Source organism: Mobula birostris, chromosome 13, assembly GCF_030028105.1.
Source record: "Mobula birostris isolate sMobBir1 chromosome 13, sMobBir1.hap1, whole genome shotgun sequence".
NCBI classification, from domain to species: Eukaryota; Metazoa; Chordata; class Chondrichthyes; order Myliobatiformes; family Myliobatidae; genus Mobula; species Mobula birostris.
In genome coordinates, this window is record NC_092382.1 from 28,132,119 (window position 1) to 28,204,207 (window position 72,089).

General features: G+C 47.7%; 1 long non-coding RNA gene, 1 other non-coding gene and 2 pseudogenes across 3 annotated transcripts; 1 reads left to right on the plus strand and 3 right to left on the minus strand.

Annotated features, from left to right (window-relative positions):
* Window positions 1-10,516: 10,516 nt before the first annotated feature.
* LOC140208861 (U2 spliceosomal RNA) lies at window positions 10,517-10,694 on the minus strand (annotated as a pseudogene).
* Window positions 10,695-15,774: 5,080 nt separating this feature from the next.
* LOC140208794 (U2 spliceosomal RNA) lies at window positions 15,775-15,906 on the minus strand (annotated as a pseudogene).
* A 6,611-nt stretch (window positions 15,907-22,517) lies between these two features.
* On the minus strand, window positions 22,518-33,638 carry LOC140208619 (uncharacterized). 2 transcript variants are annotated; one of them, XR_011888845.1, is made up of 4 exons: window positions 33,603-33,638; window positions 31,004-31,249; window positions 29,078-29,164; window positions 22,518-28,925 (listed from the first exon to the last, which is right to left on the minus strand). It is a non-coding gene; the product is annotated as an uncharacterized lncRNA (long non-coding RNA). The 2 variants fall into 2 exon arrangements; XR_011888844.1 differs by lacking the exon at window positions 33,603-33,638 and having other exon boundaries at window positions 31,004-31,573.
* Window positions 22,567-22,749, plus strand: LOC140208779 (U2 spliceosomal RNA). The gene has a single exon (XR_011888934.1). It is a non-coding gene; the product is annotated as a U2 spliceosomal RNA (small nuclear RNA).
* Window positions 33,639-72,089: the final 38,451 nt, after the last annotated feature.

Consider the following 72,089-nt stretch of genomic DNA (forward strand, 5'->3'; position numbering starts at 1 on the left):
GTAAACGAGATGCGAGTCAGACTGATTCGCCTTAATCTCTCTCCCTCTTAAAATGACAGCCCACAGCAAATGAAACCTAGGGATTCATAACAACGGTCACTGCCCATTGTGAACTGACTGATGTGCCAGTAGTTGGGATGACTGAGTGAATCCCTTCCCACATTCTTTGCAGGTGAATGGCTTCTCCCCAGTGTGAACTCGCTGATGTCTCTGTAGGCTGGATGATCGAGTGAATCTCTTCCCACATTCCGAGCAGGTGAACGGCTTCTCCCCAGTGTGAACTCGCTGATGTATCATTAGGGCAGAAGAGTGAGTGAATCCCTTCTCACAGACTGAGCAGGTGAACGGCTTCTCTCCAGTGTGAACTCGCTGATGACTCTGTAGGTTGGATGACTGAGTGAATCCCTTCCCACAGACTGAGCAGCCGAACGGCTTCTCCCCAGTGTGAACTCGCTGATGAATCTGTAGGTCGGATGACCGAGTGAATCTATTCCCACATACAGAGCAGGGAAATGGCTTCTCCCCAGTGTGAACTCGTTGATGACTCTGTAGGTCGCATGACCGAGTGAATCCCTTCCTACAGACTGAGCAGGTGAACGGCTTCTCCCCAGTGTGAACTCGCTGATGACTCTGCAGGTTGGATAACTGAGTGAATCTATTCCCACATTCTGTGCAGGTGAACGGCTTCTCCCCAGTGTGAACTCGCTGATGACTCCATAGGTGGGATGACTCAGAGAATCTCTTCCCACATTCTGAGCAGGTGAACGGCTTCTCCCCAGTGTGAACTCGCTGATGACACTGTAGGTGGGACGACCGACTGAATCTCTTCTGACAGACTAAGCAGGTGAACGGCTTCTCCCCAGTGTGAACTCGCTGATGTAACAGTAGGGTGGATGACTGAGTGAATCTCTTCCCACAGACTGAGCAGGTGAACGGCTTCTCCCCAGTGTGAACTCGCTGATGACTCTGTAGGTGGGATGACTGAGTGAATCTCTTCCCACATACTGAGCAGGTGAACGGCTTCTCCCCAGTGTGAACTCGCTGATGTACCAGTAGGGTGGAAGACTGAGTGAATCTCTTCCCACATACTGAGCAGGTGAACGGCTTCTCCCCAGTGTGAACTCGCTGATGACTCTGTTGGTGGGATGACCGAGTGAATCTCTTCCCACAGTCTGAGCAGGTGAACGTCCACTCCCCGGTGTAAACACGCTGGTCAGCCATTAGGTCAAATGACTGAGTGAATCCTTTCCCAGAAATTCAGCAGATGACCAGCATCTACCCGGTGTGAACTGACTGGTGTGTCCACAGGTGAGACGACTGACTGAATCCTTTCTCACACACAGAACAGGTGAAAGGCCTTGCCCAGTGTGAACTTGCTGATGTACTTTCAATTGAGATGACCGAGTGAATCGATTCCCACTGTTTGAGCAGGTGAACGGCCTTTCTCCTGTGTAGAATGACGACTGTGCCAGTCTGTCAGATGATCAAGTGAATCCCTCCCCACTGTCTGAGCAGGAAAGATGGTTGATTGAATCCCTTGCTCCACTTCTTAAATGTCTAGACAGAGACAGCAAAACTGGTGTTTGAGATTCCTGGAGACAAATTACTTCTCGTTTTAACCTGTAAAAAGATTTACAAAATCCATCAATGGGTGAAGGACAACATTTCAGATGAGATTACTTGAGTTGCCAAGGTTTGTTCTGGTATCACACTGTTACAGTGAGGTTCAACCCAAGTTGGACAGAGAAATCATCTTCTGGCTGGTCGCAGTGCTGGTATCTGGAATGACCATCAATTCCCTGATGCTCTTCCTGTCTCTATCAGAATGGGGCATTTCTGCCATCTCCAGTCTGTTCCTTGGCTCAGTTTGACTCTCTCCATTGGTATTATTCCCTGTTCCTGCTGAGCCACATGGGTGCCTGGCCCCACAGTAACTGAAACACTCTCGCGCAAATAGTCTTTCTTGACGTGCAACTGGGGTTTTCTTGTATCATTAACTTAAGGTGCCACAGTTTTAACGCCATATAAAAAAATCCTGCTGAGATGAATGGTTGGTCTGCACAGCTGTTAAAAGGACTTAGAGTGAATTTTTGTATTATTTCAGGTTCTTTTCACAGTCATAGAAAATTACAACACAGAAACAAGCCCTTTGGGCCAACTAGTTTGTGCTGAACTATTTAAACTGCCCACTCCCATACCCCTACCATCCAGGTACCTTTACAAACCTCTTAAATGTTGAAATTGAGCTCGCATTCACCACTTGTGCTGGCTGCTCATTCCACACCTGGGGTCTGTGTGAAGAAGTTTCCCCTCATGTTCCCCTTAACGTTTCACCTTTCACCCTTAACCCATGGCCTCTAGTTGTAGACCCACCATCTCAGTGGTAAAAGCCAGCTTGCACTTACCATATCTATAACCCTCATAATCGTCGTATACCTCCATCAAATCTCCACTCATCTTCTACATTCCAAGGAATAAAGTCCTGACCTGTTCAATCTTTCTTTATAACCCAAGTCCTCCAGACCTAGCAACATCCTTATGAATTTTCTCTGAACTCTTTCAACCCCTTTTACATCTTTCCTGTAGGTTGGTGACCAAAACTGCACACAATACTCCAGATTAGGCCTCACCAATGTCTCGTGCAGCGTGAACATAACATCCATCTCCTGTACTCAGTACTTTGGTTCATGAAGGCCAATATGCCAAAATCTTTCTTTCCGTCCCTATTTAACTGTGACACCACTTTCAGTGAATTATGGACATGTATTCCCAGATCCCTTTCTTCTGCAGCGTTACTCAGTAACTGACCATTCACTGTGCAATTCTAGGTCCTACCAAAATGCAACACCTCGCACTTGTCTCCATTAAATTCCATTTTGCATTTCTTCACCCATTTTTCCATCTGGTCCAGGTCGCACTGCAAGCCATGATAGTCTTCCTCACTGTCCACTACACCCCCAGTCTTGGTGTCATCCACAAATTTGCTGATCCAGTTAACCACACTATCATCCAGATTACTGATATAGGTGACAAACAGTAACAGATCCAGCACCGATCCCTGTGGCACACCGCTAGTCACAGGATGTGGTCAGAGAGGCAACCATCTGCTACCACACTCTGGCTTCTCCCAAAGACAGTGTCTCATCCAATTTACTATCTCATCTTGAATGTTGAGTGACTGAACCTTCTTGACCAAACTCCCATATGAGAATTTGTCAAGTGCTTTTGCTAAAGTCCATGTAGACAACATCCACTGCCTTGCCTTCATCCACTTTCCTGATAACTTCCTCGAGAGACTCTATAAGATTGGATAGACATGATCTGCTGCCTATCCTTAATCAGTCCACATCAATCCAAATACTTGTATATCCGTCTCCTGCACACACATTCCAATAACTTTCCCACTACTAATGTCAGGCTCACCAATGTATAAATTCCTAGTTTATTTTTAGAGCCTTTTTTGAACAGCAGAACAACATCGGCTGTCCTCCAATCCTCCAGTACCTCACCTGTCACTAAGGATGACTTAAATATCTGTGCTTGGGCCCCAACAATTTCTGCACTTGTCTTCCGCAGGGTCCCAGGGAACAACTTGTCAGGCCCTGGGGATTTATCCACGCTAATTTGCCTTCAGACAGCAAACAGCTCCATCTCTGTAATCTTTACAGGGTCCATGAAGTTGATGCTGCTTTCCCTCACTTCTATAGACTCTGTGACCATCTCCTGAGTAAATACGGATGCAGAAAATATCTCCCCCATCTATTTGTCTCCTCATATCGATTACCATTCTGACCTTCCAGAGAATTAATTTTTCCCCTTGCCATCTTTTCGCACTTAACATATCTGCAGAATCCATGAGGATTCTCCTTCACCTTGTCTGTTGGGGCAACCTCATGCCTTCTTTTATTTCTTTCATAAGTGTTCACCTGAATTTCCCGTACTTCATAAGTATCCCATTTGTTCCTATCTGCCCGTACCTGGTATGCACCTCTTTTTTATTGATCTGGGAGATGAAAGCCAAAGGGGTGATGGAGCTGCATGGTGGGAGGTGGGAGTAGGGGAGGGTTAAACTAAAGTTGCAGGGAGAATGGGAGCCTGAATAACAGAACAGATAGTGGAGGTGTTGTGGAGACAGATGTTGTTCAGTCCTTAGGCAAAGTCAGGAATTAAAAACATTGAGCATGGTGCAGTGAATATGCTGAGCCCTGTATATTTCAATACAGGGAGCAGCGTAGGAAAGGCGGATGTGTTCAGGACATGGATCAACATCTGGAATTATGACACTAGGATCTGGCAACTGTGGACTGGGACAGGCTGCTTTATGGCAAAGGTGCGCTTGGTAAATGGGAGGCCTTCAAACCGAAATTTTGAAAGTACAAGGCGGGTATGTGCCTGTCAGAATAAAAGGTAAAGATAGAAACTGTAGGGAACCTTGGTTTTTAAGAGATATTGAGACCCTGGTGAAGCACAAAATGGAGTTGCAGAACAGGGACAGGCAGGTAGGTTCTTATGGAGTTTAAGAAATGCAAGAGAACACATAAGAAATAAATCAGGATGGCTAAAAGGCATGAGATTCCCCTTGCAGAAAAGATGAAGGATAATCCTCAGGGATTCTGGAGATAGATTAAGAGCAAAAGGACTGCAATGCACAAAATTGGTCCTCTGGAAGACCGGAATGGCAAACCATGTGTGGAACCAAAGCAGATGGGGGAGATCTGAGTATGGAATGAGCTGCCAGACGAGGTGGTAAATGCGGGTTCTTTTTTAACATTTAAGAATAAATTGGATAGATACATGGATGGGAGGTGTATGGAGGGATATGGTCCGTGTGCAGGTCAGTGGGACTAGGCAGAAAATGGTTCGGCGCAGCCAAGAAGGGCCAAAGGGCCTGTTTCTGTGCTGTAGTTTCTATGGTTCTATCTCAAATATATTTTTCATCTCATTTACTCAGGAGATGGACACAGGGTCTATGGGATTGTGGAAAAGCGGCATTAAAATCGTGGAACCTGTACGGATTAACGAAGAGGAGATGATTGCCATCCTGAGGCAGATTAGGGTGGATAAATCTCCAGGGCATGACAAGGTGCTCCTTTGGACCCCACGGGAGGCAGTGCAGAAGTCGTTGGGGCCCTAGCAGATATAACTAAATCATCCTTAGTGACAGGGGAGTTATCTGAGGATTGTAGGATAGCCAAAGTCATTTCGCTCTTCAACATAGAGCATAGAAATCTACAGCATATTCCAGGCCATTCAGCCCACAATGTGGTGCCAACCATGTAACTTACTCTAGAAACTGCCTGGAATTTCCCTAGCACATAGACCCCTATTTTACTGAGCTCCGTGTACCTATCTAAGAGGCTGTTAAAAGACCCTATTGTATCTGCCTCGACCACCACTGCTGGCAGTGCATTCCACACACCCACCACTCTCTGTGTAAAAAAACTTAACCCTGACATCTCCTCAGTATCTATTTCCAATCACTTTAAAATTATGCCCCTCGTGTTAGCCATTTCAACCCTGGGGGAAAACCTCTGGCGATCCACACGATCAATGCCCCTCATCATCTTATACACCTCAAAAAGGCTCCAAACATAAACAAAGAAATTATATATTGCTTTGAAGATTTGTTAGAAGTATACAAAATTATAAGGGTATAGATCAGGTAAATGCAAGCAGCTTTTTCCACTGAGGTTGGGAGGGATGACAACCAGAGGTCATGGGTAAGTGGGGAAGGAGAAAATGTAATGGGAACACGTGGAAAAGCTCTTCACTGAAATGGTCGTGAGAGTGTGGAATGAGATGTCAGCACAAGTGGTGAATATGAGCTGGGTTTCACAATTAAGAGAAGTTTGATAGGTACCTGGATGGTGGGGTATGGAGGCGATGGTCCCAGTGCAGGTAGTTGCATTAGACAGATTAAATTTTTTTTACCATTGACTAGATGGGTCAAATACCCTGTTTCCGTACCGAACTACTCCATATTTTTATGACAGACAAGCTGGACAAACCTGTTTGGAAGGGAAAAGGTAGGATTGACGATGGAGCAGCAATGGCTGGAGCTTTTGTGAGCAATTCGGGAGCTGAGTGACAGATACATCCCAAAGAAGTGGAAGCATTGGAAAGGCAGGAGGACAAAACCGTGGCTGAAATGAGAAGCCAAAGCCAACATAAAAGCAAAAGAAAGGGCAAACAAAAGAGCAAAAACTATTGGGAAGCTTTTAGAAACCAACAGAAGATGATTAAAAAAAAAGTCAGATGAGCTCAGGGGGTGGAATTATGATATTGTAGTCACTAATGAGTCTTGGTAGCACCCAACAGTCTGAGGCATTTAGAGTAACAAACTAACCGGGGCCTAAATATCTCTTGAAAACCAAGGTACAATATGATAATTCCCTGTCCTGAGCTCATCTGGCTTTCCTACGATGCTTCTTGCATTGTGATATACACAGCTCAGCACATTCATTGCACCATGCTCAACCATTTGATTGCTGACTCTGTCAGAGGTCTGAACAACATCTGACTGGTGTCAAGAAAACAACCTCTCGCTCATTGTCACAAAAACAAAGGAGCTGATTGTGGACGACAGGAGGAATGGAGACAGGCTAACCCCTATTGACATCAATGGATCTGGGGTTGAGAGGGTGAACAGCTTTAAGTTCCTTGGCATAAATATCACCGAGGATCTCACATTGCCTGTACATACCGGCTGTGTTGTGAAAAAAGCACACCAGCACCTCTTTCACCTCAGACGGTTGAAGAAGTTCGGGATGGGGCCCCAGATCCTAATAACATTCTACAGGGACACAATTGAGAGCATCCTGACAGGCTGCATCACTGCCTGGTATGGGACCTGTACTTCCCTTAATCGCAGAAACCTGCAGAGAGTGGTGCGGACAGCCCAGCACATCTGTAGATGGAAACTTCCCACTGTTCAGGACCTTTACAGAGACAGGTGTGTAAAAAGGGCCCGAAGGATATTGGGGACCCGAGTCACCACAACCACAAACTGTTTCTGCTGCTACCATCCAGGAAACGGTACCACAGCAAAAGGACCAACAGGCTCCGGGACATCATCTCCCACCAGCCCATCAGACTGATTAATTCATGCTGATACAATTGCATTTCTATGTTATATTGACTGTCCTATGTACAAACTATTTATTATAAATTACACATTGCACATTAGACGGAGACGTAATGTAAAGATTTCCACTCCTCATGTATATGAAGGATGTATGTAATAAAGTCAATTCAATTCATTTCACCCTCTCCACTATCTGTTCTGTCATTCTGGCTCCCATTCCCCCTACAACTTATTTTAACCACATCACCCTCTCCCCACACTAGCACTAGCGAGCCTTACCACTGGGATATTAGTCCCCTCTTATTCTGTTCCCCTCACTAACAAATCCCCTATCACCCCTTTGACCAAAGAACAAACTGCCGGAGGAACTCAGTGGGTCGGGCAGCATCTGTGGAGGGAAATGGACCGTCAACATTTCGGGCCGAGACCCTCCCTCTGGACTGAGAGTGGACGGGAAATAGTCAGAGAAAAGAGGTGAGGGGTGGGGATGGGGCAAGAGCTGGGGAGTGAGAGGTGGATCCAGGTGAGGGGGAGGTGGGAAGGTGGAAATAGTGACGGGGTGGGAAGTGAGTGGTTGGGGCAACACGGGGCTGCAGAAGATGGAAATTAGTTCCATAGAGGATTAACAAAGAGGTTAGAGAGTATTTGTTATAGGGAGTGCAATGAAGATTCACCAGACTGATCCCTGGAGTGGTGGGGTCATCATATGAAGAAAGATCAAATGTGTTAACCCTTTCATTTAGTGAATCGAGGACTGAGAGGTGAACACATTGAAATGCACAACATCATTACCGGCTGAACCAGGGATCCCAATCTCTGAAAAAGGGGGTGGACTGTCCGGGACTGAGATGAGGGGAAATGTCTCCACTCCGAGGGTGGTGAATGTCTGTAAATCCCCACCACAGAGGCCGGTGAAGACTCGGTGATCGTCCTCACATAAAACAGAGGCCGGCAGATGTGTGGAGACCGAAGGGATCGAGGAAATGAGGATCGGGCAGAAACATGTGGCTGAGATGGGAGAGCAGCCGTCAGCTTGTTGGTGGTTAGAGGGGCTGAATGGCCACCTCCTGCTGTGTCTCACTTGATGTTTCCTGTCCAGTGAGGCTGGAGGAATGTGAATAGTAATTAGTGTTTATACACATGGAGGGGTTTAAATGAAACCTGCACATTTCCTGTTTGGGTCTGAATTGAGTGATTAGATCAGACCGGACGCAGCTTTGTCATTGTGCCGACTCCAGATACAAAGCCAATGAAACGCAGTTGGCATCTGGACTGGGGGGGGGGGGGGGGTCGGGACCGTCACGTGACGGCTCTGCCCATTTACCTGGCCGGAAACACGTCACCTGCCAATCAAGGTTTGACCCCGCCTGGGCCATCAATGCACACCTCACCATTGGCCTCGTTAATTAGCCTTGTACTTGGCCTCGGGTAATTGGCCTTTGTAATCAGTTTAACCCTGCTGGCACCGAGCCATTGGCTTCCCTGTGAATCACCTGGGCTGGACCTTCCAGACCTATAAAGCAGCCCACGTGTGCGTGACCCTCTCTCTTTTGTGCTACCTCCGAGGGACCACCCTGCTGTCCGTGAGTTGTGCTTTGAATAGGGTTGGGAGTGTGGATATTGTCCCTAAGCAGAAGAGCCGCGCCTGCACAAAGTCAAGGGTGGTTGTATACTTTGTCCCCACGCGATTTAATGTGATTTATTGCTGATCCGACTACTGTAAGTTGTGCGCGTGTTGCTTCCGTTGCCATTTTCCCCCGTTTGCCTTCTGTAAATAAAATCCTTCACTACCCAGACTGTGAGCCCAGAGCCCTTGACTTTGAGACCTGCAGAATCTGTTTCCTCACTGGCGCTGCGTGGGGAAAGTGTTCTTGAACAGGGGCAAAATGGCCAGTACAGGCACCGAGCGTAGGATTCCCGGCTGGACCGACGAGAGAGGGATTTGAGGCCTGGCGGACCACGGTAAACCGGTGGACTGGCCCGAGCAGTTGGACCCACGTTGCGAGCACCTGGCCGCGGGGCTGCTCCGGCTGTGGGATGAGGGGGGCCCCAACATGAGCCTCTCTGATCAAGAGGCGAGCGCCCCGGGGAGCCTGTCTGATCAACAACGCCCCACGGGCGCCGCAGCCGAAGATCCGGGTAGGCTCTACCCTGTGGGATCGGGTGGTGACCGCTGTGAGGGTCCGATACCCCACCCTCCTGGAGTGGGATCTACACCGGCGCCCGCAATGGGGTACGGTCAGTCAGGGCACCCGGGTTGTTAGAGAGTGGGCGCTGGTCAACGGCATCTACCAGGGAGCCTGCGACCGTAATTTTTTATAAAACACCTGGGTGACCGGTACCCTCACAGGATACCTGGTCACCACCGCGCACCCCGATATAGTCAGTGATCCTGCCCCTCATGACACCAGCTAACGGGAGGACCGTGCGGGATGGTATCACCCTCCTTGAATAGATGCAGTGGGGGCAGAGGCAAGGGCTGGAGACAAGCCCTCCCCGTTTTACGCGCAGGCAGCTGTACATGGACATGGATCCCCAACCCTGACCTCTGCACCCTGTGGAAGGAGCTTTGTGGCGGTGGGGTGGTGGGCAACTGGGCGATTGCACTCATTCTCGTTATTTATCATCGCTGTGTGTATATTATGTTGTCTGCCAAATTTTTATGAGCACGTCTGTCTTTCTTTAGTTCTGTATAGTCAGATATAGCGTTCACCTTATAAATAGAGTAAGATGTATTCCTTTCCTTTTCACTGCGGTAACGCCTGGCGAGTGGCGAGGCTGCCGAGGGGTGGACTGTGCTGACTGTCACGTGACAGCACTGCCCACGCCTGGTCAGAAGACACGCCCCCTGCCAATCAAGGATTGACCCCTCCTCGCCCATCACTGCACACCTAACCACCGGCCTTGTAATCAGCTTAACCCTGCCGGCACCGAGCCGTTAGCGTTCCTGTGAATTACCTGGGCCGGGCACTTCAGCCTTCCTGCATGAAAAGGGCTGGACGCTCTCTTTGCCATTTCCGAGGGACCACTCTGCTTCATTCCAGGCTGAGAACCGTGGAACAGCGCTGGAGGAAATTGTTGGTAAGCTGTGCATTGAATAGGGTTGGTGATTGCCCCTGATAGCATTGAGCCGTGCCTGTACAGTGAAGGGGCTCGGGCATCGTATTGACTTTTCCCTTGAATGTGTGTGTGTGTACTTTATTCCCACGTTCGTTATTAATCGTCTGCGTGTGTTTTACTGCCGACCTGACTTTATCCACGACTGCTGTAAATTGTGTGCGTGCTGTTTCTGTTGCCATTTTCCCATGGTTGCCTTTGAGCTGCTGTGTCCCCTCATTAAAAACAAATGTAGCCTGCGAAAAGTACGAGGCAGAAACAGGAAGCATAGAGACAAGCGGATTCTATTTTTCATTTGTTGTTAGTTTCCCCGAGGGGAGGTGCACCGTTCCCGGAGGCACTGCAATACCGGGTCGATGCGCGGAGTGGACGGAGCAAGCCCCTATTCCATCTCCCTGTTCCAAAAATCAATTTAATATATGGTCCCCAGATAAGGGACGTATCAGATATTAAACTGATAAGAACAGATTTTTTTTTTTTTATTTCAAAATATACTTTATTCAAAAATAAATATATACAGTAAGCCATTCAATAGCTTTTCATCCTTTACATACGTTTCCATTATACTCAGTAAAATACCCGTGTTTATAGCCACCCACGTGGCACTCCAGTAGTTCAGCTTTGCATCGCATTGTTGAGGGGTATACTCCCCGCCCACCGACCCCTCCCACTCCCACGGGTGGAGAAACCTATACTGTGGTCCTCCCCCACCGGGCCCTTGCGGTGGCTGCACCGAGTTTCAGTGCGTCCCTCAGCACGTACTCCTGCAGCCGAGAGTGTGCCAGTCGGCAGCATTCTCCCACAGACATCTCCATGTGCTGGTAGATCATCAGGTTTCGGGCTGACCAAATAGCGTCTTTCACCGAGTTGATGATCTGCCAGCAGCACCGGATGTTGGTCTCCGTGTGCGTCCCCGGGAACAGCCCGTAGATCAGAGAGTCCTCTGTCACGCAGCTGCTGGGGATGAAACGTGACACTAGCCCGTCCATCCTCCTCCACACCCTCTTTGCGAACTGGCAGTGTGCAAAGAGGTGGGTCACAGACTCCTCCTCACTGCAGTCCTCCCGTGGGCAGTGGGGTGCGGAGACGACGTTCCGGGCGTACAGGAGGGCTCTGACTGGGAGGGCCCCTCTCACCGCCAGCCAGGCGAGGTCTTGGTGCCTGTTGGTGAGATCTGGCGATGAGGCATTTTGCCAGATGAACTGGACAGTCTGCTCAGGGAACCACCCCACTGTGTCCATCACGTCCTTCTCCTGCAGTGCCTGCAGGACACTTCGTGCCGACCACTGCCTGATGGCCTTGTGGTCAAAGGCGTTCTCCTGGAAGAACTTTGCTACGTGGGATAGGTATGCCGGCAACGACCAGCTGACTGGGGCGTTGCGCGGGAGTGGGGCCAGACCCATCCTTCGCAGCCAGGGCGACAAGTAGAACCTGGGCACATAGTGGTACTTGGTGCCCACATACCTGGGCTCTACACACAACCTGATGCAGCCACATACGAAGCTGGCCATCAGGGTGAGGGCGACATTGGGGACGTTCTTGCCCCCGTTGTCCAGGGACTTGTGCATGGCGGTCCGTCTCACCCGCTCCATCTTGGATCCCCAGACGAATCTGAAGACAGCCCGGGTGATTTCCGAGCTGTAGGAGCGGGGGACGGGCCAGACCTGCGCCAAGTACAGCAGCCCTGAGAGCACCTCACACCTGATGACCAGGTTCTTGCCCGTTATCGACAGGGAGCGCCCTCCCCACAGTCCCAGTTTCTGTTTCACCTTGGCAGTCCGCTCCTGCCAGTTCTTGTTGCACGCCTCAGCCCCTCCGAACCAGATCCCCAACACCTTCACGTGGTCAGACCTGATGGTGAAGGGGACGCTGGATCGGTCGGGCCAGTTGCCAAAGAGCATGGCTTCGCTCTTCGTGCGGTTGACCCTGGCCCCCGACGCTAGCTCGAACTGTTCGCAGGTGCCAATCAACCTGCGAACTGACCTCGGATCAGAGCAGAAGACGGTGACGTCGTCCATGTACAGGGAGGTTTTCACTTGGGTCCCTCCACTGCCTGGCAGCGTCACCCCTCTTATGCCCTCATCCCTCCTGATGGCTTCCACAAAGGGTTCTATGCAGCAGACAAACAAGACAGGGGAGAGGGGGCAGCCCTGCCTGACTCCAGACCTGATGGGGAAGCTGTCTGTTTCCCACCCGTTGACCTGGACTGCACTACGGATGTCTGTGTAGAGCAGTCTGATCCAATTCCGGATTCCCTCCCCAAATCCCATTTTGGAGAGCACGTCCGCCATGTACGTGTGCGATATCCTGTCGAAGGCTTTCTCCTGGTCCAAGCTGACCAGGCAGGCGTCCACCCCCCTGTCCTGCACGTAGGCGATGGTGTCCCTCAGCAGCGCGAGGCTGTCTGAGATCTTCCTGCCCGGTACAGCACAGGTTTGGTCCGGGTGGATCACCTGTCCCAGAGCAGACTTGACCCTGTTGGCGATAGCCTTGGACAGGATCTTGTAGTCCACATTCAGGAGAGAGATGGGTCTCCAATTCCTAATGTCCTCCCTTTCCCCCTTCTGCTTGTAGATGAGGGTGATGATGCCCTTCCTCATGGACTCAGACATACTGCCGGCCAGAAGCATAGCGTTGTACACTTCCAGCAGGTCTGGGCCCATCCAGTTCCACAGAGCCGAGTACAACTCGGCCGGTAAGCCGTCGCTTCCGGGAGTCTTACCCGACCCGAAGGAACGGATGGAGCCTGTCAGCTCGTCCAGGGTCAGTGGCCGATCCAGACTCTCCCGCTTGCCGTCGTCTAAGACCTGCGTGATAGACGACAGGAAGTTGCGGGAGGCTGTGGATTCTGTGGCCTTTTCCTCGTACAGACCGGCATAGAAGGACTTGCAGATCCTCAGTATGTCGGTCTGCGAGGACGCGACTGAGCCGTCCTCTTCCTTAAGGTTGTGGATCACAGAGCTCCCCCTGTGCACCTTTTGGAAGAAGAAGCGTGAGCACGTCTCGTCCTGCTCCACGGTTTGGACCCTTGATCGGAAGATGATCTTGGAGGATTCGGCGGCGAGGTGCTGGGCTTGCCGGCCCTTCACCTCTCGCAGTTCCTCCCTGACATCCACCCCCTTCGACTGCAGAAGGAGAAGTTGCTGCAACTCTGTCTGGAGTTTACGCAGTTCCCTCTGCTCCTGCCTTGCCTTCTGAATACCCTTGCGGATGAAGAACCTCTTAATGTTCTCCTTGGTGGCTTCCCACCAGTGAACTGGGGAATCAAAGAAGGCTTTCAAGGTTCTCCAACCTGTGTACTCCCTCTCTAGTTCCTCGATGTTCTCTGGGGTCAGCAGCTTTACGTTCAGCTTCCACGTCCCCCTGCCTGCCTTCTGGTCCTCCCGTAAGTGACAGGTGGCTCTCAGAAGGCAGTGGTCAGAGAAGAACACCGGCGTGACGTCGGTGGACCTGACCGTGAGGGACTCAGACAGGAAGAGGAAGTCGATCCGGGAGCGGGCTGAGCCGTCCGATCGTGTCCAGGTGGCTTGCGGCTGTGCTCCACCTGTGGGGGTGCCAAAGGCGTCGCGCAGCTTGGCTGTCTTCACCATTTCCCTCAGGAGTCTAGAGGTACTGTCTAGCCTGCCGTCGGCACTGCCGGGTCCTCCAGCCGCATCAATGGTGCAATTGAAGTCTCCGGCCAGAACGACCGGCTGGGTCGTCACCAGCAGCTGTGGGAGCTGCTCGAAGACGGCCAGCCGCTCGCTCCGCACGGGGGAGGCGTACACGTTGATCAGCCGGAGCGGAGTGCCCCGGTATTTGACGTCTGCTACCAGGAGGCGCCCCGCAACCACCTCTTTCACTTGGGTGATTGAGAAGTTGCCTCCCCGCAGCAGAATCCCCAGGCCAGAAGCGCGACAATCGTTGCCCCCCGACCACACCGACAAACCTTTTTTCCACCACCGTGACCACCTCCGGTAGTTACGGAGATGTGGTAGTCCACACTCCTGGAGGAAGGTCACATCGGCCTTTACAGTGTCCAGGTACTGGAGCGTGCTGACGCATCGCCCAGTACTCTTCAAACTTCGCACATTCAAGCACGCCAATTTAAGGTCTGCCATCGTTAAGTCTTTTATTTTGGCTGCTCTCCGTCCTCACTCTTGCCATCCTGAGCCTTCATCCCCACCGCCTTTGTGAAGTTTTCCACCTCCTGTGGGCTCAGGTACTGCTGGTAGTACTCCTCCGTGTGTGGCCGTTCTGGTTCTGGGTCTGGGCCCGGGGGGTTGCTGACTTCCTGGGCTGCTTCCCCTTCCGGCTGCTGGGTACCAGCCGTGGCTCTGCTCCCGGGTTCCCGGAGCTCTGTGCGTCTGCTGCTCTCCGCCTCCTGTACTTGGGGGGTGGCCAGCAGACTTTCTCCCCTCTCTCTCCTCCTCTCCACCTGTTCTGCCAGCCGCTTCTTCCGCCGGGGCTGCTGGCCTCCCCCAACTCCTTCCTCCTCTGAAGAGGACAGGGTACCAGGGGCTGCGTGGTTCCCTGCCCTTTTCTGGCGTTGCTCCGCCTTCTGTCGCTTGGCCGCCGCCTTTTGGGTCTTTTTTCGTTTCACGACCTTACATTCGGTTTCCGCCTCAGCTCTCCCCTCCTCCATGGACTCCTGCTCGTCGTTTGCCTGGTCCTGGAGGGTCTGCAGTGGGGTGGCAGGTCTTGGGGTGCTTGCACCTTCCTCCCTGGTCTCGTCATCCGTCCTGTCGGGTGCCTCATCTGCAGCGCTGGCGGGTACGTCCGCATCAGCCTGGGCCCTTTCAGGGCCAGCACCTCCCCTGGTCGCCTGTGCGTAGGTGCCCCCACGCTTCGGGCAGGCTCTGTACAGGTGGCCGGCCTGTCCGCAGAGGTTGCAGGCCTTGGCCTGCGTGCAGTCTTTGGTCAGGTGGCCTTCCATTTTACAGTTCTTGCACATCACCACCCTGCACTGGGCTGCGATGTGCCCTTCCTTGCCGCAGTTTCGGCACACCCTGGGTTGTCCCGCGTACACCATGTACCCTCGGTTCCCTCCGATGGCGAAGACGGAGGGGGGGTGGATGATGCCGCCGTTGGAATCCAACCTCAGCTTCACCTTCACCTGCCGTTTGCTGGTCCAGATTCCCAGCCCGTCCTTCACGTCTGCTGGTGTTCCTACGCTCTCCACATACCGAGCGAGGAACGTAAGGACATCTACCACTGGCACGTGCGGGTTGAACATGTGCACCGTGATTGTCCTTTCCTGTTGCGTAGCCGTTGCAAAGAGGGGCTGTGCTTTCAGCAGTGACAGCGGCGCCTCTGTCCCCTTCAGCTGAAGCTGCTGGTACAGCTTCTGCCACCCTGCAGCCTGCCGGAAAGTGACATCGAAGAAGCCTGCGAAGTCCTGGACGCAGTAGATGTCATCGGGCGTAAATCCGCAGCAATCCAGCAAGACCTTCCGGATGAAGGTCTCTCGGGTGAAGCCGGTGCCCCCGTTCCGGTCTCGCACTGTCAGCCTGACAGTGTTCTTGATACCCTGGCCTCGAGCTGATGTACTGCTCGCTGCTGCCATCTTCTAACTCACTGCTGTCGTCGCTGGTATGGGGTGTTAGATTGGAGGCCAATCAGCATTAGGATCCACCCCTGCGTCAGCGCGAACTCTCCTCCTGCGCCTTCTGGTCTGATAAGAACAGATACTACACTTGATCTTAGCCAAAAGGCCGAGAAGCGATACCACAAATGTCCGGACCCTTTCGGATCTTGCTAGTCTTCCCTCTATTAAGTTGGACCGACTGTCTACAGGACACCGATTTATCCTACCTCTCTTCAACTTTTGAAGTAGGTTTGGTGTAATTTCGCTCAGTCTTTGACATAAGTTGTATTTTTCTCCCTTGTCGCGAAATCTCTTTCGGAATACAGCTGATCATGTAAAATAGCGGATATTCCGCCAACCAAATGAGAGAGGCCGCCCTGGTTTGTATGCATACTCCTCCTCTCAGCTGTTCTGCCCGTCCTCTAGTGTCTGATGTCATTGCAAGCGTGATGACGTTTACGGAAGGCGTTGCAGCGAGAGAAGCGAAGTTGCGGCCGGGTCGTTTGGCGAGCCTGGCGGGGCAGGTGATTGGGGAGGGGTCCTCCGGAAACGGGAGGAGGGTGGCTAGGAACATCGGGTGGAAGCGATGGCTGGGGATTGCGAAGAAGGAGAGGGTTGTAAATGGGGTAAGTGAGGTCGTTTGATGGGGGACGATGGGTAGTTGAGTTGGTCGGGGAGAGGGACGGGATAGAGTCGGATGAAAGGGAGGGGGTAGGGTTGCAACTCGGACAATATTTAAGTGTGAGCTGGCATGTGGCAAATAACGGCATTGCAGTCAATGGATTATTTCCACAGAAAATAATCTAACCGTCCGGCTGGACTTCATTGGTAAAGAAAGCTTGTTGACCAGAACTGGTTCCATTAAGAAATCGGCGATAATCGGGAGAATGTGGGTATGCTACTTTCCTGACATCCGAAGCCCTTTCTGCCGTATCCCACCAGCCAAATACCGGAAGTAATTATGAACATTCCGTATTTGCCTAAGTTTGTCCAGCTCCATCCAGCATTTAACAACATTCTCCAACCTATGGCTTGTATCACTTACTACGTCTCCAAGGAGGAAAAAAAAAAGGTGGAAATCTGGGGAAAAGAGGCATAAAATGCCGAAAAGGATTTGGTGGTAATGCAGCATTCTGTAGAGAAAGAAGCAGTTAATGATTCAGATGTGATTCTTAATCATGGCAGTGATCTTTCATCAGTTCTAAGAGCCATTAACCTGACACATTTGCTCTATTTCTCTGCAAAATGCTGACTGAAGTGGCAAGTATTCCCAGCACTTATTTTATTTCAAAAGATTGCCATTCCGTCGTTATATTATTCTCCCAGTTCCTTTCGTCCATCCCTGGGGAGCAATTTTTTTTTTGCAGGACCAGCCACAGATTAGCGTTTCAATAACCCTATGCAGTGAACTCTATTCGTTCAACACTATTGGTGTGATAGAAGAATACTAAGTTGTAGATTACAGAATGTTAAATAACCAGCAGTGTAACATTCTGACTTCTTTGCCTTTCTCCCGCTGTGGTTTGGGAACTTTAAAGCTTGGCTGTTTGCAAGGCTGAAGTTTCTCAAATTTATTTTAATCATTTTCTTTTAAATGGTAGTGTAGCTGTGATTGAACAGGGAGATTGCTCTTCAGTGCCAGGGCACATCTCCTGGGCAGAATGTACTAGCCACAGGTCTTTATGATGCATGTTCTACGGGTCTATGGTGGCCAGTGCTATCATGTTTGCTGTTGTGTTCTGAGGCAGCAGGCTGAGGGTAGCAGACACCGACAGAATCAACAACCCCAGCATCTGCAGATTATTTTGTGTGAACAGAATCAACAAACTCATTCGTAAGGCCAGTGATGTTGTGGGGATGGAACTGGACTCTCTGACGGTGGTGTCTGAAGAGAGGATGCTGTCCAAGTTGCATGCTATCTTGGACAATGTCTCCCATCCACTACATGATGTACTGGTTGGGCACAGGAGTACATTCAGCCAGAGACTCATTCCACCGAGATGCAGTACAGAGCGTCATTCCTGCCTGTGGCCATCAAACTTTACAACTCCTCCCCTGGAGGGTCAGACACCCTGAACCAATAGGCTGGTCCTGGACTTATTTCCTTGCATAATTTACATATTACTATTTAACTATTTATGGTTTTATTATCATTTATGGTGCAACTGTAATGAAAACCAATTTCCCCCAGGATCAATAAAGTATGACTATGATTTTGGGTTACAGAGTTACCCTGGGACCAGCCTGCTGTGAGTTGCCAAGAGTACTGCGATTGGGATGCAAAGAAACTACCTGACACCATGGAAGAAGATTGAACCTTTCTCATTGAGTAAGGAAATGATTTGTAATCTGCCCTTTGGCTAGTGCCGCATTGAGTATAGTGAAGTAATTTGGTGTTGTTTTAAAATTTTGGGCTGTTTTTGGAGCGTTCAAAGGTAGACAGGTAAAACTTTCTCCACCACATTGATGACGTCATTGATGCTGTTTCCAGCTCCCGTGTGGAGCTCGTCAGATTTAGTCTGGAGTGAGCCCTGACGAAGGGTCTCGGTCTGAAACGTCGACTGTACCTCTTCCTAGAGATGCTGCCTGGCTTGCTGCGTTCACCAGCAACTTTTATGTGTGTTGCTTAAAATTCCAGCATCTGCAGATTTCCTCATGTTGTCGTCAGATTTGTCAACTTTCCCACCAACATACACCCCCTCTCTCAAATTTGCTTGGTCCATTTTCATGATCTCACTCCCCTTTCCTGATCTGTCTCTCTCTGTCTCCAGAAACGGATTACCTTCTGGCCTCTTTAACAAACCTACTGACTCCCACAGTTACCTTGTCCACAACAGTTACTTTCTGACATTAAATGGACCTATGGAAACTCTGCTCACACTCTCACTTTCAAGGATACTATTCCCTTCTCTCAGTTTCTTTGTCTCTGCTGCATCTGATTTTATGAGGAGGTTTTTCATGCTAGGACATCCAAGAAATCTTTTTTCAATCAATAAAGGGGTTTCCTGCCCACTGCAATCAATACAGAACTCACCCGTAACTCCTCCATTTCCTGCGCGTCTGCCCTCTCCCCATGTCCCCTCCACGACATAATAACGATAGGATTACCTTTTCTGCATCTGCCATTCACTGAAGCTCTGCATTCAACATATTCTCTGCAATTTCCACTATCTCCACCAGGATCTCACCACCAGGCACATCTTCCTCTCCACGTCCGTCTCCATTTATCACAGGGATCACTCTCGCTGTGACTCTCGTCTGCCAAACACCCTGCAACCACAATAAGTGTTACATCTATCCCTACACCTCTTTCATAATCACTCTTCCTCCCAGTGTAGCCTCCTCCACATCAGTGAGACCCAACTCAGTTTGGAGATCACTAACTGATGCACAAACACGAGGAATTCTGCAGATGCTGGAAATTCAAGCAACGCACATCAAAGTTGCTGGTGAACGCAGCAGGCCAGGCAGCATCTCCAGGAAGAGGTACAGTCGACGTTTCAGGCCGAGACCCCTCGTCAGGACTAACTGAAGGAAGGGTCTCGGCCTGAAACGTCGACTGTACCTCTCCCTAGAGGTGCTGCCTGGCCGACTAATTGATACATCTTCACTCTTTCTGCTACAAGCAGGACTAGAGGAGGAGTACACAGGTTGGAAAACCTTGAAAACCTTTGATTCCCCAGTTCTCTGGTGGGAAGCCACCAAGGAGAACATCAAGAAGTTCTTCATACGCAAGGGTATCCAGAAAGCAAGCCAGGAGCAGAGGGAACTGGTCGAGGCAGGTTTGAGGTTGTCATTTAAAGTTAAATTGGACAGGAAAGGAATGGAAGGTTATGGGCTGAGTGCAGGTCGGTGGGACTAGGTGAGAGTAAGAGTTCAGCGTGGACTGGAAGGGCCAAGATGGCCTCTTTCCGTGCTGTAATTGTTATATGGTTATATGGAACTGCGTAAACTCCAGACAGAGTTGCAGTAACTCCTCCTTCTGCAGTCGAAGGGGGTGGATGTCGGGGAGGAACTGCGAGAGGTGAAGAGCCGAAAAGCCCAGCACCTTGCCGCCGAATCCTCCAAGATCATCTACCGATCAAGGGTCCAAACCGTGGAGCAGGACGAGACGTGCTCAGGCTTCTTCTTCCAGAAGGTGCACAAGGGGAGCTCTGTGATCCTCAACCTTAAGGAAGAGGACGGCTCAGTCGTGTCCTCATAGAATGACATACTGAGGATCTGCAGGTCCTTCTATGCCGGTCTGTACGATGAAAAGGCCACAGAATCCACAGCCTCCCGCAACTTCCTGTCATCTATCACGCAGGTCTTAGGCGACGGCAAGCGGGAGAGTCTGGATCAGCCACTGACTCTGGTCGAGTTGACAGGCTCCATCCGTTCCTTTGGGTCGGGTAAGACTCCCGGAGGCGACGGCTTACCGGCTAAGTTGTACTCGGCTCTGTGGAACTCGATGGGCCCAGACCTGCTGGAAGTGTACAACGCTATGCTTCTGGCCGGCAGTATGTCAGAGTCCATGAGGAAGGGCATGATCACCCTCATCTACAAGCAGAAGGGGGAAAGGGAGGACATCAGGAATTGGAGACCCATCTCTCCTGAATGTGGACTACAAGATCCTGTTGAAGGCCATTGCCAACAGGGCCGAGTCTGCTCTGGGACAGGTGATCCACCCGGACCAAACCTGCGCTGTACCGGGCAGGAAGATCTCAGACAGCCTCGCGCTGCTGAGGGACACCATCGCCTACGTGCAGGACGGGGGTGAACGCCTGCCTGGTCAGCTTGGACCAGGAGAAAGTCTTCGACAGGATATTGCACACGTACATGGCGGATGTGCTCTCCAAAATTGGTTTTGGGGAGGGAATCCAGAATCAGATCAGACTGCTCGACACAGACATCTGTAGTGCAGTCCAGGTCAATGGGTGGGAAACCTCTCTCCCCTGTCTTGTTTGCCTGCTGCATTGAACCCTTTGCCGAAGCCATCAGGAGGGATGAGGGCATAAGAGGGGTGATGCTGCCAGGCAGTGGAGGGACCCAAGTGAAAACCTCCCTGTACATGGACGACGTCACCCTCTTCTGCTCTGATCCGAGGTCAGTTTGCAGGTTGATTGGCATCTGCGAACAGTTTGAGCTAGTGTCGGAGGCCAGGGTCAACCGCACGAAGAGCGAAGCTATGCTATTCGGCAACTGGCCGGACCGATCCAACGTCCCCTTCGCCATCAGGTCTGACCACGTGAAGGTGTTGGGGATCTGGTTTGGAGGGGCTGAGGCGTGCAACAAGAACTGGCAGGAGCGGACTGCCAAGGTGAAACAGAAACTGGGACTGTGGGGAGGGCGCTCCCTGTCGATAACGGGCAAGAACCTGGTCATCAGGTGTGAGGTGCTCTCAGGGCTGCTGTACTTGGCGCAGGTGTGGCCCGTCCCCAGCTCCTGCAGCTCGGAAATCACCCGAGCTGTCTTCAGATTCGTCTGGGGATCCAAGATGGAGCGGGTGAGACGGACCGCCATGCACAAGTCCCTGGACAACGGGGGCAAGAACGTCCCCAATGTCGCCCTCACCCTGATGGCCAGCTTCGTATATGGCTGCATCAGGTTGTGTGTAGAGCCCAGGTATGTGGGCACCAAGTACCACTCTGTGCCCAGGTTCTACCTGTCGCCCTGGCTGCGAAGGATGGGTCTGGCCCCACTCCCGCGCAACGCCCCAGTCAGCTGGTCGTTGCCGGCATACCTATCCCACGTAGCAAAGTTCTTCCAGGAGAACGCCTTTGACCACAAGGCCATCAGGCAGTGGTCGGCACATAATGTCCTGCAGGCACTGCAGGAGAAGGACGAGATGGACACAGTGGGGTGGTTCCTTGAGCAGACCGTCCAGTTCATCTGGCAAAATGCCTCATCGCCAGACCTCACCAACAGTCACCAATACCTCGCCTGGCTGGCGATGAGAGGGGCCCTCCCAGTCAGATCCCTCCTGTACGCCTGGAACATCGTCTCCGCTCCCCACTGCTCACGGGAGGACTGCAATGAGGAGGAGTCTGTGACCCACCTCTTCGCACACTGTCAGTTCGCAGAGAGGGTGTGGAGGATGACAGAAGGGACGGTGTCACGTTTCAACCCCAGCAGCTGCGTAACCGAGGACTCTCTGATCTACGGGCTGTTCCCGGGGACGCACATGGAGACCAACATCCGGTGCTGCTGTCAGAGCATCAACTCGGTGAAGGACGCTCTTCGGTCGGCCCGAAAATTGATGATTTACCAGCACATGGAGATGTCCGTGGGAGAATGTGCTGCCGACTGGCACATTCTCAGCTGCAGGAGTACTTTATTGTTGCCAAACAATTGATACTAGAGCGTACAATCATCACAGCGATATTTGATTCTGCTCTTCGTGCTCCCTGGAGTACAAATCGATAGTAAATATTAAAAATTTAAATTATAAATCACGTGCTGGGGGATGCACTCAAACTTGGTGCAGCCACCGCAAAAGCCGGCTGGAGAAGGACCACAGTTTTCGGTTTGTCACCCGCGCGCGGGAGTGCGAGGAGTCGGGTGGCGAAGAGTATTCCTCTCCTCAGTGGTGTGGATAGATGAATCAACATCGTGCTACAGGAGTGGCTGGAAATGTGGAAAGGTATAGACTGTAATGGAACATCAGTAAAGGAATGAGAGTCAATGAATGATTTATTGTAAACATCTTTATTTTGAATAAGGACAGAGTAAACACATGATTTATTGTAAATAACTTTATTTATTCTATAAGGACTTAGGGTCAACAAATGTTTTTTTGCAAATAATTTTATTTTGTAATATTTCTGAATAAAGTATATTTTTCAAAAAAATCAGTTCTTATCAGTTTAAAATCTGATGCGTCCCTTATCTGGGACCATATATTACATTGATTTTTGGAACAGGAAGATGGAATAGGGGCTTCCTTCGTCCGCTCCGTGCATCGACCCAGTATTGCAGTGCCCCTCGGAATGCTGCACCTCCCCTCGGGGAGATTAAACAACAAATAAAGAGTAGAATGCAGTTATCCGTACGCATTAACCTTCTTAGGCTTTTTCCCTATTCCTTCGTTGTACTTTTACAGGTAGTGTTAATGGTAAGACTCCTGGCAGTGTGGAGCATCAGAGGGTTCTTGAGGTCCGAGTCCATAGGATGCTCAAAGCAGCTGTGCAGGTTGACTCCGTGGTTAAGAAGGTGTACGGTATATTGGCCTTCAACAATCGTGGCATTGAATTTAGGAGCCGAGAGGTAATGTTGCAGCTATATAGACACTGGTCAGACCCCACTTGGAGTACTGGCTCAGATCTGGTCGCTTCACTACAGGAAGGATATGGAAACCATGGGGAGGGTGCAGAGGAGATTTACAAGGATATTGCCTGGATTGGGGAGCATGCCTTATGAGAATAGGTTGAGTGAACTTGGCCTTTTCTCCTTGGAGCAACAGAGGATGAGAGGTGGCCTGATAGAGGTGTATAAGATTATGAGATGCTTTGATTGTGGGGGTGTGAGCTGGGTCTGTGCGGAGGAAGCTTGACTCTGTCTGGCCCCGGGTTTGTGTGCCAGGTCTGTAAAGAGGGAGCTTCAGCCCGTGTTGATTGCTTCTGTTCCCTTCTGTTTGCGACCTTGGTGGACGTGGGTCCGATATTATACAGTATATGAGCTTCCAATCTCCTTTATTGTTTTTGACTGTGAGAGCAAGAAAGCACGCAGGAAGGTGGGGATCAGGATAGTGCGAGTATCTGGCGTGAGAGGATGCGGTGGTCAGCCGGGATGGGGAGTGAACAGATCCTGGGGACCAGACACTATCAGACTGACATCCCTCAGCCTGGAGCTGAGACGCTGCCGTACCAGTGTGAGGAGCTCACACCATTATTGCAGTTCACTGGGTGCGGTGGGCAGCAGTAACCCCAGGGTACTGTTTCTCCTCTAGTGAGACTCGAGTCCGACACCAAGACAGGAAATTACAGTGGTTTATTGATTTCATCATGACAAATGTAAATTAAACAATGTGTGAGCTGCTCGTGTGCAGGGATAAATAAGCTGCTCCCGACTCACTCAGAATCACTCACAATTAACTGACCGGTGACAATGAGTGACAGATTGAATAATCAGTCCCGTTTCTCACCGTCACTCTGCATCGGGGAACCGATGATTATAAAATCACACTTCAGGGCCGTGTCCGATGTCGCTGCAGATCCAGGGTCACTGCCGAGGTATTTGTCAATTTAACATCATTATATCAGCCAGACCTGCCGAATGCACCGTCCTCAGCAAAGGGAGCAAAAGGATTCTCTCCCGGGATAATCCCGCCCCGGGACACCAGTGTCCCAGACTGAGCCCCGGCCCCCGGGCTCTTCCTGTCTAATTCCCCGGGGTCTCGTGGGGGAGTCTCAAACCCGCACATCCACTGGAAGCTGTGCCACTGGACAGGAGGCGGAAATACATCACTGTGGGAACGCTCCGAACGACAGACAGCTTCAGGCTGGAGCCAGTTCCGTTAGAACGGTTGGGAATTAAACCTGGCGTGCAGCCATTAAAGGGGAGGGCAGGGAATTGGCCAAAATGTCCCCCATCAAAAAAGGTAGTAGGGATAGTTTGGGTAATTATAGACCAGTGAGCCTTACGTCTGTGGTGGGAAAGCTGTTGGAAAAGATTCTTAGAGATAGGATCTATAGGCATTTAGAGAATCATGGTCTGATCAGGGACAGTCAGCATGGCTTTGTGAAGGGCAGATCGTGTCTAACAAGCCTGATAGAGTTATTTGAGGAGGTGACCAGGCATATAGATGAGGGTAGTGGATGTGATCTATATGGATTTTAGTAAGACATTTGACAAGGATCCACACGGTAGACTTATTCAGAAAGTTAGAAGGCATGGGATCCAGGGAAGTTTGGCCAGGTGGATTCAGAATTGGCTTGCCTGCAGAAGGCAGAGGGTGGTGGTAGAGGGAGGACATTCAGATTGGAGGATTGTGACTAGTGGTGTCCCACAAGGATCTGTTCTGGGACCTCTACTTTTTGTGATTTTTATTAACGACCTGGATGTGGGGGTAGAAGGGTGGGTTGGCAAGTTTGCAGACGACACAAAGGTTGGTGGTGTTGTAGATAGTGTAGAGGATTGTCAAAGATTGCAGAGAGACATTGATAGGATGCAGAAGTGGGCTGAGAAGTGGCAGATGGAGTTCAACCCGGAGAAGTGTGAGATGGTACAGTTTGGAAGGACAAACTCCAAAGCAGAGTACAAAGTAAATGGCAGGATACTTGGTAGTGTGGAGGAGCAGAGGAATCTCGGGGTGCATGTCCACAGATCCCTGAAAGTTGCCTCACAGGTGGATAGGGTAGTTAAGAAAGCTTATGGGGTGTTAGCTTTCATAAGTCGAGGGATAGAGTTTAAGAATCGCTATGTAATGATGCAGCTCTATAAAACTCTGGTTAGGCCACACTTGGAGTACTGTGTCCAGTTCTGGTCACCTCACGAAAGGAAGGATGTGGAAGCATTGGAAAGGGTACAGAGGAGATTTACCAGGATGCTGCCTGGTTTAGAAAGTATGCATTATGATCAGAGATTAAGGGAGCTAGGGCTTTACTCTTTGGAGAGAAGGAGGATGAGAGGAGACATGATAGAGGTGTAGAGGATAATAGGAATAGATAGAGTGGATAGACAGCGCCTCTTCCCCAGGGCACCACTGCTCGATACAAGAGGACATGGCTTTAAAGTAAGGGGTAGGAAGTTCAAGGGGAATATTAGAGGAAGGTATTTTACTCAGAGAGTGGTTGGTACATGGAATGCACTGCCTGAGTCAGTGGTGGAGGCAGATACACTAGTGAAGTTTAAGAGACTACTAGACAGGTATATGGAGGAATCTAAGATGGGGGGCTTACATGGGAGGCAGGGTTTGAGGGTCGGCACAACATTGTGGGCCGAAGGGCCTGTACTGTGCTGTACTATTCTATGTTCTATGTCTATGTTCTACGTAAGTATTTTTTACTTAATCTGAGATTTTTATTCTGCCATATATAAGAGGAACTTTTGGAATCAACAGTATTAAAAAAGGATTTAGGAAAAAAAATTGAACTTCAATAAGTCCTTATGCTTCTTATTAATCAATTTGTAACCGGAAAAGTTACTCAACTGAGGAAGCAGAGCTAAAACTGCCGGAATGGATTTCTCAGGGTTAGAGATATATAATAATTAATCATCTGCATATAGTGATAGTTTGTGTATCTCATTCCTGCGGGTAATGCCAAATATATTAGGAGAGTCACGAATAGCAATAGCTAAAGGTTCCAGGGCGATATCAAATAATAATGGACAAAGAGGGCAACCCTGCCGAGTACCAGGAAATAACTGAAAAAAGGGAGATCTTTGATTATTGGTAAATGCCGAAGGGGGTAAGGTATATCAGTTTAATCCAAGATATAAATATCGGACTAAAATTGAATTTCTCAAGCGAATTAAACAAATATGTCCATTCGACTCTGTCAAAAGCTTTCTCAGTGTCCAGTGAAATGACACATTCTGGAGTTCTGGATGAAGAAGTATAAACAATATTCATTGATCTCCTAATATTAAAGAAGGAATAATGATTTTTAATAAATCCAGTCTGGTCAACAGAAATAATTGGAGGCAATACTTTCTCCAGTCTAGTTGCCAGTAATTTTGAAAATATCTTGGAATCCACATTTAGCAAGGATATAGGCCTATAAAGTTTCAAAGAAAGAAAAATAAAAAGTAAAAAAGAATAAATAAAATACAGAATCAGTAAAGAAAGAAAACTTATCCGAAAATACGAAAAATACCTACCCTACAAACCCAGGGCAAAAGCCCTCAGATTATAAAAATCCAAAGCTGTAAGCTTTTGGAGAGATGTTTTGAAAACACTATCAAAAGTTTTGGATCTGGATCCACTGCAAAAACAAGCATGTAAGAACAAAGAGAATAAACAACAGTCCGTTAATTAGTCCGGAGCAGAGGAACGCTGATTGTCAAGAAAACTGAGCTTCATCCGGAGATTTAAACAGACGACGAGAGTTATCGGCAAGAACTATTTTCAAACGTGCTGGAAACAGCAACGCTGGTTAAGGCCTTTTTGATAAAATTCTGACATCTGTGGTTTAAAAGCTATCCATTCCCTCAGAACTTCAGGACTGAAATCTTCAACGAGGCAAAATTTGAAACTTTGAAATTCGATCATATCTTTCCGCTACGCAGCTCGTACCACACGATCCTTAATGTGAGCATAATGGAACAGAATAATAATGGGTCTCAGTTTAAATTCTCTGGAAGGTTTGGGGCGCAATGTACGGTGCACGCGATCGAGCAATGGAGGGGCCTCCAAAACCTCTGAACCAAACACATCCATTAAAAATTGAGAAAAGTATTTGGTAGGATCGGCCGTCTCGATATCTTTGGGAAGCCCGATTATCCGCAAGTTCTGTCATCGGGATTGATCTTCGAGATCAATAATCTTGGATTTATAACGTTCCAACATGGGATGTTGAAGCCAGATTTTTTTCCAGGGCTTCAATCTTTTGTCCTCTGCCAACGGGCAGCATCCAGTTCTGAAATTCTAGTTTGCTGTTGATCAATTTCACATCTAAACGATCTAATGTCATCTTGAATCATCGTCAAAACTTCTTCAAACACAGCAAATCTTTGATTAAGTTTTTCCTCTAGAAGATTCGACATTATTTCAAAAGTTATTGGTATTTGCTTAGATGCTTTAGGATCGCCATCGTTTTTTTCCCGTTGCCGTTGGAGTCCTTCCCATTTTTAACTTCTCGTCCTCTGGTTCACATTTCCAGCGAGTTAAAATCAAAGTTCAAAGATATATTTGTGTTATAAACCTATTAGTGTAGGTATAAACAGATTAAATAAGGGTGGTTACGGGTAAAAGAAGTAAAGGGAATGGAGCGAAGCCAAAATGTACCTCACACCATGAGCGCCTCCTGGAGAGTCCATTTCAAAAAAGGTTGTTAGCTTAATCTATAAACGGTTATCGAGTTCACGAATGATATCTAATGATAAAGAGTCATTTTCAGATAATCAATGGAGTAAAACTTTTCATTTGGTTAACAACTCATCTATTTGTGCCTGTCGTTCCTTGATACGGTTCAAGGTAGCGCATCGGGCCCATGTGTCAAAGGATAAACCAGCGCATATTTTCTCCAGTATTAATCCTACTTGTGACAGATGTAATATTGAGCTGGATGCTTTAACTCATAAGTATTGGTCTTGTATAAAGCCAGATAACTTTTGCAGAGATGTTTTTAAAACACTATCAAAAGTCTTGGATCTGGATCTACAACCTAATTTGCTTACGAAATATTCTTGTTTCCGCTCGATGTATGATAGCCGTTTCGACCTTACCGGCTGGGAGAGCCACTTTATTGGAGTGGAAGGATTCTAATCCACCTACAGTCATTTACTGACTCTCCTCCATTATGTCCTGTTTAAGTTTAGAGAAAATAAGAAGTCGGACATTTGATACATCCTTTAAATTTGAGCAAATATGGTGACCTTTTATCCAATATTTTCATTTAATTTGATTTATTACTCTTACGATCTTTTTTTAATCGAAGTTTTAGATTTGATCAGAAAGTCTCTCTCTCTCTTTTTGGGTCGTATCCTCAAAATGAGATGCCCAGTCCCCCTTTTTTTGTTTTGTTATAGTGTAGTGTTTTTTTTCCCTTTTCATTTAAAACCCAATGTTTTTTCCTTTCTCTTCATAAACTGGTTAAGAGGAGAATTGTTATTTTCATTTTCTTTTATTATATATTATACTAGTTTAATATCTATGACTTTGACAATGTCTATCTTAATCTTGGTTTATATTGTTACTGATATATATACTTGAACTAATTCTCCTCTTTACTGTATTTATACTTTTAAATCAATAAAAAGGTTAATAAAGAAATTACTGATCACATTATTGTTCAGTGTCACACACTCAGTGACTGTAAACACAATCTCCCACAGTCTTGTACTTACCAGAGTTTCTGTATTTTACACTCCGGGTTCCTCAGAGCCGCAGACACCAGTTTCACTCCTGAATCTCCCAGTTTATTACCACTCAGGTCTAGCTCCGTCAGTGATGGGTTTGTACTGAGAGTGGAGATGAGATCCTCGGCACCAGAATCTGTGAGACCGACACTGTCCAGCCTGGAGATGAGAGAGAGTGAGGGTGAAGGACACAGAGAGACAGGAGACGGTACAAATCCCCAGTGTTTATCAGCAACACAATTACTGATCACAATGTTCAGTGTCAGACACCCAGTGACTGTAAACACAATCTCCCACAGTCTGATACTTACCACAGTTTCTGTATTTTACACTCCGGGTTCCTCAGAGCCGCAGACACCAGTTTCACTCCTGAATCTCCCAGTTTATTCCTCCCAAGTCTGAACACAAACAAACAAGTTGATCAACAAAGTGATTCAAACTGTGGGTCTGAGGGAATTTCTCTCACTCGAATATTTCAGGAAACATTAAACCCTTCGGTAAATCACTGATCGGAGTTCCCATCATTATCAATGTCCCTCACTGCCCAGCTCCAGGGTATTCACCGAATGTCGGTAATTTAGTCTGTCGATGTGACCCTGTGAACTCCACATATTCTGCCTCATTTCCCGATGAGAGAAATGTTTCTGATGTGAGAGACTCCAGAGGGGTAGGGTTAACCATATAACGATATATAACAATTACAGCACGGAAACAGGCCATCTCGGCCCTTCTAGTCCATGCCAAATGCTTACTCTCACCTAGTCCCACTGACCCGCACTCAGCCCGTAACGCTCCATTCCTTTCCTGTCCATATAGCTATCCAATTTTACTTTAAATGACAACATCGAACCTGCCTCAACCACTTCTGCTGGAAGCTCGTTCAACACAGCTACCACTCTCTGAGTAAAGAAGTTCCCCCTCATGTTACCCCTAAACTTTTGCCCTTTAACTCTCAACTCATGTCCTCTTGTTTGAATCTCCCCCACTCTCAATGGAAAAAGCCTATCCACGTCAACTCTATCTATCCCCCTCATAATTTTAAATACCTCTATCAAGTCCCCCCTCAACCTTCTACGCTTCAAAGAGTAAAGACCCAACTTGTTCAACCTTTCTCTGTAACTTAGGTGATGAAACCCCGGTAACATTCTAGTAAATCTTCTCTGTACTCTCTCTATTTTATTGACATCTTTCCTATAATTCAGTGACCAGAACTGTACACAATACTCCAAATTTGGCCTTACCAATGCCTTGTACAATTTCAACATTACATCCCAACTCCTATACTCAATGCTCTGATTAATAAAGGCCAGCAAACCAAAAGCTTTCTTCACCACCCTATCCACATGAGATTCCACCTTCAGGGAACTATGCACCATTATTCCCAGATCCCTCTGTTCTACAGCATTCTTCAATGCCCAACCATTTACCATGTATGTCCTATTTTGATCACTCCTACCAAAATGTAGCACCTCACATTTATCAGCATTAAACTCCATCTGCCATCTTTCAGCCCACTCTTCTAACTGGCCTAAATCTCTCTGCAAGCTTTGAAAACCTACTTCATTATCCACAACTCCACCTATCTTAGTATCATCTGCATATTTACTCATCCAATTTACCACCCCATCATCCAGATCATTAATGTATATGCCAAACAACACTGGACCCAGTACAGATCCCTGAGACACACCGCTAGTCACCGGCCTCCAATCTGACAAACATTTATCCACCACTACTCTCTGGCGTCTCCCATCCAGCCACTGCTGAATCCATTTTACTACTTCAATACTGATACCTAACGATTGAACCTTCCTAACTAACCTTCCGTGTGGAACCTTGTCAAAGGCCTTACTGAAGCCCATATAGACAACATCCACCGCTTTACCTTTGTCAACTTTCCTAGCAACCTCTTCAAAAAATTCAATAAGATTTGTCAAACATTACTTTCCATGCACAAATCCATGTTGACTGTTCCTAATCAGACCCTGTCTATCCAGATAATTATATATACCATATATAGCAATACTCCAATCCTCCGGCACCATCCCCGTTTCTAATGACATTTGAAATATTTCTGTCAGAGCCCCTGCTATTTCCACACTAACTTCCCTTAAGGTCCTAGGGAATATCCTGTCAGGACCTGGAGACTTATCCACTTTTATATTCCTTAAAAGCTCCAGTACTTGCTCTTCTTTAATTATCATAGTTTCCATAACTACCCTCTTTGTTTCCCTTACCATACACAATTCAATATCCTCTCCTTAGTGAATCGTTTTTGGTGAAATCCTGGATCTGTGACTGTTTTTTATTTAGGTATCTGTGAAGTTCGTCCTGGCTCGACCCGTTGTTTTCCCAGCATGCCCTGCTGTAGCCTCCCTCCATTTCACAGATCCTCAGTCTCTCTCCAGCCGAGGGACGACTGTACACAAGTGTGAGCGTTTTTCCGCTCTTTCCAACGGGTACCATTGGATTCCAGGTAGCAGCTGTATTAAGCAAGGAGTGAACATCGATACCTAAGGTTAAAAGTCCAAAATAATGAAAGAAAAATTGACTGCTCACTTATCTTCAGCCTGATTTTGATGAAATATTCAAGGTAATCATCCCAAATCCTCTTCTACACCTGGATAAAGTGAATTTATTTTTTTTAAGCCAAATGGGGGAAAAAAAACACATTTCCAGGCTATAAGCTAGTTTTACATCATTTCAACTGTCATTAATAGCAGATCAACCCCTTGGCCGAGCTCCACCAACTGTAGTTGATTGGAAAGAGGCTGTTTGTCTCTTTGTGTTGATAGGAAAAAGAGTAACTTACTGAGGCAATGAATGAGATGAAATGCATTTCCAAACCTCCCAAATGGTTGCCCTCCTCCCCTATTAACATTTATCACTTCCAAATACGATATTTTTTATTCGTATAGATACGACAATAATTTATGTAAAGATTCAAGCTTTAACTTTTTATATATTTAAAGACTAAACAGAATCTGTATAGGTCTAACCATGTAGTACCCGACGTGTGAGGATATTGTGAGTATCGACACTCACAGATACACTTCCTGTCCAAACATTTCTGTGAGAGAAACGGTACGAGGCAGAGTTGCCAACCTTCCACTTTTGATACTAATATTCAGCAATATTCGTGGCTTTAGCAAAACTTCATTAGACGTTTTTTTTTCATACTTGATTACTTGGTTCCAATGTAGATATCTAAAAGTGTAAAAAACTTACTTGCTTTATTTCTGTTATTTTTATACCTGCTTAGGAACACTGCTAAGCGCTGTGGGCCCTGCTGTCTGCTCTGACTCAGTCGTATCAGTAAGGCTACATCTGTGGTGGTCCGTGGATTACTCGCTGATACAAAAGTAAATTTTTCTCACCAACAACCCTGTGGCTTCTAAGCAAACAATGTTAACTTCTTTCTTCCGTAAACAAGCTGAGGAGTGTAACAAGGATAACATACAAGTCATTGATAACAGTAAAACTAACAAAAGCTGTGTTTCGCCTGCATCTAATTCAAATTTTCTAACCGGCTCCAAAAGCAGTTCTGAAAGTAATGGTCCTTCGAAGTCAGGCTTGTATCCCTGTTCAGATGTTCGATAGGCTATAATCTTGTTAATGTCTTAACTGTTACTATATTTCTGTGTACATCAGTCACTGAAAGCAAGCATGCAAGTACAGCAGGCAGTGAAGAAAGCTAATGGCATGCTGGCCTTCATAACAAGGGGAATTGAGTATAAGAGCAAAGAGGTCCTTCTGCAGCTGTACAGGGCCCTGGTGAGACCACACCTGCAGTACTGTGTGCAGTTTTGGTCTCTAAATTTGAGGAAGGACATTCTTGCTATTGAGGGAGTGCAGCGTAGGTTCACAAGGTTAATTCCCGGGATGGCGGGACTGTCATATGTTGAAAGATTGGAGCAACTGGGCTTGTATACTCTGGAATTTAGAAGGCTGAGAGGGGATCTTATTGAAACATATAAGTTTATTAAGGGATTGGACACACTGGAGGCAGGAAACATGTTCCCGCTGATGGGTGAGTCCAGAACCAGAGGCCACAGTTTAAGAATAAGGGGTAGGCCATTTAGAACGGAGTTGAGGAAAAACTTTTTCACCCAGAGAGTGGTGGATGTATGGAATGCTCTGCCCCAGAAGGCAGTGGAGGCCAAGTCTCTGGATGCTTTCAAGAAAGAAATGGACAGAGCAGTTAAAGATAGCAGAATCAAAGGTTATGGGGTTAAGGGAGGAACTGGATACTGATTGTGGATGATCAGCCATGATCACAGTGAATGGCGGTGCTGGCTCAAAGGGCCGAATGGCCTACTCCTGCACCTATTGTCTATTGAGCTGTGGAATTCATATATTTCTTTCATCTTGGTTTAGTGGTTGACATTATGAGAAGCCCTATTCATTTATATATGCCACACCCAATTTGTGTACCTGCTCATTACATGAATGGGGGAAGGAAGTTACCCAGTGCATGAAATGAGCTGGTAGACTGATTAGGTGTGAGATCGAGGTTCTTAGCCTGAGGTGGAAGGAGTCAATTTTGAAAACCAGTCAATTTTCAATTATCTGAAACAGAAATACCACAACAGTTATTAGCTTCAAACTTTCTGCATGATCACTCACAGAGCGGAACTACACGTACATGTAACGACAGCTGTAAACTTCAGGCCTTCTAACTTAGGCCACGAACTTATCAACCACCCCTCGTACAGTTCCGGCACCCAAAAAACTGGCACTGCACCCCTGCTCCAGCCGTCAGGCAGAGCTCGGGCCCGGGACTTTCCGAATTTAAGCGGCCCAGATTCACACAAACTCGGGGATGTTTCCACTCACCGCCGCCCCGAATCGGACACCCACCAACGGCAGCTGCATTCGGCACCGCGCATGCGTTAGCAGGATGTTCGCGGCAGCGCCACCAGTGGCCGGAGGTCCATGCAGCGCCGCCAGTGTCCGGAGGTCCGTGCAACGCCACCAGTGGTCGGAGGTCCGTGCAGCGCCACCAGTGGCTGGAGGTCCGTGCAGCGCCACCAGTGGCCGGAGGTCCGTGCAGCGCCACCAGTGGCCGGAGGTCCGTGCAGCGCCACCAGTGGCCGGAAGGCCGGAGCGACAACAGGGAGGTAAATCACAAACACGACAAAGTCTGCAGATCAAAGTTGCTGGTGAACGCAGCAGGCCAGGCAGCATCTCTAGGAAGAGGTACAGTCGACGTTCCAGGCCGAGACCGTTCATCAGGACGTCGACTGCACCTCTTCCTAGAGATGCTGCCTGGCCTGCTGCATTCACCAGCAACTTTGGTGTGTGTTGCTTGAATTTCCAGCATCTGTAGAATTCCTCATGTTTAAAGTCTGCAGATGCTGGAAATCCAAAGCAACACAAACAAAATGCTGGCGGAACTCAGCAGGCCGGGCAGCATCTATCGAAAAGAGTCAACAGTCGACGTTTCCAGTTGAACCCTCCTTCAGGACTGAGATGAAATGACGGAAATACCTGAATAAAATCGGTCCGGACGAGGAAATGTCTCGCTGGAAGGTGATAGGTGAAGCCAGGTAGGTGGGAAAGCTGAAAAGCTGAAGAAAATAGAATCTAATAGGAGAGGAGAGTGGAGAATAGGAGAAAGGGATGGAGCAGTGGACCCAGAGAGAAGTGATCAACAGGTGAGTGGACGTGGAAAGTCAGAGAGGAAGAGAGGGAGTGGGATGGAGGGGTGAGGGGAAGATTTGTTCACCGGAAGGAGAAATCGATATTCATGCCATCGGGTTGGGGGGCGGGGGGTACCCAGACGGAATATAAAGTCCTGATCCTGGACCCTGAGGGTGGCTTCATCTTAGCACAAGAGGAGGCGATGGGTTGACACGTCGGAACGGGAATGGGAATCGGAATGGGAATGAAAATGTTTGGACTCCGGGAAGTCCTGCTAGGAGCGGATAGTTCAAAGGTTAATTTATTATCAAGCAGGTATCCGTAAAAAACTCTGGAGTTTCTTTTCTTCTCCAGAGAGCCATGAAACAAAGAAAGAACATGAAAGTCGTTCAGAGAGAAAAATCAAACTCCCACCACACCCCCCGCATCAAAAAGAAATGCATCCCGATCATCAACCCCCAAAACCCACCCCTCCCGCACAAAAGGGAACAATAACATCGATCCCCCCCCCCCAATAAAAACAACCCTACCCCGCACAACTGCGGAGGGTCTGGTGTCACCAGTGTCGAGGCGGCCGCATCGGGAGCAGCGGACACAACGGGCGACCCCGGAAGGTTCACAGGTGAAGTGTCGCCTCACCTGGAAGGATGTTTAGACAACGGAGAGAGTTCGGCCGTCCGGCCCTTTCACTGTGACACCCCGAACTCCACATCAAATCCGTCCACACCAATCTGGGTGAACTTTAATGACCAATAAATATAATTCCTCTCAGTGATCAGCTGTCTGATTGATTCCCTGACTCTGAGAGGAAGGGGTGTCTCTGGTCCACATTGTCAGGGTGTTGAGTTTACCAGGAGACAGAGACCGCAGGGACGAGAGGTTTTCTGTTGACTAATACACTGTGTGTGGACCCCGCTGGCAATTCTGGTGTTGTGACCCGAATCGAGACAAACACCAGGCTGCCCACTCCACCAACAACACGGCACAGCCGGACACATAACAGGGGACTTTACATCTCACAACACTGGATTCAGTGATGAAACCCGTGATTAATGTTGTTGTCCCACTGAAATCATAAGAAACGTCCATTCAGGTGTTTTTAAATACAAGCGCTCCCCCACAGGTGACGTCACAAGGCGCACCCACGCGCCTGACGTCACACATGGGCTCCCCCACACCGGGATCTTCCCTCACGTGCGCGATGTCTTACGTCACCCACGCGCTGCGGTGCTCGAGCTTGTTCGGTTTAACGACTGGCCTACGAATCACGTGACTAGCCCCTCCCCCACCGCTGTCAACGGAGGAGTCAGGAGCTGCGCTATTCCCATTGGTGCGAAGCGATGTCAATCACTGGTTACAACCAATAGCCGAGGCGGACCAGCCGAGAGGGCGTTACCGCTCTCCGTCAAAGCGGAACAAATCCCAAAGTAAATGTCCGCTTTCTGATTTATTTCCATTTCCCTCCGAGGGAACAAAATCTTTGACATCAGCTGTTGAGAAAATCACCTTTGTTCTGCCCCCATGTGAGATGAAGAGAGGTGAGTTACTAACGGAGAGAGACAAAAGGTAAAATACCTATTGGGCGCCCGGTCGGTCTCCGCAGCCCCCAGAGTGGCCCGGACACTAACTCAGTCTGTCCGCTTGTCTCTCCCTGTACTGGGATCCTGTTCATAACACCAAATGTTAACATTGAATCTGAATAAAACTCAGTCTGTCTGCTTGTCTCTCCCTGTACTGGGATCCTGTTCATAACGCCAAATGTTAACATTAAATCTGAATAAAACTCAGTCTGTCCGCTTGTCTCTCCCTGTACTGGGATCCTGTTCATAACGCCAAATGTTAACATTGAATCTGAATAAAACTCAGCCTGTCTGCTTGTCTCTCCTTGTACTGGGATCCTGTTCATAACGCCAAATGTTAACATTGAATCTGAATAAAACTCAGTCTGTCCGCTTGTCTCTCCCTGTACTGGGATCCTGTTCATAACGCCAAATGTTAACATTGAATCTGAATAAAACTCAGTCTGTCTGCTTGTCTCTCCCTGTACTGGGATCCTGTTCCTAACGCCAAATGTTAACATTAAATCTGAATAAAACTCAGTCTGTCTGCTTGTCTCTCCCTGTACTGGGATCCTGTTCATAACGCCAAATGTTAACATTAAATCTGAATAAAACTCAGTCTGTCTGCTTGTCTCTCCCTGTACTGGGATCCTGTTCATAACGCCAAATGTTAACATTAAATCTGAATAAAACTCAGTCTGTCCGCTTGTCTCTCCCTGTACTGGGATCCTGTTCATAACGCCAAATGTTAACATTCAATCTGAATAAAACTCAGTCTGTCCGCTTGTCTCTCCCTGTACTGGGATCCTGTTCATAACGCCAAATGTTAACATTGAATCTGAATAAAACTCAGTCTGTCCGCTTGTCTCTCCCTGTACTGGGATCCTGTTCATAACGCCAAATGTTAACATTAAATCTGAATAAAACTCAGTCTGTCCGCTTGTCTCTCCCTGTACTGGGATCCTGTTCATAACGCCAAATGTTAACATTGAATCTGAATAAAACTCAGTCTGTCTGCTTGTCTCTCCCTGTACTGGGATCCTGTTCGTAACGCCAAATGTTAACATTAAATCTGAATAAAACTCAGTCTGTCTGCTTGTCTCTCCCTGTACTGGGATCCTGTTCGTAACGCCAAATGTTAACATTAAATCTGAATAAAACTCAGTCTGTCCGCTTGTCTCTCCCTGTACTGGGATCCTGTTCATAACGCCAAATGTTAACATTGAATCTGAATAAAACTCAGTCTGTCTGCTTGTCTCTCCCTGTACTGGGATCCTGTTCATAACGCCAAATGTTAACATTGAATCTGAATAAAACTCAGTCTGTCCGCTTGTCTCTCCCTGTACTGGGATCCTGTTCATAATGCCAAATGTTAACATTGAATCTGAATAAAACTCAGTCTGTCCGCTTGTCTCTCCCTGTACTGGGATCCTGTTCATAATGCCAAATGTTAACATTGAATCTGAATAAAACTCAGTCTGTCCGCTTGTCTCGCCCTGTACTGGGATCCTGTTCATAACGCCAAATGTTAACATTGAATCTGAATAAAACTCAGTCTGTCTGCTTGTCTCTCCCTGTACTGGGATCCTGTTCATAACGCCAAATGTTAACATTCAATCTGAATAAAACTCAGTCTGTCTGCTTGTCTCTCCCTGTACTGGGATCCTGTTCATAACGCCAAATGTTAACATTCAATCTGAATAAAACTCAGTCTGTCTGCTTGTCTCTCCCTGTACTGGGATCCTGTTCATAACGCCAAATGTTAACATTGAATCTGAATAAAACTCAGTCTGTCCGCTTGTCTCTCCGTGTACTGGGATCCTGTTCATAACGCCAAATGTTAACATTAAATCTGAATAAAACTCAGCCTGTCCGCTTGTCTCTCCCTGTACTGGGATCCTGTTCATAACGCCAAATGTTAACATTAAATCTGAATAAAACTCAGTCTGTCCGCTTGTCTCTCCCTGTACTGGGATCCTGTTCATAACACCAAATGTTAACATTGAATCTGAATAAAACTCAGTCTGTCTGCTTGTCTCTCCCTGTACTGGGATCCTGTTCATAACGCCAAATGTTAACATTGAATCTGAATAAAACTCAGTCTGTCTGCTTGTCTCTCCCTGTACTGGGATCCTGTTCATAACGCCAAATGTTAACATTAAATCTGAATAAAACTCAGTCTGTCTGCTTGTCTCTCCCTGTACTGGGATCCTGTTCATAACGCCAAATGTTAACATTAAATCTGAATAAAACTCAGTCTGTCCGCTTGTCTCTCCCTGTACTGGGATCCTGTTCATAATGCCAAATGTTAACATTGAATCTGAATAAAACTCAGTCTGTCTGCTTGTCTCTCCCTGTACTGGGATCCTGTTCATAACGCCAGATGTTAACATTAAATCTGAATAAAACTCAGTCTGTCTGCTTGTCTCTCCCTGTACTGGGATCCTGTTCATAACGCCAAATGTTAACATTCAATCTGAATAAAACTCAGTCTGTCTGCTTGTCTCTCCCTGTACTGGGATCCTGTTCATAACGCCAAATGTTAACATTGAATCTGAATAAAACTCGGGAGACCAGCTTCTTATCATCACCACAGTTTATTGTGCATTCTCCTGTGGGAGTTTGAGACCCAGTTGTCAAAGGGAAGGTACGTAAACACTGCCGCCATCTGACAAGTGGACTGACTTAGTCAGGTTACAGCCGTATATTTACACATAGTAAGCCCCATACATTACTATTGCAAGATGTTATTTGAATTGGTACACCCAACAAGTCTGTTGGTGCAAAACTTAATTACTTAGATAAGAGAGTTCAAAAAATGAAGTTTTAAATACAGATGGATGTGCTCTCCAGTCCTCATCAGGTATTCCCTCTGCAAGGCCCTGATTTAATTACAGTCCTGTCATTCCTGTCCTTATCGGCGAGTCCTCCTCCCTTCACTCAAACGAGGGTACAATGTATAATGTTATCCGCTCTCAGTGTCTCTCTCTGCAAGCCGCAGAGAACCAGTAATGAGCCTGTCTTAGCTCACCGCTGAAGACAGAGTTTACTTCAGTTAAAAAATTCCTATTCAGTCTCAATTATTCTTTTATCCAGAGGCTACGCAGGTTCAAAATGATTTTATAAAATACATCCTCAATTCCTCAGGAGGGTTCAGGGGAAATATTTATGTCCAATATGGAAACTGGTGTTACCTGTGTGTATTGTGGTGATGCAAAAGTTGATGGAGAATTTACAAGTGGGAAGAAGTGGAGTGATATTTGGAAATCTGACTTTTTAAAGCGTCATTTAGCAAGCAAAACACATATGGACAATATGCAAAAGCTGTGGTGAGAAAATACTTCATAACCTGTTACAGGCCTGATACATAGGTTGTGTGAGAGTGCAGATGAACTCGATCGAACCTAGAGGAGATCAAAGTTGTTATCAACAGTGCTTTGCTGGTTGTTCAAATAAATATCTCTCCAGGTAAAATTCACTGTGCATCTCCAGTGTCCCTGATGCCCTCACCCACAAGATATTCATCCAGCTGCAGCTTGTAACCCTGCACTTTAAGGAGTTGGAACTTGAAATGGATGAATTCCGGATCAGCCAGGAGATGGAGGCGGTGATAGATATGACATGAAGAGAGGTGAGTTACACCCAAGGTGCAGGACACAGGAAACTGGGTGAGAGTCGGGAAGGGGAATGGGTTTAAATAGCCATTGCAGAGTAATCTTTTTGCCATCCCACACAACAGGTGGAACCACTTTAGAAACTGTTGGGGGGATTACTGACAGAGGAAAGTCAAAGGGGTGAGAGGGGATTCGTTAGTGAGGGGAACAGAACAAGAGGGGACTAATATCCCAGTGGTGAGGCTTGCTAGTGCTAGTGTGGGGAGAGGGTGATGTGGTTAAAATAAGTTGTAGGGGGAATGGGAGCCAGAATGACAGAACAGATAGTGGGGAGGGTGAATTGACTTTATTACATACATCCTTCATATACATGAGGAGTAGAAATCTTTACGTTACGTCTCCATCTAAATGTGCAATGTGTAATTTATAGTAATTTATAATAAATAGTTTGTACATAGAACAGTCAATATAACATAGAAATGCAATTGTATCAGCATGAATTAATCAGTCTGACGGCCTGGTGGAAGATGATGTCCCGGAGCCTGTTGGTCCTTTTGCTGTGGTACCGTTTCCTGGATGGGAGCAGCAGGAACAGTTTGTGGTTGTGGTGATTTGGGTCCCCAATATCCTTTGGGCCCTTTTTACACACCTGTCTCTGTAAATGTCCTGAATAGTGGGAAGTTCACATCTACAGATGTGCTGGGCTGTCCGCACCACTCTCTGCAGGTTCCTGCGATTAAGGGAAGTACAGTTCCCATACCAGGCAGTGATGCAGCCAGTCAGGATACTCTCAATTGTGTCCCTGTGGAAAGTTCTTAGGATTTGGGGCCCCATCCCAAACTTCTTCAACCGTGTGAGGTGAAAGAGGTGCTGTTGTGCTTTTTTCACAACACAGCCGCTATGTACAGACCATGTGAGATCCTCAGTGATGTTTATACCGAGGCACTTAAAGCTATTCACCCTCTCAACCCCAGGTCCATTGATGTCAATAGAGGTTAGCCTGTCTCCATTCCTCCTGTCATCCACAATTAGCTCCTTTGTTTTTGGGACCATGAGGGAGAGTTTGTTTTCTTAACACCAGTCAGATGTGTTCAGACCTCAGATAGAGTCAGCAATCAAATGGTTGAGCATGGTGCGATGAACGTGCTGAGCTGTGTATATCACAATGCAAGAATCATCATAGGAAAGCGAGATGAGCTCAGGACAGGGAATTATGATATTGTAGCCATTATTGGGACTTGGTTGCACCCAACAGTCTGAGGGATTTAGAGGAACAAATCTGTAAAGTGATCGCAGACCATGCCAACAAACAAAGGTGCCCTTAATCAGTACATAGAATTCCCAACGTAGAAGTGTGCAATAAGCTGTTAGGAAATGATCCAGGGCTGGTGACAAAAATTAGTGACCATAATTCCATGAGATTCAAAGTAAATATGGAAAAAGAGAGATCTGGACCACAGGTTGAGCTTCTAAATTGGAGAAAGGTCAATTTTGATGGTATCAGAAAGGATCTGGCAAGTGTGGTTTGGGACAGGCTGTTTTCTGGCAAGGAAGTACTTGGTAAGTAGGAGGCCTTCTGAAGTGAAATTTTGAGGGTGTAGAGTTTGTATGTGCCTGCCAAAATAAAAGTTGAAAGGTAACTGGTGCAGGGAACCTTGGGTTTCAAGAGATATTGAGGCCCCGGATATTTTGTAGCTCTAAATGTCTCAGACTGTTGGGTGCTACTAACACTCATTAATGACTACAATATCATAATTCCACACCCTGAGCTCATCCGACTTTTTGTTTTTGTCATCTTCTGCAGGTTTCTAAAAGTTTCCCAATAGTTTTTCCCCTTTTGTTTGCCCTCTCTTTGGATCTTATATTGGCTTTGGCTTCTCATTTCATCCACAGTTGTGTCCTCCTGTCTTTCCAATGCTTCCACTTCTTTGGGATGTATCGATCACTCAACTCCCGAATTGCTCCCAGAAACTCCAGCCATTGCTGCTCCATTGTCACTCCTACCTTTTCCCTTCCAAACAAGTTTGTCCAGCTTCTCTGTCACAGAAACATGGAGAGGTTCAGTACAGAAACAGGCTATTTGGTCCATCTAGTCAATGCTGGAAAAAACATTTAAGGTCTCTACTGCAACTACCTGCACTGGGACTTTCACCTTCAGACCCCTACCATCCAGGCTCCCATCCAAACTTCTTTTAAATGGTGAAACTGAGCTCATATTCACCACTTGTGCTGGCAACTCATTTCACACACTCATGACCATTTCAGTAAAGAGCTTTCCTCAATGTTCCTGTTAAATTTTCACCTTCCCCACTTACCCATGAACTCTGGTTGTCATCCCACCCAACCTCAGTGGAAAAAGCTGCTTGCATTTACCCTATCTATACCCTCATAATTTTATATACTTCTAACAAATCCTCAAAGCAATGTATAATTTTCTTGTTTATGTTTGGAGCCTGTTTTAGATGTATAAGATGATGAGGGGCATTGATCGTTTGAATAGCCAGAGGTTTTTTCCCAGGGCTTAAATGGCTAACATGAGAGGGCATAGTTTTGAGGTGCTTGGAAATAGATACCAAGGGGATGTCAGATGTAAGTTTTTTACACAGAGAGGGGTGGGTGCGTGGAATGCACAGCCGGCTATTTGTGTGAGTGTTTCAGTTACCATGGGGCCAGGATTCCAAGTAGCTCAGTGGGAACAGGGAATAATACCAATGGAGAGAGTCAAACTGAGCCAGGTCACAGATTGGAGATGGCAGAAATACCCCATTCTTATAGAGACAGGAAGAGCATCAGAGAGTTTGATGGTCATTCCAGATACCAGCACTGTGCCCAGTTAGAAGTTGATTTCTCTCCAACTTGTGTTGAACTTCACTGTAATAGTGTGATGCCAGAATACACTTTGACAACTCAAGTGACCTCATCTGAAAGGTTTTCCAATACCAATTGATGGATTTTGTAAATCTTTTTACAGGTTAAAAATGACAAGGAATTTGTCTACTGGAATCTCGAACAGAACACGCCAGTTTCGCTGTCTCTGTCCAGATATTTAATAGTCATAGTCATACTTTATTGATCCCGGGGGAGATTGGTTTTCGTTACAGTTGCACCATACAGTGGAAGAAGTGGAGCAAGGCATTCACTCAATCATCCCTCCTGCTCAGATTGTGGGGAGTGATTCTCTCGATCATCAGACCGATTGGCATTCCCGTCATTTTACACAGAGGGGAATCCATTCATCTGATCATACTGTGGGAATGGATTCAATCGGTCATCTCAACTGAAGGTACATTAGCAAGTTCACACTGGGACAAGGCCATTCAGCTGTTCTGTGTGTGAGAACGGATTCAGGCAGTCTTTCCATCTGTGCACACACCAGTCAGTTCACCCTGGGCTGGGGCTGGTCATCTGCTGAACTTGTTGGGAAGAATTCACTCGATCACCTGACCTAATGTCTCACCAGCGAGTTCACACCGGGGAGCAGCCGTTCACCTGCTCGGACTGCGGGAAGGGATTCACTTGCTCATCTAAACTGAAGGTACATCAGCGAATTCACACTGGAGAGAGGCCATTCATCTGCTCAGACTGTGGGAAAGGATTCACTCAGTCATCCGAACTGAAGGTACATCAGCGAGTTCACACTGGGGAGAGACCGTTCACCTGCTCAGACTGTGGGAAGAGATTCACTTGGTCAACCGATCTGCTGACACACCAGCGAGTTCACACCGGGGAGAGACCATACACCTGCTCAGACTGTGGGAAGGGATTCATTTGCTCATCTCAACTGAAGGTACATCAGCGAGTTCACACTGGGGAGAGGCCTTACACCTGCTCAGACTGTGGGAAGGGATTCACTCAGTCCTCAAGCCTACAGAGACACCAGCGAGTTCACACTGGGGAGAAACCATTCACCTGCTCTCAATGTGGGAAGGGATTCGCTCAGTCATCTAACCTTGTGACACACTACCGTGTTCACACTGGGAGGAAGTTTCAATAAGCTGCATGCTGGGTATTTGTCCATCACTGTTGCTGAATGCAATTTCGAGAGTGACTGTCGGTGCTGAACTCTGCAATTATTGCTGCTGCTCACCACACCTCAAATGGCCGACGCTTCACTGGAAATGTCAGCTGGGGAGGGAGTGACGGCTTTGGTAGAAGTGAGCACAAGAGAGGGAGGGAGGCACTGATTTAAAATGAGCGAATCCTTGGTTCATGTGGCCGCCAGGGATGGAGTGAGACACTGACTTGCAATGGCCTCTGTCGCTCACAGAATCTATGGCGAAGGAACATGCGGTGCCCGTGGATACAATACGGGGATCGAGTGTCTTAATGATTGTAATAACAGTATTTTAATTTGTGTTTTATATAGTCTTAGGCATTGTATATATGTTTTAATTCTAATAATGTTGTCATTGAATAAACTTATGTATATATCTCAGATATTCACACATACACATATAACTGTGGATTTTGGGGAGGAAGGGTGAGGGGATTGGGAGGAAGAGCAGTGACGGGACGAGGAGTGGACTGATGAGACGGTGACCGTGGCGAAGTCACTGACTCAATAGGGGACGAAAAGGGGAGGAGACAGTTCCTGTCACAAACTGGTGGCCGACATGGAGAAGATAAAGTCGGGGTGAGGAAGAGTGAAACGTCAGGAAAGGAGCGGGACTGATGGGACGAGGAGGGAGGGGAAGTGATGGGACGGGGAAGGAGGGGAAGTTATAGAATTTGAAGGGAGGCAGGGGGCTGATAGGACAGGGTGGGGAGTAATAGGATGGGGAGTGCGGAGGGGTGACTTACTCAATAGTGGATGAAGGGTGGGTGGTGATATTTCCTTCGCTAATAAGACGGACGGCAGGAAAGGGGAGGGGTGTGCTCGAGGGGCAAAGGGAGAGCGAGGGGTCAGGACGCGGTCAGGGCTGATGGACGGAGAGTTGAGTGTCGTAACGGAGGGAGAGGGGAGAAACTCACTCAACGACGGAAGGAAGGGATCGGGTGGGGGAGCGAAATTTCCCATATGGAAATGTTCACCACCCAGGATGTGGTGGGTGGCGGAAGAAAGGACAAGGGGACAGAGAGGGGAGGGTGTCAGGGGTGACGGGGAGAGTTAGGGAGTGACTCACTGGGTAACAGAGAGAGAGAGAGAGATAGAGGGCGACGAGGAGAGGCGGAAATTAACATCGCAAAATGGTGGCCACCCAGCAGAAAGTGCACATGCACAACATAGAAGTGGTGGGGAGAGGAAAGCGAGTTGTATGCGGGAATGGGTTTGCAGGTGATGGGATGGGAAATAGGGTGACGAGATGATGAGTGTGAGGGAGTGACACACTTCATGGTGGAGAAAGTGGGAGGGAGGGTCACACACTGCCGCAAAATGGCTGTCGGCAGAAGGTTAAATAGAGAGTTGCAACAGCGGGCACCGAGGGAAAGGAGAGGAGGGATGAGGAGTTGAGATTGAATAAACAGGGAGGGAAGTGAGTGGAAGGTGAGGAAAAGGGTGTGCTTCATTCTACGATGCTGGGGGAGCAGTTGTCAATGGTAACCATCACAAAATGGCCGCCAGCCAGGATGAGATGGGCGGTGATAGAGGGGACAGAGAGCGGAGTGTGTCAGGGGTGACAGGATGCCGAGGGTGGGACAGGGCGACTCGTAACAAGGAAGCTGGAACACTGGGGAGGAATGTAGCTACGGGAAGAGGTTGGCACCGTTACCACCCCTTCCCATCTCCAAAATACCGCCTTCACTGTTTTCCCTCCCCTCCCCCCCTCAGGCCGCTCGGCCCGAATCCTTCAGGCTGTCCCGTGCAGTGGGGCACGTGACGTCACTGAGGCCCGTCAAAGGCAGGAGTGGGCGCGGGCTCGCTGGAGAAGATGGAGGCGAGGTCTGTCGGTGCGGGCTGGTTAGCAAGGGGCGGGGTGAGAGGGAGGGATCAGATTGAGGAGGGGAGGGGAGAAAGAAAAGGTGAGGAGGGGAGACAAGATGAGTAAAACCATCATCGCCTCTTCGTCGTCCATTACCCACTCCCTCAACCTCTCTCTCCCTCACTCCCCTCTCTTCCTCCTGTCTCCTTTTCCTTCTCTATCTCTTCCCCCACCTCTCTCTCCCCACCCTGTCCTCCAGCCCCTCTCACCACCCTTTATTTCGTTTCTCCCACTGTCCCTATCTCTTTCTCTCTCTACCCCTCTTGCTCCCACCCGTCACTTCCTACCCTCTATCATTCTCTAGGCCCCCAGTCTCTCTACCCTCCCCCACACCACCTCGCCCCGTCTCTATATCCCGGGTCTCATCCCAAATCTCTCCCTCACCCCGGCTGCTCTCTCATCTACGACTTATCTCCCTCTCCTCCTGGTCTATCTCCCGTCTTGGTCTCTCCCTTTCTCTCACTGGCCTTTCTCCCCGTCTCACTCTCCTCCCTCCCCAGTCGTTCTCTCTCCGCCCTCCCAGATTCTCTCTCTCCAACAGTCTCTTTCAATGTTAAAAGCAAATTTATTATGAAAGTACATCCATGTCACCACATAAAGCTCTGAGATTCATTCTAAAAGCATAGAACATAGAAACATAGAAAACCTACAGCACAATACAGGCAGTTCAGCCTACAAAGCTGTACCGAACAAGTCAGTTTCTTGCAGGCATACACAGAAAAAACAACATAAAATAATAACCATAATAAAATCACTAAAATATATCTGCTGATGGAAATTAGACAGGGTTTTCTTCCTCCAGGGTCCTCCACTCTCTCCTCACCCCCGTCTGTCTGCCCCAGACTCTCAGTCTCCCTCCAGACTCTCTATCCCAGAGCGCTTTATTTCCCGTCTCTCTCCCGTCTCTCTCTCTCTCTCTCTCTCTCTGCCGTCTCCCTCTCTTTCCCCCATCACCTGAACGGTGACGTTGAGTGTGAGAAGTATGGTGGAGGTAAATCTCCCACTATCTCCCTCTCACTCCCTCTCTCTCCCCCTCTCTCCCCGTCTCCCTAAGCCAAATACTTATGTCACTCTTTTTTACATTCTGTCACAATGGAGGCGCTGGTAGATGGCGGACCCAAATGCAAGACACAGACACTGAAGTACCAGGAGCAGAACTTGACTAGAGTAGGGACGTGACAGGATACAGATAAGAAGCAGGGACAAGAACACAGACTTGGGCTTGGACCCAGAGCCAGAGATTGGACAAGGACCCAGAACCGGGATCTTGCCTCGGGCTCAGGCCCTGGAACCAGGCATGGACATGACATGCCTGCAGGACTGGAGGCTGGGGTCTTGAGGCTTGAAGACAGGCTTGGCGTCTTAGGGTCTTGAGGCTTAGAGACAGGCTTGGAGTCCTGGGGTCTTGAGGCTTGAGGCTGTGGTCTTGGTCTTGAGGCTTGAGGATGCGGTCAGGGTCTTGAGGCTTGAGGCTGGGGTCTGGGTCTTGAGGCTTGAGGCTGGGGTCTGGGTCTTGAGGCTTGAGGATGCGGTCTGGGTTTTGAGGCTTGAGGCTGTGGTCTGGGTCTTGCGGCTTGAGGCTGGGGTCTGGGACTTGAGGCTTGAGGCTGGGGTCTGGGTCTTGAGGCTTGAGGATGCGGTCTGGGTCTTGAAGCTTGAGGATGGGGTCTGGGTCTTGAGGCTTCAGGCTGGGGTCTGGGTTTTGAGGCTTCAGGCTGGGGTCTGGGTTTTGAGGCTTGAGACTGGGGTCTGGGTCTTGAGGCTTGAGGATGCGGTCTGGGTTTTGAGGCTTGAGACTGGGGTCTGGGTTTTGAGGCTTGAGACTGGGGTCTGGGTCTTGAGGCTTGAGGATGGGGTCTGGGTCTTGAGGCTTGAGACTGGGGTCTGGGTCTTGAGGCTTGAGGCTCTGGTCAGGGTCTTGAGGCTTGAGACTGGGGTCTGGGTCTTGAGGCTTGAGGCTGGGGTCTGGGTCTTGAGGCTTGAGGCTGGGGTCTGGGTCTTGAGGCTTGAGGCTGGGTTCTGGGTCTTGAAGCTTGAGGCTGTGGTCTGGGTCGAGGCTTGAGGATGCGGTCTGGGTTTTGAGGTTTGAGGCTGGGGTCTGGGTCTTGAGGCTTGAGACTGGGGTCTGGTTCTTGAAGCTTGAGGTTGTGGTCTGGGTCTTGAGGCTTGAGGCTGGGGTCTGGGACTTGAGGCTGGGGTCTGGGTCTCGGGTCTTGAAATGCGGAGTCTGATAATTCGGAGGCTTGAGCTCAGAGACAGACTGGGAGCTGAACATCAACATAGAGCCGGGACTTATCCTTCGAAAAGCCGGGACTCATCTTTAACATGACACGAACACGAGACTGGACAGTACATAGACATAGAACCGGGACTTATCCTTAGACAAGCCGGGACTCAACTTTATCTCCACACCAAGATGGGACAGGTCCCTCCGTCGGGTAACGGCAGAATGGCCGGACTTACCTAATAGAGGCAAAGACAAGACATGTCCCCCCGCAGGGCAACGGCTGAACGGCCTGATTTACCCAACGGAGGCGAGGACAAGACAAGACAGATCCCCCCGCAGGGCAACTGCAGAACGGCCTGACTTACTCCACGGAGGCGAAGGCAAGAAGAGACAAACATCGAAGAACAATAGACAGTTCTATCCCTGCTTCGGGGTTGCTCCGAGTTGCAGTTACGTCCAACGGCCTCGGCTGGCTACGGGAACAGCCGGATCCTTACCTAGCTCGGAGTGGCTGACGGCCCTTCAGCTGGCCCAGGAAACGGCCGAATCCATACCACAAAGACAGCTGCGACTACTGACAGCAAGGCTCCATGAGGGGATGGTTCCCCACCGCGGCCTAAAGATGGCAAGTGGCCGTTCTGGCCTTCCACCGGGAGGTTGCTCCCAGGGGATCTTGACAAGACAAACCAGCAGCCCACACTCAACCCCAAGGCTGCTGATATTCCAAGCCCCAAGATAGGAATCAGTTGCCTATGATTAACTCAACCTGAACAAGGGACAACTGGAAGACCCAGAGTCTTGAGTCCACGGACCGAACCGTGAACCGGAATGCGGACTTCACAGACCAGACCATGACACATTAACAATATTCAAAAGTAAGCTTTTGAAACAAATTTCATCTTCCTCTCAACGAAAATCTGCACATTTTAGTTATCTTTGTCTTTGAATTTTACTCAGCTTCATTTTCGCTGAATCTACAAAATTGTTTCGAAATGCTGGAAATTATTTAACAGCACCTCACCACACCTGCTGCTCAGGAACTATGCAGAAATAATTAAATGCATGTGTCATTTCATTAAATGCCGATATCCACGAAGGATTCTGGCGTCACAAGAGAGTTTCCCTCTCCTATTAAATAGCATCTGAATCACAGAGTTCTCACTGAGCAGCCGCTCAGACACTCACAGCGATTCGCTGATCTTCAAAGCGGACAGAGAGAGCACACTCTGCGGAAGGAAGGTTTTCTGGTTCCGTAATCGAGCAGAGACCGGGAACAGCAGAGTGGAATGTGGCAGAAATTCCGAAGAATATCGTCTGGGCTGCTCAATTTATCTTTGCGACTTTGACTTTGGATCTTCGAATTACGCACAAATTAAAAGTCATTCAAGTTATTTACTACCCCGGTCTCGCTATCATTGCTCTTCCCGGTGAGTCTCTCTCCAAAGTTCAACTATAAAACAATACCTAACTGCTTTCTAATGTTTATCACCCAATTGAAATTATTGCTCCAGGTAAGAAATCTCCGAAAGTTCAAATTCTGCAACGATGCTCTTCACTGTGGCTCTTGTAATTGTGCTGGTGCAATGGCCAATGATCCATTCGGTAAACTCCGTTCAACCGTTGCTCACATCAGTTCATGAACGAGGTTTAATATTTTGCCTCTGAAAGCGTTGCTTTCTTTCAGTGGCTCCATCCTCCGTTCGAAAATATCGGCTTTGAATCAAGTTGCTTCCTCTCCTTGTGTTTGCAACGGAATTCAATCTGACTTCCAAGTGCGGATTATTCTCACAGACAACCGGTCTGACTATCAACCAGCCGCCAACGTCACCGCTCACCCAGCACCGCCCGGCTCCGTACGTGCCTGCCACGTCATCGAACAGAACATCCCGCCTTCCCACTTCTCCCAGAACCGACTGTCTATTCTAAAACTCCCGGGCTGTCCAGGGAATCCGTGATCCTTTCCTCACGGTTCACCACTGGCATTCGTCCCGCTGCAGCTCCATCTCCGCATTACCGGAATTTGTGAGCAAATGTCTGAATTGTTCCACCTCTGCCCTTTCCCGTGGTAATTCACGTAATTTAAAACAATCCTTCATTCGCTTTTCAAATGTCACTCTGAGGCTTTCTTAGAATTGGGTTATAATAATGATAAAGAGAGACGGCTCATTATCTGTCTTCTCTTGAGAGGAGTTACATTATGGTGACTATAATCCCGACTCTCTTATTCTGTGGTCATTTCAAACAATATTCATCTGAATAACATTGTGCAGCAGAAAATGTAGCTGTCTGTATGGACTGAATAGTGCAACACCGTCTGAGGTTTAGATTTCTTCCTTGAATTCCATTGGCATTTTATTCAAAAAAAAAGGAAAGGCATCTCGATTTGTACTATACTATCGTTAAAATAATCTCGTGATCATTCGCTCTCCTCTGACTGTCCTCCAAACGATGTCTGTATCAGATGTCATTCTACAATTAGAACTCCACTATTATAAAATGCCAGTGTCCTTACTGTTGTTCTCTTTTAATTCTCGGCCAGCTCATTTGACAGTGATCTCAGTGATTTCGAGTAGTCTTTGTACAAACTGATTCCATTCAAAAACATTCATCACTAATTATTTTATTATGGTCAGCGTTTCAAGTCAAGTCAAGTAAAGTCACTTTTTATTGTTATTTCGACCATAATTGCTGGTACAGTACACAGTAAAAACGAGACAAAGTTTTCGGAACCATGGTGCAAAAGGAAACAATACAAAAACCAGGCTGGAACACGTAAAGCAACACAAAACTACACTAGACTACAGACCTACCCAGGACTGCATAAAGTGCACAAAACAGTGCAGGCATTGCAATAAATAATAAACAAGACAATAAGCACAGTAGAAGGCAGTAGGTTGGTGTCAGTCTAGACTCTGGGTATTGAGGAGTCTGATGGCTTGGGTAAAGAAACGGTTACATAGTCTGGTCGTGAGAGCCCGAATGCTTCGGTGACTTTTGCCAGATGGCAGGAGGGAGAAGAGTTTGTATGAGGAATGCGTGGGGTCTTTCAGAATGCTGTTAACTATGCGGATGTTTGCAGTTGACTGTGAACCCTGTCGGTGTTCTGAAGCGAAAAGAAAAACAGAAAAATCCGCAAACTGAAAAATTACTAACGGGCTGCGATGCATTGCTTTGGGGATAAAAGAGGACATTATTGCGGGTAAGTAAAATTTCAGCTGGAATGGAATAAATGCAGAGAAATGGAGGAAAATCTCTTTAATAAGGGCAGGAGTAACTGAAGGGGATAAAGAACCTTGGAGGAAAAAAATCATAGGAATATCACCATCCCAGTTAACTTCCGGCCTGTGAACATAGCCTCCGCCGCCGCAAAGTCAGATCTCCTGCTCAACGTGTCCTAGGGAGTCGACCAGTTTCTCCGAGTTTTAGGTCAGCGGCTGCGAATCAGTCAATGGGTCGTGTGAAACTTAGATAGATTCCGCTTCTCCGAATCACTCGCTCATTGAGCGAATTCACTGGAGCTACTGCAGATCGGATGATCGGTGACAGTATTTTATATATAGCGAGGGTGCCGGAGACCTTTCCCCAGTACCGTAGTAATTGCATGTACTACACTGTACTACTGCCGCAAGAATAACTAATTTCTTGACATAAGATGTTGATGACAAATCTGTTTCTGATACGGGTCTCTGCTATGGACTGAGAGTGGGAAGGGATCAGGGAGAGGGGCTCATAGTTGGGAAAAACGGGAGGGAGAGTGGAGGGAGCGGGAAACACCAGGGAGACATTTTGTAATTGTCAGTAATTCGCAACATAGTTTTGTCCCGCCAGATTTGCAAGCCGGTTCTCCACTCCACGTTGACAACACGGGACTGTGTCATATTCTCAGGCTCCCTAGCTATATATATGTGCCAAAGACTGTTGCACGGCAGGACGGCGGGTATAGTGATCAGTGGCGCAAGCCTGCCGTTGATGTAAGCAGTCGTTGTTCCGGAAAGTTATTTAAGTTTCTGTAGAGTTCGTGTTTGATGTCCCATTTACATCTTCTCCCCAAACACGCCCGAAGTTGCGAAATTATCAGTGATCCTTATCTGTGTTATTCGCTGCTGCTCTTGGGTGATACCTGTCGGCAAATTTTGCCTTTGATTTTTTCGCTAATTTCACCTAGGATTTGAATCTAGTAGTTAATTTTCTCTATAGACTTCCTGAGGAGCAATGATTTACTAACATGACAGAAAACAAATCTGATAAATTGTATGTCCACTTCACAGAGAAGGCTCCCTGATGTGTGTCTACTGATTATTTTCTGTGCTCCTCGCAGTGAACCTGGTGACGATTTTAATCTTGTCGGGAGGAAAGTGCGGTCTCTCCAGAGTTGTCACTCGCTACCTGGTTGCCATGGCAACGGCGGATCTTATGGTCGTTGCACTGGACCTGATACTGAGCAAGATCCCGCATCAATGGAACTTTTCCGCTGGGCCGGGGATACACCGGTGTGTAATATCCACGCCGTCCTGCTTTACGCCGCCACCGATTGTCCGGTGTGGTTCACCGACACTTTCACATTTGATGGATTTGTGGCCATCTGTCGCCAGAAACTGAAAACAAAATATTGCACCGGGAAAACTACGGCTGTGATTCTGGGGGCAGTGACTGCGATCAGCCGTTTAAGAAACATCTACTGGTATTTTCGGCTCCCAGGGCGTTATGCAATGATAATTCATCCATTTATTTGTATGGGTACCGCGCATTATATGTCTTTATCCGTCTCAATACCAATGGAATTATTTAATTACCTCCTGATCCTGTAATCCCATTCCTGCTGGTACTCCTGACGAATGGATTCACCGCCCAGCACGTTCCAATCACCAGCAGAGGGCGCAGCAGACTCCGGCGTGTTGACAAAGGAAACTGTGCCAGGGACCCGCAGATGGAGAGCCGCAGGAAATCGCTCGTTTTACTGCTGATCATCTCTGGCAATTTCGTCCTGCTGTGGGCACCGTTCACTGTGTATTCTGCATGGAGCCTGCTGTCTGCTTCCTCTGCGGTGACGCTGCCTCCTGATTCTCTGCGAGGACTGGGCTCGATGCTGCAGCTTCTGAGCTGCTGCACAAACACGGCCCTTTACGCCGTCACCCAGACCAAGTTCAGGGAGCAACTGAAGGACGCGGTAAAACATCCCCTGGCTCTTATTACTGCAAGGATGTGATGAATTCGTAAAGTTTCCCTGCCTGGTCTAACTAATTCACCACTCATTGCAGGCAAACTCTGCACCAATGGGGATCCATGTAATTACGTGTACTTCACATTCCTCACTCGCTTTACCGTCGCGCATGATTCCTCTCTCCAGCTCAACTGACGATCCTTTCAATCGTTTTTTTTTCGACACTCACCCGTTTGTATCCCCCTCTCTTCCTGAGCGGAACGACCTACGCTTGTTAGTGTAGATCAGTGCCGCCCTTGTGACCCGCAGTTCTGTCTTGCAAGTCGCACTGTCCGCCTGGTTCGGATGCACTGCACCGCTCCAGCGTGCGATTCTGTGTTGCCGAAACCTCTCCTGTTTACCGGTGCATCCCCGCCCCCCACCCCCGCCACCCTCAGTTCGCTGTTCGAGACTGGTGATAAGCTCTTGTCTCGTGACCCGGGTATCACTGATCAAAACCAAGGAATCCAGAAACATTTTGCAATCTCAATGTTAACTGAAGTTTGAAAAATCGATGTTAGTTTTGTGGAAATGCGAATGTCAGTCCGCAACGCGGGTGCATTTGTTGTAGTTAATTTTTAAAGCCTCAACTTGACCATGGGGGATGGCGAGGACAGACATGTCGCGGGATTTCAATGTGAAAGAGACGCGGGGGACATACAGCGCACATATGTTGCTGTTATAGCTATAGGGATCTATAGACTTAAAACTCTGGAACGCCTGTTCTTTCAGACTTATCACAGACCTAATGTCATTGGCTTGTGTTCTAAATTGACCAGACTTCCCCAAAATCTATTACAGTCATTTAGAGTCATTGGGCTATCGGTAAAATGGTGTGAAAAGTGGTAGATTGAATTCCATTCAGTTAACCGCGAGCTGTTGCACTTTGGGATGATTTACACGTTGAATGTTCGGTCACCGATGAGTGCGGTGGAACAGCGGGATCCGGGAATAGAGATCCATAATCTCTTGAAAGCGGCATCACAGGTCGACAGTGTCGTAAACAGAGCTTTTGGTACATAGACCTTCATAAGTCAAGGTATTGAGTATCGGGGATGAGATGTTATGTTGGAGTTGAATAAGACGTTTTTGAGGCCGCAGTTACGCTCAGCTGTCTGAAGGAAAGCTATCAGTAAGATTGAATGAGTTCATAGAGATTTTACGAGAATGTTACCAGGTCTTGAGGATAAATTTACGATAGATTGAATAGGTTGCCACCTTATTCCCTGGATCGTGGGAGAATAACGGGAGATTTGATATAGGTGTTCAACATTTTGAGGGGTATAGACAGGGTAAGTGCGAGCAGGCTGTTTCCCACTGAGGTTGGGTGGGATAATGGTCAGAGGTTAAGGGTGCAATGTGAAATGATTAAGGGGAACATGAGGGGATTTCCCACGTAGAGTGTGGTGAGAGTGGAACAGGCTGTCAGTGGAAGTGACGAGCGCAGGATCGATTACAACATTTAATCGGGTTTGATTCGAAGAAGGAGTCTGAGAGTCTGAGTGGGAGTGCCGAGAAAGACATTTTTGAAATTTTCGTTATTTTTTTTTCTCCAACGGCGTTCTGAGTAGGCGGACTGCGTAGGCGTGTGACGTCGGGCAGTGCAGCGCGGCAGATTTAAAAGGAACAGAGCCTCATAGAGCGGGCAGCGGAGTTTGCGGGCAGTGGAGTGAGCCGGGAGCAGAGTGAAGACTTAAGGGCTTCGGCTCAACGGGCTTAGGCGGAAACAGGCGAGGCGAGGGAGGTTTGGCATTCATTTTCTGTTGTTATTTGAGGAGAGGGGCAGTATGAGTGTGAGGGCAGTTTGCTCTTCTCGGTGTCGGATGTGGGAGGCCCTGGAGTCTACAAGCCTCCCGGACGTCTACATCTGCGCCAGGTGCATCGAGATGCAGCTCCGAAGGGACCGCGTTACGGAACTGGAGCTGCAGCTCGATGACCTTCGTCTGGTCAGGGAGAGTGAGGAGGTGATAGAGAGGAGTTGCAGGCAGGTGGTCACGCCGGGGCCACGGGAGGCAGACAAATGGGTCACAGTTAGGAGGGGGAAGGGGAAAGGTCAGGTGATAGGGAGTACCCCGGTGGCTGTGCCCCTTAACAATAGGTACTCCTGTTTGAGTACTGTTTGGGGAGACAGCTTACCCGGGGGAAGCGACAGTGGCCGTGCCTCCGGCACAGAGTCCGGCCCTGTAGCTCAGAAGGGTAGGGCAAGGAAGAGGAGGGCAGTTGTGATAGGGGACTCGATAGTAAGGGGGTCAGATAGGCGATTCTGTGGACGCAGTCCAGAGACCCGGATGGTAGTTTGCCTCCCTGGTGCCAGGGTCCGGGATATTTCTGATCGTGTCCAAGATATCCTGAAGTGGGAGGGTGAGGAGCCAGAGGTCGTGGTAAATATAGGTACCAATGACATAGGTAGGAAAAAGGATGAGGTCCTGAAAGGAGAATATAGGGAGTTAGGAAGGGAGTTGAGAAAAAGGACCGCAAAGGTAGTAATCTCGGGATTACTGCCTGTGCCACGCGACAGTGAGAGTAGGAATGCGATGAGGTGGAGGATAAATGCGTGGCTGAGGGATTGGAGCAGGGGGCAGGGATTCAAGTTTTTGGATCATTGGGACCTCTTTTGGCGCAGGCGTGACCTGTACAAAAAGGACGGGTTGCACTTGAATCCTAGGGAGACCAATATCCTGGCAGGGAGATTAGCGGGGGCTACTGAGGTGACTTTAAACTAGAATGGTTCGGGGGTGGGAATCAAATTAAAGAGGCTAGGCGTGAGGAGGTTAGTTCACTACAGGGGGATGGGAACCAGTGCAGAGAGACAGAGGGGTGTAAAGTGAGGGTAGAAACAAAAAGTACTATGGAGAAAAGTAAAAGTGGCAGGCCGACAAATCCAGGGCAAGCATTAAAAAGGGCCACTTTTCAGCATAATTGTATAAGGGCTAACAGAGTTGTAAAAGAGCGCCTGAAGGCTTTGTGTGTCAATGCAAGGAGCATTCGTAATAAGGTGGATGAATTGAAAGTGCAGATTGTTATTAACGATTATGATATAGTTGGGATCACAGAGACATGGCTCCAGGGTGACCAGGGATGGGAGCTCAACGTTCAGGGATATTCAATATTCAGGAGGGATAGACATGAAGGAAGGGGAGGTGGGGTGGCGTTCCTGGTTAAAGAAGAGATTAACGCAATAGAAAGGAAGGACATAAGCCGGGAAGATGTGGAATCGATATGGGTAGAGCTGCGTAACACTAAGGGGCAGAAGACACTGGTGGGAGTTGTGTACAGGCCACCTAACAGTAGTAGTGAGGTCGGAGATGGTATTAAACAGGAAATTAGAAATGTGTGCAATAAAGGAACAGCAGTTATAATGGGTGACTTCAATCTACATGTAGATTGGGTGAACCAAATTGGTAAAGGTGCTGAGGAAGAGGATTTCTTGGAATGTATGTGGGATGGTTTTTTGAACCAACATGTCGAGGAACCGACTAGAGAGCAGGCTATTCTGGACTGGGTTTTGAGCAATGAGGAAGGGTTAATTAGCAATCTTGTCGTGAGAGGCCCCTTGGGTAAGAGTGACCATAATATGGTGGAATTCTTCATTAAGATGGAGAGTGACATAGTAAATTCAGAAACAAAGGTTCTGAACTGAAAGAGGGGTAACTTTGAAGGTATGAGACGTGAATTAGCTAAGATAGACTGGCAAATGACACTTAAAGGATTGACGGTGGATATGCAATGGCAAGCATTTAAAGGTTGCATGGATGAACTGCAACAAATGTTCATCCCAGTTTGGCAAAAGAATAAATCAAGGAAGGTAGTGCACCCGTGGCTGACAAGAGAAATTAGGGATAGTATCAATTCCAAAGAAGCAGCATACAAATTAGCCAGAGAAAGTGGCTCACCTGAGGACTGGGAGAAATTCAGAGTTCAGCAGAGGAGGACAAAGGGCTTAATTAGGAAGGGGAAAAAAGATTATGAGAGAAAACTGGCAGGCAACATAAAAACGGACTGTAAAAGCTTTTATAGATATGTAAAAAGGAAAAGACTGGTAAAGACAAATGCAGGTCCCTTGCAGACAGAAACAGGTGAATTGATTATGGGGAGCAAGGACATGGCAGACCAATTGAATAATTACTTTGGTTCTGTCTTCACTAAGGAGGACATAAATAATCTTCCAGAAATAGTAGGGGACAGAGGGTCCAGTGAGATGGAGGAACTGAGAGAAATACATGTTAGTAGGGAAGTGGTGTTAGGTAAATTGAAGGGATTAAAGGCAGATAAATCCCCAGGGCCAGATGGTCTGCATCCCAGGGTGCTTAAGGAAGTAGCCCAAGAAATACTGGATGCATTAGTGATAATTTTTCAAAACTCGTTAGATTCTGGACTAGTTCCTGAGGATTGGAGGGTGGCTAATGTAACTCCACTTTTTAAAACAGGAGGGAGAGAGAAACCGGGGAATTATAGACCGGTTAGCCTAACGTCGGTGGTGGGGAAACTGCTGGAGTCAGTTATCAAGGATGTGATAACAGCACATTTGGAAAGCGGTGAAATGATCGGACAAAGTCAGCATGGATTTGTGAAAGGAAAATCATGTCTGACGAATCTCATAGAATTCTTTGAGGATGTAACTAGTAGAGTGGATAGGGGAGAACCTGTGGATGTGGTATATTTGGATTTTCAGAAGGCTTTTGACAAGGTCCCACACAGGAGATTAGTGTGCAAACTTAAAGCACACGGTATTGGGGGTAAGGTATTGGTGTGGGTGGAGAGTTGGTTAGCAGACAGGAAGCAAAGAGTGGGAATAAACGGGACCTTTTCAGAATGGCAGGCGGTGACTAGTGAGGTACCGCAAGGCTCAGTGCTGGGACCCCAGTTGTTTACAATATATATTAATGACTTGGATGAGGGAATTAAATGCAGCATCTCCAAGTTTGCGGATGACACGAAGCTGGGCGGCAGTGTTAGCTGTGAGGAGGATGCTAAGAGGATGCAGGGTGACTTGGATAGGTTGGGTGAGTGGGCAAATTCATGGCAGGTGCAATTTAATGTGGATAAATGTGAAGTTATCCACCTTGGTGGCAAAAATAGGAAAACAGATTATTATCTGAATGGTGGCCGATTAGGAAAAGGGGAGGTGCAACGAGACCTGGGTGTCATTATACACCAGTCATTGAAAGTGGGCATGCAGGTACAGCAGGCGGTGAAAAAGGCAAATGGTATGCTGGCATTTATAGCGAGAGGATTCGAGTACAGGAGCAGGGAGGTACTACTGCAGTTGTACAAGGCCTTGGTGAGACCACACCTGGAGTATTGTGTGCAGTTTTGGTCCCCTAATCTGAGGAAAGACATCCTTGCCATAGAGGGAGTACAGAGAAGGTTCACCAGATTGATTCCTGGGATGGCAGGACTTTCATATGAAGAAAGACTGGATGAACTGGGCTTGTACTCGTTGGAATTTAGGAGATTGAGGGGGGATCTGATTGAAACGTATAAAATCCTAAAGGGATTGGACAGGCTAGATGCAGGAAGATTGTTCCCGATGACGGGGAAGTCCAGAACGAGGGGTCACAGTTTGAGGATAGAGGGGAAGCCTTTTAGGACTGAGATTAGGAAAAACTTCACACAGAGAGTGGTGAATCTGTGGAATTCTCTGCCACAGGAAACAGTTGAGGCCAGTTCATTGGCTATATCTAAGAGGGAGTTTGATATGGCCCTTGTGGCTATGGGGATCAGGGGGTATGGAGGGAAGGCTGGGGCGGGGTTCTGAGTTGGATGATCAGCCATGATCATAATAAATGGCGATGCAGGCTCGAAGGGCCGAATGGCCTACTCCTACACCTATTTTCTATGTTTCTATGTTTCTATCTCTAAAATGCCCTCACACTGAGAGATCTGACACCTGACCAGATTCATTTCTCAATACCAGATCAAGTACAGCCTCTCCTCTTCTAGGCTTATCCACATATTACTTTGTATATCAAGAAACCTTCCTGAACACACCTACCAAACTTTACCCCATCTAAACCTCTTGCCCTTGAGAGTTGACAATCAATACTTGGGAAGTTAAAATCTCCCACCACGACGTCCCTGTAATTATTACACCTTTCCAGAACCTGTCTCCCTATCTGCTCCTCGATGTCTCTGTTACTATTAAATGGTCTATAAAACCACACAGTAGAGTTATTGACCCCTTCCTGTTCCTAACCTCCACCCACGGGGACTCAGTAGACGATCCGTCCAAGGATATACGGTCTATCGGAAGGATAGGTTAGTTAGCAGAGGAGGTGGTGTGGCCCTGGGTATAAGAAATAATATTAAATCATGTGAAAGGTATGACATAGGATGGGAAAATGTAGCGTCTCTATGGGTTGAGTTAAGAAATGGCAGGGATTAAAGGACCCTAATGGCAGTTTTATACAGGCCTCGAAACAGCAGCCGGGATGTGGATTACAATTTACAGCAGGAGATATAAAAGGCGTGTCAGAAGGGTAATGTTATGATAATCGTTGGGGATTTTAACGTGCAAGTGGATTTGGAAAAACAGGTCAGTACAGTACCTGAAGAGAGCGAATTTGTAGAATTTGTAAGGGGTGGCTTTTTTAGAACAGCTTGTAGTTAAGCCCACTTGGGAATCCGCTTTGCTGCATTGGGTATTGTGCTATGATCCGGAGGTGATGAGAGAGCTTAAGGTTAAGGAACCCTGAGGGAACAGTGGTCACAATATGATCGAGTTCCCTTTGAAATTCAAGAAGGAGAAACTAAATTCGAATGTGTCGGTATTTCAGTGGAATAAATGAAATTACAATGGCATGAGAGGGAGACTGGCCAAGGTTGACTAGAAAGGGACATTTGCAGGAAGGACAGCAGAGCAGCAGTGGCTGGAGTTGCTGCAAAAAATGAGTGAAGTGCAAGACAGTTATATTCCAAATAGGAAGACATTTTCGCATGGAAGGAGGGCACTACCGTGACTGACAAGTGAAGTTAGAGACAAAGTAAATACAAAACAAAGGGCATACAAGGAAGTTAAGCTAGTGGAATGTAGAGGATTGGGGAGCTTTTAAAAATTTGCAGAAGGAAACTAAGAAGGTCAGTGGGAAGGAGGAGATAAATTATGAAAGGAAGCTGGCGACTAATATCAAAGAAGCTGCTAAGTTTTTGTTTCAGTATATAAAAGATAAAAGAGAGTTGGGGGTAGATATAGAACCAACGGAAAATGACGCCGGAGATATTGTAATGAGAGGCGAAGAGATGACAGAGGAACTGAATGTGAATTTTGCATCAGTCTTCACAGTGGAAGACATCTGCAGTATACCGGACATTCAAGTGTGTCAGAGAAGTAAAGTTTGTGCAGTGAAAATTACGACTGAGATGGCGCTCAGGAAAATTAATGGTCTGAGGATGGATAAAACTCCTGGACCTGATGGAAAGCACCCTCGGGTTCTGAAGGGAGTAGCTGGAGAGATTGCGGAAGCATTAACAATGATCCTTCAAGAATTGATAGATTCTGTCATTGTACCGGATAAATGGAAAATTGCTAATGTTACTTCGCTATTTACGAAAGGTGGGAGGCAGCAGAAAGGAAACTTTCTGTTAGCATGATGTCATGCCTGTTAGCATGACATCAGTGGTTGGGAAGTTGTCGATTGCTAGGGATAAGATTACAGAGTACATGGAGGCACATGACAAGATAGGCCAAAACCAGCATGGTTTCCTGAAAGGAATGTTATGCCTGTATAGCCTACTACAACTATTTGAGGTGGACAAAGGAGAAGAAGTACATGTGGTGTACTTAGATTTTCAGAAGGTCTTTGACAAGGTGCTGCTCATGAGGCTACTTAGCAAGATAAGAGCCCAGGAATTACAGGGGAGTTACTGGCATGGGTGGAGAATTCGCTGATCGGCAGAAAACAGAGAGTGGGAATAAAGGAATCTTATTCTGGCAAACTGCCGGTTACCAGTGGAGTTCAAAAGGGGTCGATGTTAGGACATTGCTCTTTACAATTTATGTCAATAATTTGGACTATGGGATGAATGGCTTTGTGGCTAAATTTGCCGATGATATAAAGACAGGTGGATGAGCGTGTAGTGTTGAGGAAACAGAGAGCCTGCAGACAGACGTAGATAGCTTAGGGCAATGGGCAGGGACGTGGTAAATGAAATACAATGTGGGAAAGTGTATGGTCATGCACTCTGGTGAAAGAAATAAATGGGCAGACTATTCTTTATATGGGGAGAGAATTGAAAATGAGAGATGCAAAGGGAGTCCTTCCGCAGGATGCAATAAAGATTAACCTCCAGGTGGTGAAGAAGGTGAATGCAATGTTGGCATTCATTTCTAGATGTATAGAATATAAGATCAGGGACGTGATGATGAGTCTCTATAAGGCACTCGTGATATCACACAGAATATTGCGTGCATTTTTGGGTTCCTTATTTCATAAAGGATATACTTACATTGGTGAGGGTTCAGAGAAGATTCACAAGAATGATTCCAGAACTAAAAGGGTTATCGTATGAGGAACGTCTGGCAGCGCTTGTGTTGTATTCCCTGGAGTTCAGGAGAATGAAGGGGTATCTCATTGAAACTTTATGAATGTTGAAAGGCCTGAAGGGATTAGATATGGCAAAGTTATTTCCCATGGTAGAGGAGTCTAGGACAAGAGGGCACGACTTCAGGATTGAAGGACGTCCATTTAGAACAGAGATGTGGAGAAACTACTTTAGTCAGAGGGTGGTAAATCTGTGGAATTTGTTGCCAGGAGCGGCTGTGGAGGAAAAATCATTGGGTGCATTTAAGGTAGTGATAGACAGGTTTTTAATTAGCCAGGGCATTAAAGGATATGGGGTGAAAGCAGGGGAGTGGGGATGACTGGAACAATTGGATCAGCCCATGATTAAATGGCGGAGCAGACTAGATGAGCTGAACGGCCTACTTCTGCTTCTATATCTTATGGTCTTGTGGACTTCTTCCTTCTCTGCTGCCGTGACACTATCTCGGATCAGCAGTGCTACGCCCCCACCTTTGCCTCCCTGCCTGTCCTTTCTGAAACATCTGAAGCCTGGCACTCTAATCTGCCACTGAGCCATCCAAGTCTCTGTAATGACCACAACATCATAGCTCCAAGTACTGGTCCATACTCCATGCTTTCTTCAAAGTACTCCTTGCATTAAAATAGACACATCTCAGACCATCGGTCTGAGCGCGTCCCTTCTCTATCACCTGTCTATCCTACATCTGCACTGTCTACAAACTTTCTGTTTGCGAGCCAACCGTCCCTTCCTCCGTCTCTTCAGTTCGGTTCACACCCTCTTGCAATTCACGTTTAAACTCTCCCCAAGTGCCTTAGCAAACCTCCCTGCCGGGATATTCGTCCTCCTCGTATTCCAGTGCAACCCGTCGTTTTTGTACAGGTCACGCCTGCCCTAAAAGAGGTCCAAATGATCCAGGTATCTGAATCCCTTCCCCCTACTCTAATCCCTCAGCCACGCATTTATCCTCTACCTCACTCTATTCCTATATTCACTGTCACATGGCACAGGCAATAATCCCGAGATTACTACCATTGACGTCCTGCTTCTCAACTTCCTTCCATACTCCCTGTAGTCTGTTTTCAGGACATCCTCCCTTTCCCTACCTATTTCGTTGGTACCAATATTTACCATGACCCCCAGCTGTTCTCTTTCCCTCTTCAGCACATCATGGACGTGATCAGAAACCGCCCGGACCCTAGCACCTGGGAGGGAAGCTACCATCCGTGTTTCCTTCCTGCATCCACAGAACCCTGTGTCTGACCGCGTAACTATAGAGTCCCCTATCACTGCTGCCATCCTCTTCCTTTCCCTACCCTTCTGAGTAACAGGGCCAGACTCTGTGCCAGAGGCGCAGCCACTGTTGCTTCCCCCGGTTAGGCCGCACCCGACCCCACAGTACTCAAGCAGGTGTACTTATTGCTAACGGGTCAGCCACACGGGTACTCTCTAGTATCTGACTCTTGTCCTTCCGTGTCTTGGCTGTTACCGACTTACCTGTCTTCCGAGGCCCCGGAGCTACTTGACTCTTCTCTATCACCTCTGCGCTCTCCCTAACCAGGTCATCGAGCTGCATCTCCAGTTCCATAACGCGGTTCCTCTGGTGCCGCAGCTCGGCACACCTGGCTCAGAAGTGGCCGTCGGGGAGGCTCGTTGTCTCCCAGACTTCCCACACCCAGTGCGGAACACCGGCCTCACACACATACTTCCTGTTTCTATTCTTCACAAGTAACTTAGCTCGCCCCGACCCATTATCACCTAGGCCCATTGAGCCAAAGCCCCCCTGCTCTGATTTATTCTACTTAGACACCCGCTTTATAAAGCTGTCTTCTTTTTAAACTCGGCTTGCGCAGTCGTGTCTCGATGGGGGATTTTCACAAAACTGATGTCCAGCTGCCCAAGACTTCTGATTCATTGTGGAAGGAGGGACATCCAGCCCCATCTGTAGGAGAACTGACCTGGGCCAAATCCCAGATATTGAGAACTCCATATGCCCGGAGTTTCCCAGAATTACAGCACAAGCGCCAACTCGCCCAGGACTCCCTGTTACATGTATCAAGCTGCGGTGTCTCGGCCATTAGGAGTTCAAAAACTAACACTCCTGCATCAACCTACGGCAGAATAGGAAGCTGATGATCATCTGACTGGGCCAGATATCGGGCTGGAAACCCTGGCTGTTGTGCACTAATACCGGGGATACGTTTTACATCGTCTCCAGCAGCTAAACTGAACACGTTTTACCATCACCTCGTTGTTAAATGACATCTTGCCCAGCTCAATTGGCCGTCATATTTCCTGTAGGCTATCAGGAATAAGATCCTTTTGACATAAAATTGAAATTAAGGTGCTGGAAACTGGATACATCGGTTTGGATCTGTGGAAAGAGATACTGTGGAAGACCCGGTATCAGAACTGGGACTGTCCAAGTTGCTGCCCGATCTGTTGAACGTTTCCAGCATTTTCTCTTTTTACTTTAAATGATGCACAACTAATAACTGTTTACAAGATGTTTGTGACGGCCTGAACAAAGTTGCACATAGGTAATGCCCACATTCATTAGTTTTGCCTTCATTCTTAACACAGGGATAATGCAGTCGAGCCAGTCAATGGTCACAACATCCTCCCCACCCCACTATCAGTCTGTTACATCTGCTCCTGAGGCTTCTAACTCTCACTGAGGGACAGTGACTAGAGGCAGGGTGAAGGCCGAAGTCTCTGAGCTTCTTGTCGGTACTTCACGCCTTTGTATGGCTAAAGCTCTGCCCATGACTGCAAGGAACTGCAGAGAACTTTGGACAGAGCTGGGAAGATCATAGAAACAAACCCTCCGCCACCTGGACTCTTCCTACACTTTACCCTGTATCGGAAAAACACAACAGGCAGTTTACTCAAAGATCCCCACAACCCGGGCCATTCTAGCTGCAGACCCGATCCCCCATCGGGGAAGACATGCAACAGCATTAAATCACGTCCCGTGCCACCAGGCGCAGGGACGGCTTCCTGTCTGCGGTTATAAGCCAAATTAATAGTCTCCAGTCCAATAAAATGGACTCGACCTTACAATGTAACTCGACGTGACCCTGCCCCATATGTCTATCTGCACTGCACTTTCTCTGCAGCCATAATGCTTTGTTACAGTTATTGTTTTGTCGTATATCAGCTCAATGTACTGTTGTAATGTATTGATCTGTGTGGATGGTGCGTTAGACATGATTTTCACTGTAGCTCAGTACATGATAATAATAAACAAATTCCCCATTTTAATTGTGTGGAAATATTAGACAGACTGAGTTTCTGCTTTGGAACTTCAGAGGGAAACTTAAACGAACTGTTGTAAATTCTGAGGAACGCAAATAAACAGAAAAGGTTTCAGTCTCGCATTCAGATCTGCGGAAACTGGGATCACGTGACCGGTGGTGCGTCTCCCATGTTAATATCAGAATCAGGTTTAATAGCACCGGCATATGTATTGAAATTTGTTGTCTTTGCTGCAGCAATACAACCTAATACATAACAACAGCTTTTAACAACTGTGAATGACAATAAGAATATACATATTAATTAGTTACATTATATAAGCAGTGAAAAATAAAAATACCTATATGTAATAAATCATTTTAGTCGTGTGGAAATATTTGATTGACTCTGTTGTTGCTTTGGAAATTCTGGACCGAAGTTCCACTGAACTGTACTCATTTATGAGAAGCTCAGATAAATAAGAAAGGCTAAATTCTCAGATAAATGGGTCATATACCCAGAAACACTGGCTGCACTTCGGCGAGTCGAAACAGTAGAATGAAAGATACTGCCATATTACAGAAGAGAAAACATATTGTCCACCCACAACGAGAGGACCCATGACAGATCCGGATCTCACTGCCTTGTCTGAACGGGCGAAAGATGAAGCTACACGTATACTACAGCAGTGACCAGCAGATGCTGCAGATCTTCAGAAAAAAATCGTGAAATTGAAACGGGATCAGGTGACGGGTGGAGGGTCTCCCACCTGAACCGGTGACTCTGCTCCTCGCCCCTCACACGCTGCCCGACTCACCTGCTGCTTTTTCCACATTATTCCATATTTACACCGGCTAGGTGCTTAGTTTTTCACTTCATATCTTCCCTGTCCCTTTCCCTCCACCTCCGGGTCACAGAGTCACGGGTTCGATTCCCATCCCGGTCCGACACACAATTTACACCTAAACAGGAAATGTGCAGGTTTCATTTAAATCCGTCCATGTCTATAAACACTAATTTCTATTCACATTCCTCCAGCCTCACTGGACAGGAACACTGAAACATCAAGTGAGAAACAGCAGGAGGTGGCCATTCAGCCCCTCTAACCATCAAACAAGATGATGGCTTCTCTCCCATCTCAGATACATGTTTCTGCCCGATCATCATTTCCTCGATCCCTTTGGTCTCCACACATCTGCCGGCCTCTGTTTTATGTGAGGACGATCACTGAGTCTTCACCGCCCTCTGTGGTGGGGATTTACAGACATTCACCACCCTCAGAATGGAGACATTTCCCGGACAGTCCACCCCCTTTTTCAGAGACTGGGATCCCTGGTTCAGCCGGTAATGATATTGTGCATTTCAATGTGTTCACCTCTCAGTCCTCGATTCTCAAAATGAAAGGGTTATCGCATTTGATCTTTCTTTAAATGATGACCCCACCACTCCAGAGTGAATCTTCATTGCACTCTCGTTTGCAAATACTCTCTAACCTCTTTGTTAATCCTCTATGGAATTAATTTCCCTCTTCTGCAGCCCCGTGTTGCCCCAACCACTCACCTCCCATCCCTGTCACTATTTCCACCTTCCCACCTCCCCCTCACCTGGATCCACCTCTCACTCCCCAGCTCTTGCCCCATCCTCACCCCTCACCTCTTTTCTCTATTTCCCGTCCACTCTCAGTCCGGAGGGAGGGTCTCGGCCCGAAATGTTGACTGTCCATTTCCCTCCACAGATGCTGCCCGACCCATTGCGTTCCTCAGACAGGTTGTTCTTTGTTCTATATAACCCGTGTTAGTATGGGAACGGGATTTTATATTCCAGGTACAATCTCAACAAAGTCATGGTACATGGAAGTTAGAAGGTAAATAGAGGGTTATGGGTAAACCTGGGTAATCTCTAAAGTAAGTACTTGCTCAGCACAGCTTTGTGGGCCGAAGAGCCTGTATTGTGCTGTAGGTTTTCTATGTTTCTAAAGCCCAAACAATTGTCACTTTCTTGGCCCGAAACGTCGACTGTTCTATTGTCCATAGATGCTGCCCCCCCCCCGCTGACTTCCTCCAGCATTTTGTGTGTGTTCCTTGGATTTTCAGCATCTGCAGACTTTATCTTGTCTGTGAATCGTTTTGAGGATGACTTTCCAGAATGATCTGGCTTGGGATGGCCTCAGTCAGTGCCGTATCTTGTTTTTTTCTTTTCAGTATTTTCATATACAACTCTTTTTTTTTCAAATAATGCGAACCAGAATTACCAATGGTGTGTACACACAGTGTATTAGCTAACAGGAGACCTCTATTCCCAGCAGTCTTCGTCTGCTGGTAAACGAAACGCTCTGACAATGTGGATTATGTACCCCTTTCTCTGAAGGTCAGGGAATCATTCAGACAGCTGATCGCTGAGAGGAAGTATATTTGTTGGTCTTTAATGTTCGCCCAGAATCGGTTAGGAGGAGTTGATGTTGAGTTCGGCTCAACTCAACTGTGAAAGAGCCGGACGGCCGAGCTCTCTGGGTTGTCCCTCCGGCCAGTGGTGGCGCCGCTGGACCCTCGGAGAAGCGCAAGCGCGCTGCCGACACGAAGTATTGCCAGCCTGATTTATACTCTGCGTTAACTCGACGCCATAACCTATGCATGTGGCCTTGGGCCGTTGTGAGCATTTATACCTGTGCGTTGGTGTGTCTGCGTCGCTCTGCAATTTGCGCACGTAACGCATGCGCACACACCTGCCCGTGCAGGGATTCCTAGTCATGGTGGTCTTTCTCGGGGTAAACAAGACGCCCAGTGAGAAGTTATTGCAGCGCAGGATGAAATGCGATGCTACCAAGCGGACCAATTACAGCTGTTGCGTTCTGCGTTGCCGCGACGCACGTTTCATTTTGGGAGAGGTGCGCGTCGCAGCAACGCCGGCTCTCGCGTAAGGTCTGCGTCGGCTTGCGTAGGTCGTGCGGCGACGCAGTACTTATAGCGACACGTTGACGCAGAAGTATAGGACTATAGGACTGTACGGTCGGTGCTGAGGAAGGGCCTGATCTGGGGTTTGTTTAAATCGGGGTCCGGTGGCAGTGGGAAACGGCCGGGATCGAGCTCTGTCGGACGGCTGAAGGCTCCGGGCTCTCCGGTCCCGCAACCCCGGTTTTAGTTTTGCTCCCGAGACCGGGTGGTGGGATCAGATAGTTGTGGTTCGTCAGGTTAGGACAGCGTTTGGAGTGAAGTGGATCTGTCTGTGTGCAGGTGTAGAAGTTAACGATGGACGTGTAGTTGTGGGGTGAGAAGGATGTGGGGTCGTAGGCGGGTGGGGTAGTGTAGATTGGGAAGCGGTGGTGGGGAGGGTGGAACGGTTCGGAAGGAGTGTCACTGACCTCTGTATCAGAGAAGGTCACGGGTTTGTACAGCCTCTTGTGAGATACAAATGCCCTTCTAGTCGGTTCAGAGCTGGGGGCATATCTGCGGTTGACAAAGGGAATAGGTCCAAAGGGAATAGAGGAGAGAGAGTTTTTACAGGTCAGCAGTGGCGGGGTACAGAGACTGTCTAATGGATCGTTTTAGTTGTTCTATTATGATCTCACAGATGGTGACTGACGAAAAAGCAACACGCAAAACAGGCTGGAGGAACTCAGCAGGGCGGACAGCATCCGTGGAAACGATCAGTCAACATTTCGGGCCGAGACCCTTCGTCAGAACCGAAGAGGGAGGGGGCAGGGGCACTATAAAGATGGTGGAGGGAGGTTGGGAAGGAGAAGGCTGGTAGGTTCCAGGTGAAAAACTCGTAAGGGGAAAGGTAAAGGGGTGGGGGAGGGGAAGCAGGGAGGTGATAGGCAGGAAAGGTGAAGAAGGAATCTATTTTAAATTCATCAGTCCACAGGACCTGTTTCCAAAATGCATCAGGCTTGTTTAGATATTCCTTTGAACCTTTTGAATAGAACTTTTTGGCCGCAATGAGCAAAGGTATGTTTGGGGAAAAAAGGGTGCAGAATTTCATGAAAAGGACACCTCTCCAACTGTTAAGCACGGGGGTAGATCGATCATGCTTTGGGCTTGTGTTGCAGCCAATGGCATGGGGAACATTTACTGGCAGAAGGAAGAATAAATTCAATTAAAAGCCAGCAAAATCTGTAAGCAAACATCACACCGTCTGTAAAAAAGCCGAAGATGAAAAGAGGATGGCTTCTACAACAGAATAACGAACCTAAATGCACCTCAAAATCCACAATGGACTACCTCAAGAGGCGCAAGCTGAAGATTTTCTATGGCCCTCATAGTCCCCTGACCTAAACATAATTGAGAATCTGTGGATAGACCCCAAAAGAGCAATGCATGCAAGACAGCCCAAGAATCTCACAGAACAAGATGCCTTTAACAAGGAAGAATGGGCGAAAGAATGATCAATCTGTGTAGCCTCTTTGGGGAGCTATGAACTTAGATCCCAAGAACCTTCTGCTCATTGCAGCTGTTAAGGGTCTTGCATTTAACAGTGTACCGTCTGTTTACATTGACCTCCAGAGGTCTAACACTTCACATTTACCTGGGTTAATCTCCATCTGCCATGTCCCTGCCCATATCTGCAGATGATCGGCAGGATATCCCACTGTATTCTTTGACTGTTATCTATTCTATCCACACTCAAGTACATTTTCATCCGGGTTGTTTACATACATCACAGACGGCAGACGTCTCAGCCCTGATCCCTGTGGGACACCAGGAGCCACAGACGTCCAGTTCCAGTAGGTCCCTTCGCCCATCACCCTCTGTCTTCAACGAGTAAGCCAGTTCTGATTAGAACTTACTATTGATCCTGTGCATATTAATCTTCTGGTTGAGCCTCCCATGTGGCACATTGTCAAAGGCCTCACTGAAATGTGTGTAAACAGCATCCAGAGCTCGGCCTTCACCAATCATCCTCGTCACGTCATCAATAAAATTAATCAAGTTAGTCAGACACAGTTTGCCCCACACAAAGCCATGCTGCCTCTCCCGAATTAAGGTATGGTTTTCCAAATACTCAGAAATCACTGACGGTCTATAACTTCCAGGATTACTTTTGGTTCCCTTCTTGAGTAATGGATGAACATTGGCTCCTCACCAGTCCTCCAGGATCTTGTCTGTGGCCAGGGAGGGCACAAGGTTATTGGTTAAGGCCCCAGAAATCTCTTCACAGCCTCTGTCAATAACCTGGTGTATTTCCCTTCAGGCATTGGGATTTATCCACCTTAATGCTATTTAATGCCGTCCTATTTAATTTCAAAATGGCTGGGCATATTAAAACTCTTCACCCTGATATCCACATTCTTCACGTCCTTTTCTCAGGTAAATATTGATGTAAAGTACTCGTTATGGACCTCACCCACATCATTTGCATCCAAACAAATATTCCCCTCCCCCTTTGTCCTTGAGTGATCCACCCTCCCCTTTTTATCTTCTTGTTCTTGGTGTATGTATAGAGTGAGTTAACTAGCCAAGGATTTTGGATGAGCCTTCCTGTTTTTTCCTAATTCCCCCTGAGTTCTTTTCTGGCTTCTTATTAATCCTCCAAGTTTCTGTTTGATTCTAGCTTTCTAAGCTTTAGTTATCTTTCCTTCTTATTCTGGACGACATTCATCAAGTCCCTCGACATCCACGATTCTCTTACCTTGCCATCCTTGTCTTCGCTTCTGACTGGAACATCCCCGTCCTGTGCTCTGTGTAGTTAGACTTCAAACACCCTCAAAATGTCGGATGTGCACTTGTCCAAAACCAGCTGTTCCCAATTAACTCTCGCCAGTTCCTGCATAATGCTCTCATAGTTTGTCCTGCACCACTTTTATGCTCTCCCACAATGTATTAGCCCCCTCGTGGCTTATCCCCCTCCGTACTTTTCATTCCCCCCTTCCCATACTTCCCTTCAATCAGCATAAAATTATGTCCGGTCACAACTACTATTTCTGCCTTCAGGAAAAAAATCTCCAGCTGTCCACTCGATCTATTGTATGCCTCTGATTATCTTGTACACTTCAATCAAGTCAGCTCTCATCTATCTTTGCTCCAAAAAGAAATACCCTCGCTATGTCAAAATATCATCATAGCACATGCTTTCGAATCCAGGCAGCATCCTGGTACACCTCCTCTGCACCCTCACCACACTCTACACATCCTTCCTATAATGAGGCGCTCAGAACTGAGCACAATACACCAAGTGTGGTCTGGACAGGAGTTTTGGTTACAACATTACCTCACGGCTCTTGAACCCAAGCCCCTGATTAATGAGGCCGACACCCATTTCGCCTTCTGAAACTCCCTATCAACTTGTGAAGGAAGGTTGAAGGATCTGTGAATGTGGATTCTATAACCCTCTGTTCCGCCACACTGCTAACAATCTTGTCATTAACCCTGTATTCAGCCTTCAAATGTGTCCTTTCAAAGTGAATCACTTCCTAATTTTCCAGGTTGAACTCCGTCCGCCACTTCTCAGCCCTGTTCTGCATCCTGTCAATGTCCTTTCTGGCTACCTTGTAAGTCTCTATAGTCTGCCTGATCCTTGCGTCCTAAAGCTTAAATAAGCTTCTTTCATCCTCTTGATTAGATGTTTCACATCTCTTGTCAACGATGTTTCCTTCATTTCCCCCTGCCTCAGTGGGAAAAACCTATCCAGAACGCCATTCAACTGTTGCCTAAAATGCCTCCACATTTCCGTTGTGCGTTTTCCAGAGTACATCCGCTCCCGATTGATGCTCCGAGGTTCAGGCCTAATAGTACCATAATTGAACTATTTTGCGGACTGACACGGACTGTGGGAGAGCGTGGGACAGTGTGATTAGTTTGGGGTCTGACACAAACTGTGGGAATGAGGAGGGGTGTGTGATGAGTTTTGGGGACTGACGTGGGGCTGTGGGGAGAGAGCGGGGCAACGGAAGTAGTCTGGGGACTGGCGGACTGTGACAATATGGCAGGCCAGTGAGATTACTCTGTGTGCTGTAGGATTAGTGCGTGTTCCCTCTTTACAAAGGGAGGCTGCTGGAACAGAGTAAATTACAGTAAAATATAAATTTTATTACATTTTTCATAAGTTTTGGGTTTGTGTTATTCCACAAATCGTTAAAGAAATCTATCGAACTAAATTAAGACCATACAGCGATCTCCCCTTCACCATTGAAGAGCTCCCTCTCGCGGCCCAATGCCGCATTACCGCACTTTCACCCAAATCTTAAACCTGAAGATCACAGATTCCCCGAGCCCACATGTACAGCCAATCCCACCGGAGTTGGGAATGGGGAATTCCATTCGCTACCACCACCGCCGCGTCTGGCTCCATGGATCAGCCCCACGGAGTAACCTTCCCAGACTCTCTACGGTCCTTTCGGCCTCAGAACCCAATCAACCCGAAACACCTCGCAAGAGAGTATCAACACCTTCCTCTCGCCGGAGATTTG